The 72089-nt window shown below is 36.6% G+C and overlaps 3 protein-coding genes, 1 long non-coding RNA gene and 2 other non-coding genes across 6 annotated transcripts; 3 read left to right on the forward strand and 3 right to left on the reverse strand.

Annotated features, from left to right (window-relative positions):
* The first annotated feature begins 12437 nt into the window (after positions 1-12437).
* On the forward strand, positions 12438-15068 carry LOC112777632 (UPF0603 protein At1g54780, chloroplastic). Its single transcript, XM_025822008.3, has 3 exons — positions 12438-13083; positions 13609-13801; positions 14666-15068. Exons 1-3 carry the CDS (start codon positions 12649-12651, stop codon positions 14911-14913), a joined length of 876 nt encoding a protein of 291 aa, XP_025677793.1. The 5' UTR covers positions 12438-12648; the 3' UTR covers positions 14914-15068.
* Positions 15069-18059: 2991 nt separating this feature from the next.
* Positions 18060-22683, reverse strand: LOC112779986 (GDSL esterase/lipase At1g54790). Its single transcript, XM_025824331.3, has 5 exons — positions 22424-22683; positions 19246-19446; positions 19000-19166; positions 18653-18923; positions 18060-18442 (listed from the first exon to the last, which is right to left on the reverse strand). The coding sequence occupies exons 1-5, from the start codon at positions 22665-22667 to the stop codon at positions 18150-18152; spliced, it is 1176 nt and encodes a 391-aa protein (XP_025680116.1). The 5' UTR covers positions 22668-22683; the 3' UTR covers positions 18060-18149.
* Positions 22684-23272: 589 nt separating this feature from the next.
* On the reverse strand, positions 23273-24037 carry LOC112778324 (uncharacterized). The gene is made up of 2 exons (XM_025822654.1): positions 23951-24037; positions 23273-23686 (listed from the first exon to the last, which is right to left on the reverse strand). The coding sequence occupies exons 1-2, from the start codon at positions 24035-24037 to the stop codon at positions 23273-23275; spliced, it is 501 nt and encodes a 166-aa protein (XP_025678439.1).
* A 15842-nt stretch (positions 24038-39879) lies between these two features.
* LOC112780473 (small nucleolar RNA R71) lies at positions 39880-39987 on the forward strand. The gene has a single exon (XR_003191306.1). It is a non-coding gene; the product is annotated as a small nucleolar RNA R71 (small nucleolar RNA).
* Positions 39988-47763: 7776 nt separating this feature from the next.
* LOC112779400 (uncharacterized) lies at positions 47764-48374 on the forward strand. Its single transcript, XR_003190683.2, has 3 exons — positions 47764-47878; positions 48033-48128; positions 48260-48374. It is a non-coding gene; the product is annotated as an uncharacterized lncRNA (long non-coding RNA).
* Positions 48375-68989: 20615 nt separating this feature from the next.
* On the reverse strand, positions 68990-69096 carry LOC112780798 (small nucleolar RNA R71). The gene has a single exon (XR_003191613.1). It is a non-coding gene; the product is annotated as a small nucleolar RNA R71 (small nucleolar RNA).
* Between the last annotated feature and the right edge of the window lie 2993 nt (positions 69097-72089).

Genomic DNA, 72089 nt, shown 5'->3' on the forward strand with positions numbered 1-72089 from the left:
ATGGATGAGAATGAATGCATGTATATGCTGAATTATTGATAATTGTGATTTTTGCACTTCCACTATTGGAGATGAGGGTTTCCCTGGGTAGTAGCAATGGCTAGCCACCATGTGCTCCAGGTTGAGACTCGAAGCTCTGTTAACCTAATGTCGTAAGTGTGGCCGGGCACTGTGAAAGGCCCGGATGAGCTCGCCCCCATAAATATTCACCAGTGATGGTGATGGATAAATATTCACCAGTGAGGGTGATGGATATGGATCATGATTATGATCAAGTTTATGATGAGTATAACTCGAGTTGGGGATGCACGACAGAGGGACAGTCCAATGGTTAGCTACCAGGACTTGTCGGGTTGGCTCTATAACCGACAGATGATATCATCAGCCACTAGGAACAGGCATGCATCATATGTATTTGTGTGACATTGGTTGGGTGTGCATATTATACTTGGTTTGCTTATGTGATTAATTGCTAACTGTTCTACTTGTAATAACTGTTTGTTTGTGCTTGAACTTCCTTCCTGTGTTTGCATCTGGGACTCTGTTGGATTGTGGTGATTGGTTGTTGGTTGGATTGTTTGGGCCTAGGGCCGTGGTTGAATTGAGATGGACCGATGGTTGGTTTCGGTATTGTGGTTATGGTTTGGAAATGCGTGAAAGGCTAATTTGGTTCAGCATAGATAAACCTTCTGAAATGCTTTTGAATATTGTTTTAAATGAACAGTTTCTTCTTTCAGAAAAAGGATTTCAGATTTCTCTTTTATTGTAAACGGTTGTTTTTGAAAAGAGGCATAAGATGGTTATTAATCATTGGTACGGTTTATCTTCATGTATCCTATTACAGTAATTCCCAAAAACCCTCTACTGAGAACCCTTTCGAGGATGATGTTCTCACCCCCTACATTTTTCCCCTTTTAGGATATGGGCGCAGAAGTTACGAAGAGCTTATTTAATTGTTGTTGTGATGCTCTGATTTGTTTTAGTTATGGTTTATTGTACCCTCGCCTTTATCTTGATATAATCTGTAAGAGGGATAGGGATTGTATTGGTTTATGTTTGTAATATTATTTATATATATATTTGTATATATATATGGATGTACTCTTTATGAGTTTTGTAAGTTGTATGGTATTTATGGATGTATGTTATCGGATGAAAGTATTTTTGGGAGCGGTATTGCGGTTTAAAGTTTTAAACAGGCTCATATTTTAGTATTAAATAGTATAAGTGTCGTCGTAATATCCGAGCTATCAGAGTTGCGCAGCCGGAAGCGTGAGCTTTGGTAGTTAGGGTGTTACAAATAGAATATAAAATAGATATTAAATCAATTATTTCTTTTAATAATTACTCAGTCACAAATATCCATCAAGGACATGAGATTTAAGAGCATACAAAGTAAATATAATACTTACAACTTTTACGCTACTACGATAAGATGATTATCACAAGTCTTTTTAGCATAAATTAAATAGAACAACATATAATAATAAAGAAACAATCAAATAAAAAAATTATAGAACACCTGTCATACACTACGACGGTTAGTATTGAGAAAGCTTTAACCATTTATAGCTATCTTTTTATCTACTCTGCACTTCATCTACAAATATGTTGAGGACTAAACTTATGCTTCAACCTTTCAAAATTCCATATATTCTTGCCAAACACAATATTATTATGCCTTTTTTTTTTATAGAAACCATTGAATGGAAGAACCGTTAGTAAAAAGATGAGGTTCTCTTATAATATGTATGACTTTTTATGATAATAAAATAAAAATAAAAAACATAAAATAATGTTTTGTATATTTAAATTAATTTTAATCTTTTTTAGTAACCAGATTTGTCATAATGTAACTGATAAATAATGACAGTTAATACTGATTGGATATGTTTTGAGTATGCTATACATTTTATGATTTTGTACGGAACAATATTAATTTTAATTTATATATTTGTTATTGGGTATTAAAAATAAAAAGTATTTGTATGGTTAGCATTTTTTAAACCTTCATCAACTCTTGATCGTGATTAGGCCTAAAAAATCACCTACCTCGTTGGACATAAATGTAATCCAATCAATTTTCATCTGATAGTGCTATACATTCGCATAATCATAAGAGAATCACATTCGCATAATCATAGGAGAATTAATTTTAGCGAGATAACAATATGGTATTTAGTTACCACATGAGTATTTTTATATATAGAATTATCAATCAATTATGTATAGCTTCTGATGAAAATAATATATTCAACATAGATATTGTTTGTTAGGTAAAAGTTAGCAGATTGATAAAGAAAATTAATTACAATGGATATATTCATTTTAAAAATATTTTTTTATATAATACTATAAAAAATATCATGGTCACCCTAAATTACTACAGATTCAACTTCCATCGACAGCGGTAGAATGTCTAAATTGAGACACTTTTAGACTATAATATTTGTGAAACAAACAATTAATGAAACACGCATCCATACATTCTCATTTTGAGTATATTTATACATAAAAAAAGTTAAAATAGCAAAAGTGATAAAAAATGATGATTTTTATAATTTTGTGTGGCTATCTATAAATAGAAGACCAGAAGACTATGATTATCTAACAAAATTAATTTTATTTATTGAATTCAATTTGAATAAGTAAAAAATCATCTTATTTTATTTTAGTCCTTAATTCACATGATTTAAATTTAGCTAATATATATGATTTGATTTGATTTAATTATTAGTGAAAAAATATATTGAGAACCTATTTTATGCATAGATTTGTTATTTTAATAATTAATTAATTAATCTAATTAATTAATTAATACATATAATTAGTATAATTAATTTGATTTAATAAATTAAAAAAATAAATTAAAAAATACTAACAAAATATTAAAAGAAATAAATTAAAAAATACTACCAAATCAATTTGATATAAATTATAATAAATTATGTGATATTTAAATATCTAATCAAATCAATGAGTTGATATAGTTGATTTATCATAATAAATTGTATTTAATGAGTTAAAAGAAACAAATCGCTAAATACTGTCATAAGCATGCATGTCACGTCAACTCCATCATTAAGTACAGAAAGCTGATTTTTATATAATAGGATAGATAATAAATAGAATATATGAGAATATGATATGAGACATATTTTAATTATGAAATATTGAAATTGGTATTATATAATAGATTTTTTCTAAATTCTTATTGCTTGTTCGTTGCTAATTTTTACGTAATTACTTAATAATTTTCGCCTATGAAACTATCAACTACCTAATATTATGATTTAATTAATAAAAATGATGACATTAATATTTTTTCATAAGTCTTGTTATTATTTATAATTAGGAAATACCCATAAATAAATTTATTTTCTTAATGAGTGTTAAATTTGTTGTCAAATTCTATATTACCTTTAAAATTTTAGCGTAATTGAGTCTAATTTTTACATTTTGAAATGAATTTACTCAAAAAAATTAATATGTAAATCACATTATTATTACAAATTACTTTTTTAACATAGTTAGTGGTGCTTATTTGAACCATTAAATTTAGCTTCTAATGATATTAAAGTCAACCTATTTTATTATCTTGTGCCTTCAAAGAATTTACACGACTAACATAAAAATATAACAATTGAAAATAATTCGTTACGATGGGTATATTCATTTTAACAAATATTCTTCTATCTAATACTATAAAAAAATACATTGGCCACTTTGAATTGCTATAGGTCAACTTCCATCCACATTAGTAGAATGCCTAAATTGAGATATATTCATCAAACAAACAATCAATAAAATACTCATCCGTACTTTCTCATTTTGGGTACATTTATATATAAAAGAAATTATACATAAAGAAAAAAAGAAGAAGAAAAAAAGAGTTGAAATAGCAAGAGTAATAAAAATTATGATTCTTATAATTTTGTGTGGCCATCTATATATAGTAGACCAGACAACTATGATTATCTAACAAAATTAGAGAAAAGGACAAATAGGTCCCTGACCTTTTGCCCTGCGAATATTTTCGTCCCTGACCATTGAAAAATACTTTTAAGTCCCTGACCTTCGCAAAACTCAGACGGATCAGTTCCTCGGTCAACGGAAAATGCTTGTCACGCGTACGCGTCGCCTGAAAAACTTCCCTCTCACGCGTCACGCGTACGCGTCGCCATGAATTTAACAATATCTCATTTTTTATGAATTCTCCACTTTGTATGTTTTTTTTTCATTTCTTTCAAGCCATTCTTGCCTTCAAAACTTTAAATCACTCAAACAAATATATCAAGACATCCAATAATAGAAAAGTAAATTAAATTTAGCAATTTAGGGTGTGTTTAACTTAGCGTTTGAAGCATCAAATGTAGGTTTAATTTTTTTTGTTTATATATATTTTTTACCTATTATTTTTTTTGTATGGAATAATAATAGTAAAATTATAGCGTACTAAATAAGAATATTAAGAGTATTAAAAATATCTATATAAAAATATCATAAAAAACTTTTAGATTTATTTCCATCATTGTCAAGATAAATATTTAATTTTTATTTTTATTAGTACTCTCTTTTATAATTGTAATTCTTGTGTACTATATTTTAGTGTAATTTTTTTATAATATAATCATAGGTAATAATATAATCATAAAGGTTGAATTCCAAAATAATATTACGAATAAAATTATTGAGAGTATTGTAATAAGAGTATGATATAAAAGAATACTAAATTAACATTTTGATGTATAATGCAAGGCTATGATGATGCAAAAAATAAAAAAGAAAATGAAAAAAAAATGACGAAAAATGTTACTAATAGTCTCATCATTATAACTTTCTTTAATCATGTAGAGGCTGTATCATTCTTACTTTTCTCTCATTCAAAAAATGTTACTAATATGTTTGTTTGAGTTATTTAAAGTTTTGAATGAAAGAAATGAAAAAAAAAAACATGCAAAGTGGAAAATTTATGAAGAAATGAGGTATTGTTAAATTCATGGAGTTTTCCACACGACGCGTGAGAGAGAAGTTTTCCAGGCGACGCGTACGCGTGACACACGCGTACGCGTGACACACGCGTACGCGTGACAAGCATTTTCCATTGACCGAGGGACTGATCCGTCCAAGTTTTGTGAAAGTCAGAGACTTAAAAGTATTTTTCAATGGTTAAGGACGAAAATGTCCGCGGGGCAAAAGGTTAGAGACCTATTTGTCCTTTTCTCACAAAATTAATTTGTATTTATTGCACTCAATTTGAATAAGTAAGAAATTATCTTATTTTAATTTAGTCTTTAATTCACATGATTTGAATTTAGCTTAATATATATTATTTGATTTGATTTGATTTAATTATTAGTTGAAAATATCTCAGTTGTCTATTTTATTCATAAATTTATTATTTAATGACTAATAAATTAATCAAATTAATTAATTAGTACATACAATAAAATTGGTTTAATAAATTAAAAGAATTAAATTAAAAAATACTAACAGAATATTAAAATAAATGAATTAGAAAATATTACCAAATCAAATTGATATAAATTATAATAAATTATATGATATTTAAATATCTAATCAAATCAATTAGTTGATATAATTAGTTGATATTATAAACCCTAAGACTCTAGCAACATGTGTATATGGAAACCCTAGCTGATAGCCAATAACTGAAATGGGAGGCAGAGAGGCTGTGAGAGGTGAGTACTCCAGGGGTAGTACGAGAGGAGTACAGTTAACACCAAAGGATCCTAGAATTTGGAATCGGGAGGCATATCATCGTTTGGAAAATGATTCATTCTCTGTGTTTGTGGATAATCTACCGGCTGATATCTCAAGGAGGGAGCTGTATCACTTATTTTGTTGGACGGGAAGAATTAACGACATATATCTTGGCCGGAAACGAAAGAGTGGTGTGATCTATTTATTTGCCTTTGTTCGGTTCACGACAAAAGGGGGCGCTCTCAAGGCGATTGCAGAAATGAACCAGTGGAGATTACGGGGGAAGGTAATTACCGTCGGGGAAGCTAAGTATCGAAGACAGTTTCAGATGGGTGGCACAGTGCGGAAGGAAATAACAAGTCCCAATGGCGGTGAAGCAGTGGATTCTTATCAGGGGAATGGGGTGGCTGCGGCCAAAGCTATGAAGGAACATCCAGTGCGAGACCATAAGAATGCCACAGAGGGGAATGGACCTGTGAAAAGAATTGATGTGCCGGTAGTCGAAGCAAATATGGAATGGTTGGCGAGGAGTTTAGTGGGGCACACGTTACACCCAGTGGGCCTCAGATCAGTGAAGACGGTGGTGTCTAAAAATCTGCCCAACATTGTGGATGTTAGGGAGATCGGGCCGTGCAAAGTGCTGGTAATATTTGATACTGTGCAGCATGCGGAGGGAGTGTTTACATTCAAGATGGATAATTTGTTGCAAGTATTCCATAGGATCTCGCGTTGGGAGGAATCGGAACGGTGTATTACTCGACGAGCGTGGCTGGAGTGCTACGGAATTCCTTTACATGCATGGGCACCGGAAACGTTCAAGAGAATAGGAGGGCAGTGGGGCAACGTGGTCCAGTGTGATGTAATGACGGGGGAAGGAGCATCGTTTGAAGCAGGGAGGATTCAAGTTGAGACGGGGGTATTCGATGTAATCCGAGAATGGATGCAAATTGTTGTTGGGAAGACGGTGTTTGAGATCTTTGTGAAGGAGGTAGAACCACAGGAGGGCGGTGCGGTCAGCATGGGGAGAAGCAGAAGTGTCTATGCGAAGAATGAAGTTTCTGGCGCCGCTAGCACTGCCATGAAGAAGGGGGAGGGTAGTTGGGACCCGGCGGCGGAACTGGTTACTGGTAGGCCTACGGAGGCTGAGCACGGTGAGGACAGAATAGTAATCTCTGATGTGTTATTGAATGATGTGGACGTTGCCTTTTTGAAATTCAAAAAGGATACGGTTGTACCGGATTCAGCTAGTACCAAGGACGGTGAAGTAGCGGGTTTGAAGGGATGTGAGATAGTTCATGAGGGGGAGTTGGAGAATACAGTCACGCAAGTATGGGGAGGGGTGGGAGGAGTTCATGCAAAGTGGGCTGCCCATCCGGATTGGGACCAAGCTGGGACACGGTTGGAGTATTGTAACAGTATGGGCTCGCATTCAATTAGCCCAACACCAACTAAGAACGGAGGGGGGAGGCTGACCGTAAGGGACATGGGTATTGAGAAGGAGCCTGTTGTTGGGCTGGGCCAGGATGGCCTCCTAACTGAAACGGCGTATGGTTTTCTTTCCATTGGAGGCCACGACGGGTCGGGCGGCCTGAGGATCCGGAGGGATCCACGGGAGCTGTTTGAAGCGGCGCCGATGGAAGGGTTGCGAGGGCTGGGGTGCTCACCAGCGGAGAAGGATCCTGAGGCGAGAGGGTTGCCGCTTAAACTCGGGGATCCGTCGGTGGATAAGAACCCGGAACTAGAGGAGATGGTGGGGGGCGGAGGACCGATCGATGGGGTGGGAGTTGAGCTTGATGGGGGAAGGGTTGCGCAGGAGGGGACGGGAATCAGGGCGGCAGTCCACCGGCAGGAGCAAGGGGCGCAGGATGGGATAAGTGAGGCCGGCTTGCACGATGAGGGATCCCAAGCGGGATTGAGCTGCCTAATGGGGAAGGATGGTACCTCGGGAGCACAGGGAAACGCAGTGAGGGACGTCCCGGAGGTGGCTGCCTGTGGCAATGCCCGGGGGGCAGGAGCAGGGGCTAGGCTGGGCACAGTTAGCCATTTAGAAGGCGAGGGGACACAGGAAGAGCAGCGCCAGGAGAATCAAGCAACCTGGGCATTGGCTGTGGAATCAGGAGCGGTTTTATGCGATGAGGAAGAAGATATTATGGCGATTTTGCAAGCACAAAATGAAGAAATAGCAGCTAAGAGAAAACTGGCGAAGCAAAAGGAAAAGGCGAGAAGGAGTCGACCAAAAAATAAAAATAAGGTGAGCAAATCTTTATTTAAATGATTGTGAGCTGTTGGAATATTAGGGGGTGGAGGGGGGACGGTAAATTAAGCATGCTGAAATCTTTGAAAAATAAATATAATTTGAACATGTTGGGATTGCTTGAAACAAAAAAAGAAGTGATTACTAAATATGAGGTCGCAAGGCTTTGGGGATCTAGTACTGCTGGTTGGGAGTTTGTGGAATCTGCAGGAATGGCGGGGGGTCTGCTATTAATTTGGGATGAAGGAGTGTTTCAAGTAGATCAAAGGTATAAAGGTGAGAGGTGGCTGTGTGTTGAAGGCGTTTTAACAAAGACCAACTTCCGATGTGCTTTCTGTTTGGTGTACGGGGCGCATGGGAGGGAGGCAAAGAGGGGGGTGTGGGAGGAACTGAGCTATGTGGCGGGGTTGTGTCAGATTCCTTTCTGTTTTCTCGGAGACTTTAATGAAATTTTACAAGTAGAGGATCGTAAAGGAGCTACTAGCTTGATGGCGTCATCGGAGGAATTTAAGGAATGGGTGCGAGACATGCAGTTGATAGATTTGCCTCTTACTGATAGGAAGTATACATGGTTTAGGGGGCGTTCCTGTAGTCGGATTGATAGGGTGATGGTTAATGTTGAATGGACTGAGGTGTTTCCGGATATTAGGATTAAGGGTGGCCCAAGGGGATTGTCTGATCACTGCCCAGTGATCATGGAACTAACAAGAGTAACGGGGCCCCCTAGACCATTCAGAAGTTTAGACGCCTGGTTTACGCATGAGGGATTTCTGAGAATGGTGAAGGATGAGTGGCGAAGCCTCGGAGAAACGCAGTTCCCGTGCAAGCTGAGGGCTCTAGCAATACAACTGCGGCAATGGCACAAGGATAACTTCCGGGACATGGATAAGAGACTCATGAGGTTTGAGGAGGAGCTCACCAAGCTGGACAATTCAGTCAGTGATGGAGTTTATGATGGTACAACGGAGGCTAGAAGGAAGGCGCTTGTGAGCTTTTGTTCAAAATGGTATATTAGAAAGGAAATGCACTGGAAACAGATGTCTCGGTCTAAGCATGCTGCAAACATGGATAGGAATACCAGATACTTTCATAACATTGCTTCGGCCAGAAGACGGAATAACAGGATTGATGCTCTGATGTTACATGGAAGACTTGTGCGGAATCAGGCGAGAATAAAAGGTGCGATTAGAGGGTTCTACAAGGATTTATATCGACAGGAATATGTTCCGAGGATTGGAATCAGAGATGGGTTAGTAAAGTGTATCCATAGGGATGAGGCTGAAGCTTTAGAAGTGATGCCGACGGATGAGGAAATTAAGGAGGCTGTGTGGGACTGCGAATCTTCCAAGGCCCCAGGGAGTGATGGGTTTAACATGAACTTCATAAAGAAATGCTGGGATGACATTGGGCCGGAATTCACTGCTGCAGTAATGGGGTTCTTTCAAAGTGCAAAATTGCCAAAGGATGTCAATGTAACGTGGGTGACACTAGCTCCAAAGTTTGAAGGTGCAAAGGAGGTGAAGGATTTTAGGCCGATTAGTATGGTGGGGTGTGTGTACAAAGTGATTTCGAAAGTGTTGGTGCACAGGATGCGATCTGTGATGTCGGGACTGGTTGGAGAGACTCAGACTGCATTTGTAAAGGGAAGAAAAATTCATGATGGTGCACTCATAGCCTGCGAGACGGTTCATTGGCTGAAGACTCGGAAAAAGTCAGCAGTCATTATCAAACTGGATTTTCAGAAGGCCTATGACAGAGTGAGATGGGATTTTGTTGACATTGTGCTACAGAAAATGGGCTTCGGCCAAAAATGGAGGAGCTGGGTGAAGGAGTGTGTTACTACGGCCACCATGGCAGTCTTGGTAAACGGGGCACCTTCCAAGCCATTCAAGATGGAGAGGGGACTAAGACAAGGGGACCCACTTTCTCCATTGCTATTCGTATTAGTTGTAGATGTGTTGCATAGGATGTTGGGGGAGGCTGTGAGGAATGGCCGCATTGCTCCACTGCTGGTAGGGGGAGATCTTATTGAACTGTCACACCTACAATTTGCAGATGACACTATTTTATTCTGCCCGCCGGAGACTGAAACAATTGTAAACTATAAGAGACTGTTACGGTGCTTTGAGTTGATGTCTGGGCTGAGCATTAACTTTGATAAATCGAATCTGATATCGGTGAACTGTGAGCAAGGATGGATTGATCAGGCATGTGGACTGCTGGGATGCCAACAAGCTTCTCTACCGGTTAGATACTTGGGAGTTTCTCTAGGTGCGAATCCGCGCTTGGTGAAGACTTGGAAACCAATCATTGATAAGGTGGAACAGAAGCTGAGTTTGTGGAAAGCCAAGGTTTTGAATAAATCAGGTAAGCTGGTCCTTATCAAATCGGTGCTGAATAGTCTCCCCATCTACTACCTTAGTCTATACAAGATGCCGAAGGCGGTAGCGGACAAGCTGGTTGCTTTACAACGGAACTTTATGTGGTGCAGGGAGAACGGGAACTATGGTATACCTATGGTAAAGTGGGAGATAGTTCAGGCTCCAAAAAAGGTTGGGGGATTGGGGGTTGGTGATGCAGTGCTGAGAAACACAGCGCTTCTGTTTAAGTGGTGGTGGAGGTTTTCAAAGGAGGATTGCCCGCTGTGGAAGAAGATTGTGTGTTCGTGTAATAAGTTGAACCCGGATGTCAGGTTAGCAACTCAGCCTTTACCAGTAAAGGGTGGCCCTTGGAAGGACATATGTCAGCTGAATATAAAAGAACCGCGGATTCGTGATAAAGTGGTAAGTGGACTGGCAATGGAAGTAGGCAATGGTATGCAGACTCGATTTTGGGAAGATAACTGGGTTCAAGGTGGTACTCTGAAAGGAAGTCATCCGAGACTCTACTCTATTTCCAGTCAGCAAGGACTTGTCATCGGGGAGTGTGGTTTTTGGGATGGGCTTGATTGGATTTGGAATTTTCAATGGAGGAGGGCACTGTTCCAATGGGAGCTGGAGCTTGTCAATCAACTGCATGAGAGGTTAAGGCCAGTGAGGTTGTCATCAGGTAGGGAGGACAATGTGGTGTGGAAGTTTGAAAATAAAGGTATTTTCTCTACTAGTTCTGTGATCCAGGCTATACAAGCGGAGACATTATCAGCTGAGATAACGAGTTATAGCTTCACGAGTTCCATTTGGAAAGGTTTCGTTCCTCCGAGAATTGAGCTCTTTGGGTGGTTTGTGCTAGTGGGTAGAGTTAACACCAAGGAGCGGCTGACTAAACTAGGAGTCAACATTTTGGGGGATAGTATGTGTGTACTGTGTACCAAGGAATTAGAATCTGTTGAGCATTTATTCCTTAGGTGTGAGGTAACATGGCAGGTGTGGTGCAAGTGGCTGAGGTTACTAGGAAGGGAGTGGGTGATTACCGGAACTGTTAAAGAAATGTTTGAGAGTTGGCATGGAATGCATAATAGACAACAGGGGAAGAAGATGTGGATGTCAGTGTTCTTTGCAGTGATTTGGAACATCTGGTTGGAACGGAATGCACGAATCTTCAAGAATGCAAGAGCAAGCCTGGAGGTCATACACACAAGGACGTTGATGAGCTACACGGAATGGAGTGGTGGTGATCCTGGGGGAGGATGAGAGTACTGGGGATAGTAGGGGTTGGCTTATTTGTTGGTAGCTAGTTATGTGTCTTCTTTTTTCTTTTATTTGCTCCACTTTAATGTGTTGAGCTTCCTTTGTTTCAAAAAAAAAAAAAACTTATATTTAATGAGTTAAAAGAAATAAATCGGGAAACACTCTTAGAAGCATGCCATGTCAACTCCATCATTAAGTGCAGAAATCCGATTTTTATATAATGGAATAAATTTGCATACTGTTATGGTCTACTTATATATATAATTAACAACATTCTTACTACTATTGCAGTATGACTTCATTGATCTCATAATCTCTCACATGAATTGTCCAAAAAATTTTCAACCACTTTTAACTTTGGCACATGATCAAAATTATAACATAGAGCATCATTAAACAAACAGGCCAATATTTAAATTTATTTTATAAGTTTGTTTAGTGCTATATGTACAACATAATCAAATACAATAATACTAAAAGAATAGTTAAAAAATTAAATATGACGAACTTTGTTATTCATTTTTAATTATGATTTTATAATAATTCAGGGATCACCTCTTCATATGACTGTGCCAAAAATATAATTTATAAATTTAAAGATTTGTTAAAACAAATACTTTAATATACATAAAATATAGATTGTTAAATCAGTTTTATTATAATTATTATCAGAATTTATTATGATACAATTTTTTATTTTAAGAGTTATATAGGTTATTTTATAACTAATTATAGAATAAATTGTATCTATTATTTTTAATTATCTAAAAAAAATTTATAGTATTAGGTCTAAATCTAGTAATATAATGATGTCTAAAATGATCCACGTGGCTAATTCTAATTCCTCTTTATTTTTTGTTCTGAAGACATTATCCATTTTCAAACACAGCGAACCAATCGAAACCACCCAAAATCTTGAAGCAAAGAGTGAACATTCAATGATGTTGAAACAGAACAACACTTGTTCTTCTTCTCCATCTCTAACTGAAAACTGAAACCCCATTTTCCTTCTTCTTCTTCTTCTTCTTCTAATCCCAAACAAGAATGGGAACCATTTTCCCTCCTCACACTCACACTCTCTCTCCACTATTCAACATCAAAGCTTCTTCATCCTCAAGAACTCTCTTATCCCCCTCAAATTCCATCTTTTGCTTCAAACCCATTATTCCCAGCCTCAAAAAGAATCAAACTTTGTCCTTTAAGCCTTCATCATGTGCAAGCTGGTTGAATCATGCCCAGCAGGGCCTTGCTGCTTTGGCTATTTCTTTGGCACTCAACTTCAACCCAATTTTGTACACTGGCAATGCATTTGCATCTGAATTTGATGTTCTTAACGAGGGTCCTCCAAAAGAAACTTATGTGGTTGATGATGCTGGAGTGCTTAGCAGAGTAACAAGGTCTGATTTGAAGCGCTTGTTATCTGATTTGGAATCAAGGAAGAATTTCCACATCAACTTTGTCACTGTTAGGAAACTCACGGTTAGTTATAATTTACAACAATTATATGTTTTTAATTTTATTTATTTATGTTAATGCACTTGATATCATGTTATTTTACTTGAAGTTGACAGAATGTGAAAGATTAAACAAATTCTTATCATGATGTGCTGTGAAAGATTAAGCAAGTTCAATGCATGCTCTAGGAACATTCACAGCCACACACTTTTTTGTTTTATATAATTTGAAAACTTTACAAATGAAAATGTGTGGTTGATGATGCTCTTGAAGCAAGTATCAAATGTTCTTCAAGAGCATGCAAATATTTCTCATGTATGTTAAGGCCTTTTCGATGATAGCTTTAAATTGTAGTCTGCAACATTAACCTGAATTGTAATTTATTTCTTCTAAAGCCATAGAACATGATTGCGTAGTTTGATCCATATAGCAGACGCCATGTAGAGAAAAACTGTATTGTTGTTGTTCTTGTCTAACCTTATCGATGTTCCTTGCAATGCGATACTGGAAATAAGAGTAATTTGGTTTTATGATGTGATGCGGTTGCAGAGCAAAGCTGATGCTTTTGAGTATGCTGATCAAGTTTTGGAGCGTTGGTATCCTTCCATAGAAGAAGGCAACAACAAGGGTATTGTGGTTCTTGTCACAAGCCAGAAGGAAGGAGCAATCACCGGTGGCCCGGCTTTTGTCCAAGCTGTTGGAGAAAAGGTTCTTGATGCTACTGTCTCTGAGAACCTTCCAGGTACTTCCAAATTCCGCTCTATAACCTAATAGTATCATCATGAACAATTGTGGCTAACTTAACTGAATGTCTTCTATTGATGGGAATAGATTCACTCGTGTGAAGCGTTTACACGATTCGATCATGTATGATGATCTTTCACTGTTAGCTCTCTTTCGTTAAATTTCTAGTCTGAGCTCTGCTTTCTAAATTGATAGTGAAAGATCACACATTAAATGAGAAGATCTAGCATGCATGTTGTTAAATTTTTTATAAGACATAGTTGATTTCTACTAGGTGGGCCAGCTTTGAGCAATTTCTAAGTTGGATTTAGCAGAAACTAGCTTTATATGTTCATCTTTGCAAAAACCAAAGCAGATGAATTTTGAACTTGGCATCTGGTTGCATCTTGGTCCGAACGGTTGAGATGCCATGCTTGTCAGGCATATCATGCAAACAACTCCTATATATTTATGTTTATGCTAGGCAAAAATTTTCTTGATTATAAATCCTTATACATTGTTCTTTATATAGAAGACAGATATGTGACAGGACACCATGACATTGTTTGATCCATGTAGTTTTGAAAGAATTATGTATTCTATAACATTTGGTTATGTCTGAATCCAATTCCTTTTATACTTCTTAGACATGTTTGGTTAAATGGTAAAGAAGAGGTGGAAACTTTCATGTATGACAGTATGCATATGATGAGTATAACTACATATGGAACTCATCCACGAAAAGTCTACCTCCTTTTTATCACAACGAATCGTTTATAGAACTTGTCAATCTTCTGAAATTTTCATCAACGAGAAGCAGCTGTAATCATTTACTTTTCCATGTGATACAAAACCAACAATATCCAATTTTTCGAGTATGCAGTATTGGCAACGGATGAGAAGTACAACGAAGCTATTTATAGCACTGCGAAACGGCTAGTTGCTGCCATCGATGGCCTTCCAGATCCTGGTGGACCAACATTTAAGGACAACAAGCGCGAGTCTAACTTCAAGTCGAGGGAAGAGACAGAAGAGAAGCGTGGACAGTTCTCTCTGGTTGTTGGAGGTTTGTTGGTAATTGCCTTCGTTGTTCCGATGGCACAGTACTATGCTTATGTCTCCAAGAAGTAAGAAAATAGCTATGTAATTATAGTTATATCTGCTTTCCAAATTTTCACACACTCAAATTCATAATGTGTAATGTGTAGTTGTAAGTTGTAACTATTCTCATGTTACAATTTAGATTGAGAAAATTGGTGAATAAGATCTTTTTATCGGCTCGTAAATGCAATTCTAAATTATGTGCATTGACTATAATAGAAGGGGTATTTTTTCACCTTGCTGGGATGCATCTCTAATCAAGTATAGAACTTGCTAAAAGAAACCAAGTAGAATAAAATCTGTTGAAACCAGCTTATTATGGTTTCTATGCTAAACATTTTTTTTTGTTACTTTCTAAGCTTCTAACCAAGCAAATTGCAGGACATAATAGCTTGAAAATAACAAATTTATCCTCTTTTACTTTCACTATTTAGCTTTTCATTCAATAAAATAGACATAGTGTTCTGCTGTCAATCTTTTTTGAACGAGTAAAGTACTACTATTTTTGTTCTTAACATATGGTTAAGTCTTAATTTTGTTCTTGACATTTAAAACATCATATTTTTGTCTTAAAACATTATATTTCGTTCTATTTTTGTCCTTTGGTCAAAATTAAATTTTTTTTTAAAAATATATTTTTTCTCAGTTATTATTTTTTTCTTTTCTCTTACTTTTCTACCATTTTGACTCTCAAATCACTATAACCACTGCAATGACCACTATAATTATAATTTTTGCAGTTATATAAAAAAAATATAATGGAAGAAAATGCATTTTTGGACGAAAATTTTTAATTTTGACTAAATGATTAAAATAGAACTAAATAACATTGTTTGAGATAAAAATCAAGGTTGCGAGAACCGGACCGGTTAATAAACCGGTAAGGTTACTGGTTCAATGGTTCACTGGTTCGACCGGGGTTCAACCGGGGTTCAACCGGTTTAATTAAATATTAAATAAAATTATTAAAATAATGTAAAAATAATTTTAAATATATAAATTCAATAATTTCTAACTTAATAAAATTTAAAATTTCACATAATAAATTATCCATAACTTAATATTAGAGGTTCACAAACAACTTCAAACATCAAAGTTTATAACTAAAAAAAAAAAAAAAAAAACGCACATAATGACAAACCCATATGAATTGATGATGGATAAGAAAATCATAGATGATGGATAAGAAAATCATAGATGCACCTCAAAGCACAAGTCATCACCAAGACCTAAACATAGCATAATGAATAATTTAGCTCAACTAACAAAAAATGCTAATTAACACAATGCTACTTACCTAAGTGCCAAAGGGACATTGTGAGAGAAGAAGGAAAAAGATTGATAACTACAAAAAATGCTAATTAACACAATGCTACTTCCCAATTAGCTCAGGCTTTTTTGTGTCACTTCAACAACCAAAATGGGCACTAAAACAAAGCTTGTTTTTATTAACTATGTTGATTACTTTGTCACTTTCTAGTGTTGGAATGGTTCAAGGCAGCAGCAGAAAACTTCTGGCACCAACATTTCCTGATTTTGGCAGCTATGATTTTCCTCCATTTCCACCGGTGACTGACTGGCCTGAGTACAAATTCATCATGAACAAATTCTATTATACCACAAAGCCAGCCAGCTAGGGAAACTTGAAAGGCAAAAGCACATGAATGATGAATCAAAGAAAAATATCCCCCAACCATAAAAATTGTAAACTCTTGAACAAAACCAAATTATTTTGAAAATTAATGCAAAAAAAAAAAAAAAAAAAAAAAATCTGTTGCGGCAGAATCTGAAAAATTTTGAATGAGCTGCAATGCTGCATAATTTGTTACAGTAAAGCATCAGATCCAAATCAAACACCAAAGGCAAGAAGCAATAAGAACAAAATGGCAAAAAAATAGAAGCAAACAATGGATGAATCATGAATAAAAATTGAAGCAGAAGCAAACAGATTCATGAAGCAACAAAACCCTATTTCTAAACAGATTCATGAAGCAGCAAAATTGAAGCAGCAAAAATTGAAGCAGCAAAAATTGAACTCAGATTCATGAAGCAGCAAAATTCATGAAACAGCAACTCAAAATTGAAGCAGCATAAATTGAAGCAGCAAAAATTGAACTCAGATTCATGAAGCAGCAAAATTGAAGAAACAGCAACTCAAAATTGAAGCAGCAAAATTGAAGCAGCAAAATTGAAGCAGCAGAAATTGAAGCAGCAAAAATTGAACTCAGATTCATGAAGCAGCAAAATTGAAGCAGCAAAAATAATCCCCAGCTGCCTTCAACGCATCATAATAGAAAGCCAAAAACAGATTCAAGATTCATCAAGCAGAAACCAAAATCATGTAATCCAGATAAACATGAAGCAGCAACTCAAAATCATGTAATCCAGATAAACATCAAAGAGCATGTTTTCTGTGATAGAGAAGAACAGAAACATGAACAGAAATAGGAACATGAACAGAAATAGGAACATGAACTCAAATAGGAACAGAACCATGAACAGAAACATGCCCGCATACATGAACCGAGGTGGAAGGCAGAGTATTACCGGCGACGACGGTGGAGGTGGAGAGCTCGGCGACGACGGTGGAGGTGGAGAGCTCGGCGACGACGGTGGAGGTGGAGAGCTGGACGACGACGGTGGAGGTGGCGAGCTGGGCGACGGCGATGGAGGAGAGGTGCGACGGTGGAGGTGGCGAGCTGGGCGACAACGATGGAGGATAGGAGCTCCGCGACGGCGATGAGGGGCTGTGGGAGGGTGAGAGGGTGAGAGCTGAGAGATACTGAGATACTGAGGGTGGTGGCTTTAGGGTTCGTGCATAGCTGATAGCCCTTTTCTTTTTTTTTTTTTTTTCTCTTCAAAACGACGCCGTTTTGAAGTTTAATATGCAAATCAATAAACCGTGGAAAAACCGGACGGTTCTCCCGGTTCACCGGTTAACCGCCGGTTCGACCGGTTTTTTCACCGGTTTTTTGCCAGCCGGTTTCTGACCTTACCCGGACCGGTTAGGTGACCGGTTCCCGGTTTTTCCGGTTGAACCGGCCGGTCCGGTTCGGTTTTCAGAACCATGATAAAAATAAAACGTTTTAATTATTAAGAACAAAATTAAAACTTAGTCCAAAGGACGAAAACAATACTTTAACCTTTTTGAATTGTTGAGATAAATTCAGGAAAAAGGAATCAAAGCTTGTTTGGTAGAATTATATAAATATCTGGATACCCTGCACTACACGAGTACAGAAAGAATCAAATAATTGTTTATCACACTACATGGATTGGGATTCAGTGGTTGTGACTTGAGCAAGAGAAGGAATTAACATTTTGCCAGAGAAAGAAGGGTAAGAGTATTTTCCAGTGAGAATTTGTGATGCAACATACTGATTTGCAGCCTCAGTGTAATGTGTCCCGTCCCAACTCACATACACACTGCTATCATTGCAGCTCTTTGCTGTGACAATGGTCCCATTCAAGCTCTTTGTCGACCCACAAGTCACTCGTTCGTCGTAGTTCAACGGCGGACCTCCATATCCGCAACAAACCATAATAGGCTGTTGAAACCCTGCAAACAAACAATAACATAAATTGATGCCAGGAAAGAGATGCAAGTCAATAAAAGGACAGTCCGGTGTACAAACATCCCAAAAGGTGAAATGTACGCAGCCTAGCCTGATAATTACAACATTGGTGGCTGGTTCTGCGACTTTAACCGGTGACTTCGAGAAAAGTACTAAAACTATGGCTCAAACACACCAATTAAATACTTAATTACCATAATTGGAGTAGTTTGAAATGAGATTTGATTTAATGGTAAAGATATCAACATATGTAACATTTGCATCTGGATATTGGCCATGCAATTTAGTGCATAAAGCTTGAAGCTGTAGATTAAAGGTTTTAGCCGCTTGGTTGTGCGAACTAACGCATCCTTGTTCATCAAGCTTGGACGAATCAACGCCAAATTTGGCAATATTTTGAGCCAAGCATCCAAGAGGACCAGTGTTATGTATCCAGAAATTCCTAGCCCCTTGGTCATATAGTTTCTAGCACACACAAAAACATAGTGAAAGTTAATTTCATTAAGAAATCAAAGGAGCATCATCAAACATTTAAACCAACCTTGATTCCAGTTTCAAATTCCAATAGAATATTTGGAATTGAGGCAAGAACTTGGTCCAGTGTTTTCGAATAAAATGCGCCAGCAAGATCGTTCTGGCCTATGTCGAGCATATACAACCCCTTGTTGAAATAATCTTCAGCCGGGACATATTTTTTGTATTTCTGACCTGTAACATTGTAGTGTCGACAATTTGAAAATGAACTAATAAATTGAGATACTTGAATCCCAAAGGAATTGTCATATACCTGCTGCAAGCAATTCAAGAACGCGAGCTTTGAACCGAATAAACTGAGATACTTGAATCCCGAAGGAGAATGGACATAAAGATGCTGCAGTGGCTGCAAGTATGGTTGAACCTGCTGCTGCAAAGTTGCAACCTTTCTGGAAGTTTGGCAAACCAATTGAATCCATGTAGGCATTCAAGAATGGCATGTGCATTGCATCCACTACAATAATCAACCAACATGAAAAAATGTTATGCGTACGGCCATAATTAGTCAAAATTTTCCATAATTCACTTCATTTATATTATTTAATATCAGTTTTATTTTTTATTCCACTCTCTTATTATTCTATTTATCACCGTTCTTATCAAATCTACTTATTAATGATATTAATTATAAAATCATATTCCTTTTTATTAGGCATTATTATAATCAATATTTAATATTCCTTTTTATAATTTAATTTTTATATATAAAAATACAATAAAGATTAATAATAATTATATTTAAGAACAGTAGTTATAATATCAATTACATTAAATAATTGCAATTGATTCTTTATCCGTTATGATATTTATCATCAATTATTGGAGATATGAAACATGAAACCTATCCTAATATATACTTTATGTTAATTCAATCATATTCATTAAAAAATTACAAGAATAACACCATTGTAAGTACAATAGTGTATAAGTCAAGAAATTTTACAAGAAATTGTTTTTAACTAATTTTGATGAGGTATGGTAATAAATCGATTTTCTTTTTGTGTTTTTATGTGTATTTATAATTATATTGTACTATTATATTCATACACATAACATTCATACGTTTGTATACATAACATCCATAATTACATACAACTAACATCTAAAAATTAAATTCATGTTTATTAAATATTACAATCATACACGTATCATTTTTTAGTTATTGCATAAGTAACTATTAAGTTAACACAAATATTTTTAAATTTTATCATAATTGAATTTAAAAAAATGTCAAATTCTTAAATTAATTTATTCAATTGATAAATTTACTTATAACATCCATAAATTTATCCACATAACATCTATAATTTCATATTAATAACATCCATAATTTATACTCATAATATTCATAATTTCATACCTATGATGTCTATAATTAATAAATTTTTATAATTAATATTATCAAATTTTAAACTATACGTCTTATTGTATTCTTCAAATTATCTCATATGTGCACTAATAGATCGTGATTTTAATTATTTTAATATTTTTTTAATATTCATATGTATGCTTATTATTTATTGATTTTAATATCACGAGTTAATAATTATTTTTAAAAAATTATTTTTAAATTTTTGTTTATATTTTATATTTTATTTTTTATTTTTTAATAGTCTATATATAAAATATAAGTTGTATAGTAGAAGTTGTTAAAATTTTTTAATTATTTAACTTTCATAATTTTTGCAGAGAATTATTGCATTTAATGGATAATAATGTGATTGAGAGATGTTAGAGATTTGATTTGAGAGAAACTGAAATTGATTTTGGAAAGAACATTAATGACTCCAAATATGCAGCAAAATGATAGGTGATAAGGAGGATAAGTGATAAGAAGGTGTATCTCACTTGCTTATCAAGAAAATAGAAATTTTTACATGATATTTCTATATTGTAATTATTTTTTAGCTACCTAGCATTACCCTATATATATATATACTGTGTCCTAAGAACCATCTACGAAACTTATCTCAGTTTTTATTTATGGCCCACTTGTCATAAAAAGTAACTTCAGATCAACTTTTGCCTCATAAACAATAAATAGGAACTCAAAGTATCTCTTTCTTCTCCATTAAGAGGAACTAGCTTTAATCCTTATTGCGGTCCCACTTAATTAATTAATTAAAATTAATATAATTACTATTTTTTATAATAATATTTTTTAAATTTATAAATTCAAAAATAATTCACTATTAAAAATATTAATATTAAAAAAATTATCATATATAAAAATAATACACAATATATAATTTAAAATTATATTAATTTGTAAAATTACTTAATATAAAAAAACATAGTTAAATTCTATAATTTTGTAATGTGGTTAGCATTCTAAATTTTATAAATAAAAATAAATAACTCACTAAAAAATTATTTTATAATGTGCAAAAAATTAAATTTATTTTTTTATGTAAATAAATTTAATTAATTATAATTTAATATAATTATTTTAATTAAAATTTAAAAAATTAATATAAATTATTAATTAAATAAAAATATAATTATTTATTATAATTAATTATTTTAATAATATTAACTATAATTTAATATAATTATTTAAATAATAATTAATTAAATAATTATAATTTAATTATTTATTATAATTATTTAATTAATTATTGTTTTAAAAATAACTTGTCACATGGCAAGTTATTATTGGTAAAATAGAGTCCTTTCGAGAAAGAACTCCTTCTTGGAACTTGTGCAGAGACCCGTTAATTCTTCTCTCCAATGGTTAGAGTTTTTATGTGTCAAAAAAAAGTGGAGAAGGAACTCACCATTGGAGATGCTCTTATACCTTAATTAATATCAAATAGGATGTCTCAAGGTCCTAACTATCTAAAATTTAAATTTGAGTACTGAGACTTACTGGTTACTAGGATTAAACAGTGGAGTAAATGTACTTGAAGAACAAAGCATTTTTTTACAATTTAAAAATTCTTAATCGGTCTCTAATCATCCAAGGCTCCTGACACATTATCATATTATTAAATATTACTATTTATAGAGCCACTTAAATGTTACTTGGATGATTGAGGACCTATTTTCAAATTGTGGAGGGACTCTTTGTCTTTTGGACAAATGGTTAAGACTTGAAAAATACAGTTACTCTACCAAATACTAGTAGATTTTCGTTGATCATAAATATTTATGAGTAGTTCTCTTCATCAGATCCTAGTTCTATTCTCTCATTATCTGAATTACAAATCAAACTATCTTTCAACAGAAGTAACTGAACTCACGTCACTTGATTTCTTTTTATTGCCATTACCACAGATGATACCTTTACTACTATTTATTCATAGTCTTGGCTTCATCAACTAAAGTTCAACCTACATTAACTGTAAATATAAATTAAAAAGGAACATTATGATTATTGCAATAAATATAAGCAAGAAAATTCTATAGATGTAACAATGTTAGAAACTTACTTAGAAAGTCAACAATGAGACGACCATTGCAGAACCTCCCGGTTGAAGAAGCATTGAAGTAACTCTGTCCATAAGGTTGGATAAGTTGAAACCCCAACCCTGCAGCAAGATCACCTGTATCCGAATTCGAGTCACCGAAGTTGAAAACAGCTGGATAACTCAAGTCAGAGGAATTTGCCACAGCCAAACAAATGCAGTGTAAGACAACTTTAAAAGCAACAACATTATAATTCTTAGAAGCCATGGTGAACTCTCACTTCTTGTGTGCAATGTTGCCCTTTATATATATAAGTGTGTGTGAACCAACGTTTAGAAGCTTGCTTGTGATACTTGAAAAGCAACTGAAACTCCAAAAGGGAACCTTTGCTTTTCTTTTTGTATTCATTACCATATGCCGTTCAAGAAAAACAAGTCTTGCGTATCACGGGATTTTATTGCTGCACCTAATCATGTCTTCCATCATCTAACAATTATAACTAATATTCCCATAAGAATTTAAGAAGTGTGGAAACTTTTCACATGTTCCAATACACTTTACTGGAACTAAGCTATTCCACCTTTATAAGCCGTCCATTAAATGATTAAAAAAAAAATGGATGGGATAGATTGAGTGGGGTTTTTAGTTAGTGGTAATTGTACATATTAGAGTTTTTGTACCCAACTTTGCTTAGACTATAAGCAGCATTTATTAGATATCGTTTCAGCAGACTTGAATTGAGACATAAAATTAGTGGTTATATGCCAGACACAATAAGTATATAATGCTCTAGGAGGCCGCCAGCCGCTGCCGTTAGCTTTCAGTGCAGTCTTGATCGCTTGAAATCTGTCAAAAATAATCAGTAGTCCGTTCTATTGGGTCACATGTCGTCTCAAATTAGTAAAAAAGAAAGACCAGGATTTGGTACTATCAGACTCGACAATTGCAAAAGCAATAGGAAGAATGTTGTTGTTACCGTCTTGTATCACTGCAATAAGCAAAACACCACTGTATTTGCCATACAGATGCGTGCTGTCAACAGAGACGAATGGCTTGCAATGCTTGAATACCTCCGCAGGCAGGGAAGGCCCAGAATACATCAAATATGCTACACTCGCGCACCATAAGGTGTCCATCATAGTACGGTACGGCTTTGAACTTACATATTGTTCCGGGACAACAACTCTGTAGTGCTTGCAGCAACCTAGAAACCTTATTGTATGACTTCTCTCTATCATCGTATATCTGCGCCCAATTGCCTTTTGCTTCGTCATCCAGATCTCTCTCTACGAAAGTTTGAAGTGATAGCTTTGCCTAACTGCACCTTGTAGTACAAGGATACTAACGGATGGGTTGGACTGTATCAATGACAAAATGACACGGCAGATAAGGCTGCCGTCCAGCTATCAATGGTCTTGAGACATAGTTGGTGTTAAACACGTGTGCGCTCCTCCAACCCTACGCACTTCCCTAACGAAATAACACATACATGGTTCACATTTACACAAAGTATAATAGTGATAAATGATATTAATTACACCACAGTTAACCGATGCCTCACCAATATCTGAAATTTTGTCGGAGGGCAACACGGAGACTCCACGGGCATCCAGCTGCATATTGCCGGCAATGAACATGGTACTTTAATCGGTCCGACTCCATTACTCGGTACTCAACACTTTTGCAAATGCTGTAGTTCATCACACCCTACATCACTGCATGTCTACTTTTGAATTTATGGCAACTCGAAACTCCACACCACCATCTAAGTTTGTAATAATCTTCACCCATATTGAAAAACGGAGTTTTCTCATGCATTGCATCCAGATCCAGCGTGTGATAATGACTGGGTACAGCTAATAAGGCCGGAATCGGTTGCGGGAAAGGAAGAAGATGCCGAACTAATATCTCCACCGGCATCTTGGGTCCAAACTCCTCTTCGTCATCATCTTCAGAATAACCACTATCATGGTTATCCGCAACATACTCCTCGTTGGATTCCTCGCCATCCATGTCCATGTCTTCCACTAGACTCGCAACGTGCATCGGTGGTAGTGTGAGAAGTGGGTCGTCCTGCACGAAATCCGAGTGGACAGATCCACCGCCACCAACATCATCGACCTTCGCAAAAAGCTTCATAACTTGTGCCGCCATGATTCTCCCATGGATGTCAAACATGAGCCGCACATGCTCATTACCATGGACTCAAAACAGACGAAATCGGAAAACTCCATTTTCCATCGGTGCTAGCAACCTATATCTTGTAATACCTTACTACATAGAGTTTTACGCTTAAGTCGTAGAACAGAGGTAGTGTGGTATTACGGATCTCTAATCAGAAAATATTTACTTATAATAGTGGAAAACATAGTATACTAGGAGCCTTGAAAAACGGGTAAAACAAAATCGCAAAATAAAAAGCGCAACACTCAGGAAACGGAGTTAATTGCGTGCTAAAGAACCTAAAGGTTAAAGATATGAATAAGCGAAAGAGCAAAAAGAGAGTCAAGAATACAGTAAAACTAGCTCCTGACTCAGCCTGCGAAACCAAGGCTGGCCGAAGAATATTTACATATATATATATATATATATATATATATATATATATAAGTATCCCAAATACCCAAAATACAGAAATAGGGTCCTAACTATCCTTTAACCTCTAGGAGGAACAAAATAAACAAGTTTCTTGGAGAGAAGCTAAGTAATTAAGTACATATATACATAAACTGATAAACCAAAACATCCCAGGGACTACTCTGCTTCAAGAAATCCAGACGCCTAGCGAGGAGCCTCTCAACCTGCATTTGAAAACAACAACACAGTATGGGATGAGAACCAGGGGTTCTTAGCATGGTAAAGGTGCCACGCATATAATATATAAGGTCCTGGGAATGCCAGAGGCAATCCTAGAACTCCAATCATACAGTTATAAAACTTAATTTCTAAGCAGAAGACATAAAAAGGGGTAGGTGATCTAAGTACCCTAAACTTACTCACTTTTAAACCTAACATAAACACCAAACCATTCCACCCTTCCTCTGATCCTCCATCATCCATGAATCAGCAGAGACAAACAAACAAATAGTTTCACGCACAAGTAGGAAACAGGTAGTGCAAATAGCAAATATAGCAGTTAGCAGGGTATCTATTTAGTTAGGCAATCCCAAATAATGCATAGCAGACAAAACAAACAAATGCACATGATGCATGCCTGTCCTATGGATGATGAGGCTCATCTGTCGGTTATCCAGCCAATCCGACAAGTCCAAAAACCTTAGAATGTCCCCCGTCGCGCATCCCCATGAGTCTATGCATAGATTCCACCTTCATTCATCATTCAAACATTTATTTATATATCACTCAATGGGGATATTCATACCCAAAAATTTATACGTGCCTGGTCACCCTTACGACGTAGGGTCAACAGAGTATCGAGATTCAACCTGGAACACGTAGTGGCAAGCCACTGTTCTGTTACCCAGGAAAACTCGTATCTCAAATAACATCATTCATAAGCCATTTCATGTTCATAATCATTATTTAATCATTCATCAAAAGCCATGGCATCATAACTTCATTTAATATCCATCTCTTTTTCTTATAAATCCTCATGTTTGCCCTTTTCTTCATTCCCAAGTTACCTTATTTTCTTAGTTTCAACTAGCTACTGGACTTAGTACTATACCTTATGTTTAAAAGGATGAAAATGGAGGTTTAGAAGTTAAAAATTTGGTTTAAAACACAAAAATCCAGTTTTGCAAGAAACAGGGGCTGCGCGTGCGCGTGGTAGTACGGAAAGGTAGCACGCGCACGCATTCCCTTACCATGCGTATGCGTAGGTGAGAACATCATGTCACACGTACGCGTGGGTCAAGCGTATGCGTGGTCATGCATGTTGGCTCATCGCGCGCACGCATGGGCTACTCGCGCATGCGCAGTTTAAAATGCCATGCCACGCGTGCGTGTGGGCCACGCGTACGCGTGGATGTATGTTTTTCCAAAAAAATAACAGATTGCCCAGAAAGCTGCAAAACCAGAATTTGGCCGCCTGCATACACATTTTTCACACCAAACTTCCGTCATCCATAACTTTCTCTGCAAAATTTTATTTTTCACAAAATTTATTTCATTCAAAAGCTTGCAAAACCATCTTTCATTTGAAACAAACCGCATTTCCATCCAAAATTTGAGGAGCAAGTTATGGACTACTCAAGTTCATCAAAAATCTGTTTTAACCAAATTATACCTGGTGAACGAAATTGTGATCACACTTTTCACAACTCCGATACAACTAACCAGCAAGTGCACTGGGTTGTCTAAGTAATACCTTACGTGAGTAAGAGTCGATCCCACGGAGATTGTCGGCTTGAAGCAAGCTATGGTCATCTTGTAAATCTTAGTCAGGCGGATTCAAATGGTTATGAGGTTTTAATAATTAACAGATAATAAAACATAAAATAAAATAAAGATACTTATGTAAATCATTGGTGGAAATTTCAGATAAGCGTTTAGAGATGCTTTGTTGCTTCTGAAGCTCTGCTTTCCTATTGTCTTCTTCCAATCAAGTGTACTCCCTTCCATGGCAAGCTGTATGATCCTCTCGGATGAAAAATACCAGGTACGGTTTCTGCACGGCTAATCAAATGTCAGATTTCTCGTCTCGAAAGAAAAATACCAGGTACAGCTACCGCACGACTAATCATCTGTCGATTCTCACTAGCGTCGGAATAGGATCTCTCTATCCTTTTGCACACTGTCACTGCGCCCAACATTCGTGACTTTGAAGCTCGTCATAGTCATCCCTTCCCAGATCCTACTCGGAATACCATAGACAAGGTTTACACTTTCCAGATCTTAGGAATGCTGCCAATTGGTTCTAGCATATACCGCGAAAATCCTAATCTCACGGACTCGGTCCGTGGATTAGAGATCTAAGAGAATATACTCCGGCTGTCGTCCAATGACTACGTTGAACATCATGTAGACCGCTTGTGGTTGTCAGGCACGCGGATCTTGGCTAAGCGAGTAATGAAGATAGTGGGTGATTGTCACGGGTCACCCCTTCATTCTGACTTAACTGAATTAAGTACAAAAGTATATCTTGGAGAAGAAGTAAGCATGAATTGAAAGAAAAATAATAGTACTTGCATTAATTCATGAAGAACAGCAGAGCTCCGCACCTTAATCTATGAGGTGTAGAAACTCCATCATAGAAAATACATAAGAGAAAAAGGTCTAGGCATGGCCGAATGGCCAGCCTCCCAAATGGCATAAGATTGTTCCAAAACTAAAAAGATTCGATTACAATAGTAAAAAGTGCTATTTATACTAAACTAGTTACTAGGGATTACAGAAAATAAGTAACTAAGTGCAGATAGTGCAGAAATCCACTTCTGGGGCCCACTTGGTGTGTGCTTGGGCTGAGCATTGAGCTTTACACGTGCATAGGCCATTGTTGGAGTTAAACGCCAGCTTGAATGCCAGTTTGGGCGTTTAACTCCAGTTCTGGGGCCAGTTCTGGCGTTTTACGCCAGAAAAGGATCTCTGGCTGGCGTTTAGACGCCAGTTTGGGCCATCAAATCTCGAGAAAATTATGGACTATTATACATTTCTGGAAAGCCCAAGATGTCTAATTTCCAACGCAATTGAGAGCGCACCAATTGGGCTTCTTTAGCTCCAGAAAATCCATTTCGCGTGCAGGAGGGTCAGAATCCAACAGCATCTGCAGTCCTTTCTCAGCCTCTGAATCAAATTTTTGCTCAGGTCCCTCAATTTCAGCCAGAAAATACCTGAAATTACAGAAAAATACACAAACTCATAGTAAAATCCAGAAATGTGATTTTTGCATAAAAATAATAAAAATATAATAAAAAGTAACTAAAACATACTAAAAATTATGTAAAAACAATGCCAAAAGGGTATAAATTATCCGCTCATCACAATACCAAACTTAAATTGTTGCTTGTCCCCAAGCAACTAAAAACAAAATAGGATAAAAAGAAGAGAAAATACAATAAATTCCAAAATTATCAATGAAGATTAGTTTTAATTAGATGAGCGGGGCTAGTAGCTTTTTACTTCTGAACAGTTTTGGCATCTCACTTTATCCTTTGAAGTTCAGAATGATTGGCATCCATAGGAACTCAGAATTCAGATAGTGTTACTAATTCTCCTAGTTCAGTATGTTGATTCTTGAACACAGCTACTTTATGAGTCTTGGCCGTGACCCTAAGCATTTTGTTTTCCAGTATTACCATCGGATACATAAATGCCACCGACACATAACTGGATGAACCTTTTCAGATTGTGACTCAGCTTTGCTAGAGTCCCCAGTTAGAGGTGCCCAGAGCTCTTAAGCACACTCTTTTTTTGCTTTGGACCACGACTTTAACCGCTCAGTCTCAAGCTTTTCACTTGACACCTTCACGCCACAAGCACATGGTTAGAGACAGCTTGATTTAGCCGCTTAGGCCAGGATTTTATTCCTTTGGGCCCTCCTATCCATTAATGCTCAAAGCCTTGGATCCTCTTTACCATTGCCTTTTAGTTTAAAGGGCTATTGGCTTTTTCTGCTTGCTTTTTCTTTTTCTTTCTTTATTTTTTGCATTTTTTTCTGCAAGCTTTGTGTTTTTTACTAATTTTTCTTGCTTCAAGAATCAATTTTATGATTTTTCAGATTATTAATAACATTTCTCTTTTTTCATTATTCTTTCAAGAGCCAACAAATTTAACATTCATAAACTTCACTATAAAAAATATGCACTGTTCAAGCATTCATTCAGAAAACAAAAAGTATTGCCACCACATCAAAATAATTAAACTATTTTCAAGATAGAATTCGAAACTCATGTACTTCTTTTTCTTTTTCAGAAAACATTTTTTATTTAAGAAAGGTGAAGGATTCATGGAATCATTCATAGCTTTAAGACATAGACACTAGACACTAATGATCATGTAATAAAGACACAAACATAGACAAAACATAAAGCATAGAATTCGAAAAATAGAAAAATAAGAACAAGGAAATTAAAGAACGGGTCCACTTTAGTGACGGCGGCTAGTTCTTCCTCTTGAAGATCCTATGGAGTGCTTGAGCTCCTCTATGTCTCTTCCTTGCCTTTGTTGCTCCTCCCTCATGGCTCTTTGGTCCTCTCTGATTTCATGGAGGATAATGGAGTGCTCTTGGTGCTCTATCCTTAGTTGCTCCATGTTAGAACTCAAATCTCCTAAAGAGGTGTTGAGTTGCTCCCAATAGTTGTGTGGAGGAAAATGCATCCCTTGAGGCATATCTCTTGATGAGGAATCTCCTCATGATCTTGTTGAGGTCCATGAGTGGGCTCTCTTGTTTGCTCCATTCTCTTTTTAGTGATGGGTTTGTCCTCTTCAATGAGGATGTCTTCCTCTATGACAATTCCAGCTGAATTGCATAGGTTACAGATGAGATGAGGGAAGGCTAACCTTGCCAAAGTGGAGGGCTTGTCCGCCACCTTGTATAGTTCTAGAGGTATGATCTCATGAACTTCTACTTCCTCTCCTTTCATGATACTATGGATCATGATAGCCCGGTCTATTGTAACTTCAGACCGGTTGCTAGTAGGAATGATAGAGCGTTGGATGAACTCCAACCATCCCCTAGCCACGGGTTTGAGGTCAAGCTTTCTCAATTGAACCAGCTTGCCTTTTGAGTCTCTCTTCCATTGAGCTCCTTCCACGGAGATGTCCATGAGGACTTGGTCCAACCTTTCCCTTCTAGTGAAAGGATGAGGATCTCCTTGTATCATTGGCAAGTTGAATGCTAACCTCATGGTTTCCGGACTAAAATTCAAGTATTTCCCCCAAACCATTGTGAGCCAATTCTTTGGGTTCGGGTTCACACTTTGATCATGGTTCTTAGTGATCCATGCATTAGCATAGAACTCTTGAACCATTAAGATTCTGACTTGTTGGATGGGGTTGGTGAGAGCTTCCCAACCTCTTCTTCGAACCTCACGTCGGATCTTCAGATATTCACTCTTTTTGAGCATGAAGGGGACTTCAGGGATCACCATTTTCTTGGCCACAACTTCATAGAAGTGGTCTTGATGGACTTTTGAGATGAATCTCTCCATCTCCCATGACTCAGAGGTAGAAGCAATTACCTTCCCTTTCCTCTTTCTAGAGGTTTCTCCGGCCTTAGGTGCCATTAATGGTTATGGAAAAACAAAAAGCAGAGCTTTTTTCCATAGTAAACTTAAAAGGTTTGCTCGTCCTCGAGCAAAAGAAGAAAGAAAGGAGTAGAAGAAGAAGAAATGGAGGAGATAGAGGGGTGTTTTAAATTCGGTAAGGGGGGTTTAAGTGTTTATGATGTGTGAAATTGAAGGTGGTAAGGAGGAGTATTTATAGGGTAAGAGGGAGAGGGAATTCGTGTAAGGGGGGTTGGGTTTGGGAGGGAAATGTTTTAAATTTGAATGGTGAGGTAGGTGGCGTTTTATGATGGATGGATGTGAGTGGTGAAGAGATTATGGGGAAGAGGGTAGGACTTGATAGGTGAATGGTATTTGGGGAAGAGTGTTATAGAGAGGTGTGAAGAGGAGAGAGAGTGAGTTGGGGTAGGTGGGGATCCTGTGGGGTCTACAGATCCTGAGGTGTCAAGGAATTCTGCTCCCTGCACCTTTCTGGCATTTAAACGCCCTCTGTGTGCCATTTCTGGCGTTTAACGCCAGCTCTGCTACCTTTCCAGGCGGTAAACACCAGGCTGATGCCCTTTTCTGGCGTTTAACGCCCACCAGACACTCTTTTCTGGCGTTAAATGCCAGTCTGTCTGCCAATTCTGGCGTTTAGCGCCAGCCAGACACCAGACACCCTTTTCTGGCATTAAACGCCAGTCTGTCTGCCAATTCTGGCATTTAACGCCCATAATACTGCCAGACTGGGCGTTAAACGCCCATTCTGCTATCCTTACTGGTGTTTAAACGACAGTAAGCCTGTCCTCCAAGGTGTGATGTTTTTATGCTATTTTTGATTCTGCTTTAATTCTGCAGCTATTTTTGTGACTTCACATGATCATCTACCTAAAGGAAATGTAACATGACAATGAAAAACAATTGTCTATAATAAATATAATTAAATAACATTGGGTTGCCTCCCAATAAGCACTTCTTTAATGTCAATAGCTTGACAGTGAGCTCTTAAAGAGCTTCACAGAGACTCAGAGCTTAATGGTGGCCTCCCAACACCAAACTTAGAAGTTTAGTGTGGGGGCTCTGTTTGACTCTGTATTGAGAGAAGCTTTTCATGCTTCCTCTCCATGGTTACAGAAGAAGATCCTTGAGCTTTAAACACAAGGTAGTCCTCATTCAATTGAAGAAGTAACTCTCCTTTGTCCACATTAATCACAGCCCTTGCTGTGGCTAGGAAGGGTCTTCCAAGGATAATGGATTCATCTTCATCCTTCCCAGTGTCTAGGATTATGAAGTCAGCAGGGATGTACCGGCCTTCAACCTTTACTAAGACATCCTCTACAAGTCCATAAGTCTGTTTTATTAATTTGTCTGCCATCTCTAATGAGATTCTTGCAGCTTGTACCTCAAAGATCCCTAGTTTCTCCATTACAGAGAGTGGCATGAGGTTTATACCTAACCCCAAGTCACACAGATCCTTCTCAAAGGTCATGGTGCCTATGGTACAGGGTATTAAGAACTTTTCGGGATCCGATTTCTTCTGAGGTAATATCTGCTGAACCAAGGCATTCAGTTCATTGATGAGCAATGAAGGTTTATCCTCTTAAGTCTCATTACCAAACAACTTGGCGTTCAGCTTCATGATTGCTCCTAGATACTAAGCAACTTGCTCTTCAACAATATCTTCATCTTCTTCAGAGGAAGAATACTCATCAGAGCTCATGAATGGCAACAATAAGTTCAGTGGAATCTCTATGGTCTCTGTATGAGCCTCAGATTCCTTTGGTTCTTCAATAAGGAACTCCTTAATGGTTAGTGGACGTCCAACAAGGTCTCCCTTATTGGAAATCACTGCCTTTTTACTCTCTCCAGGTTCGGCCACTTTGGTTATAGTTATGGCCTTGCACTCTCTTTTGGGATTCTCTTTTGTATTGCTTGGGAGAGTACTAGGAGGAGTTTTAGTAACTCTTTTACTTAGCTGACCCACTTGTGCCTCCAAATTCCTGATGGAGGACCTTGTTTCAGTCATGAAACTAAGAGTGGTCTTAGATATATCAGAGACTATGGTTGTTAAGTCAGAGAGGCTCTGCTTAGAATTCTCTGTCTATTGCTCAGAAGATGATGGAAAAGGCTTGCTATTGCCAAACCTATTTCTCCCACCATTATTATTATTGAAGCCTTGATTAGGCTTCTGCTGATCCTTCCATGAGAAATTAGGATGATTTCTCCATGAAGGATTATAGGTGTTTGACGAACGGATTCTCGCTGGTAAAGAATTTTTATAAAAATAATCGCATTGTAAGTATAGTTTCTAAACCAACAGAGAATCCTTTCGTACAAAAGTTTGGTTGTCACAAGTAACAAAACCCAATAAAATTTATAACCGAAGTATTTAAACCTCGGGTCATCTTCTCAAGGAATTGCAGGGAAGTATGATTTATTATTGGTTATGAAAATTGTATATTTTTGGGTTTTTGAAATAGGGAACAAATAAATTAAATGGCAAGAAAAATAAATTAATAATTATAAAGAAGACTCTTGGCAAGGTATGAGAACTGGAAATCCTATCCTAGTTATCCTTATCAGGTGTGATGAGAATTGGATTCTACCCCCACTTAGTTAAGTCAAGTGGACTAATTAATTTAATCCTCAACTCCTAGTCAACTCCTATGGAAAGACTAGAGTTATTGGAGTACAAATTAACCAGTAGAGAATTTCAATTTCAATCAACAGCTGAGTTTGATAACTCAAGTGTTACCAATTACTTAACCACAGCCAAAAGGGGAAAATCTATTTGAATGAAAATAATTTGGATAAATTGAAAGCATTCATAACATAAATAAAACAATCTTAAATCTGAAATACCTCAATAATGTGTATTAAATAAGAAAATCATAACATGAATGTAGCATAAGTCAAGTTGAAAAAATAAATAATAATTAAAGTAATAAAATAAAAATAGAAAATAAATTAAAGGAATAATGAACCTGTACTTGAAGAGAAGTAATCCTAAAATTAAGAGAAATCCTAATCCTAAATCCTAAGAGAGAGGAGAGAACCTCTCTCTCTAAAACTACATTTAATCCTAAATTATGAATTATGAGCTTGATTCTATTGTTTGGATGCATTCCCCTACTTTATAGTCTCTAATCTGTGTTTTCTGGGTCGAGAACTGGGTCAGAAACAGCCCAGAATTCGCTGGTTGCGAATTCAAACACGCTGATTTTTGTCACTACGACGCGTCCGTGTGGAGCACGCGTTCGCATCATCTAGATGTACGTACACTATGTAAAATTATATATCAAATCGAAGCTCCGGACGTTAGCTTTCCAATGTAATATAGAACAAATGGGATAAAAGGCTCAAAGTGGCTAACAAAGGTAATTTAAAGGGTAGGCTTATTTAGTATAAGTGAGCTAAACAAGTAATGGCCTCAATCATATGCAAGCATGTAAATACACTAAATAGTGGACATATAGAATGGAACAAAGCAAAGATTGCAATCATAGGGAAGAAAACACACAAGAATAAAAATTTATGGTTAAATGATGTAACCATATAAATAAGCTCAAAATCTTATGGGTTGTGTGTTCTTTTGGCTCAAAAACTATGTTCCAAATACAACTTCAAACAAGTTTAACACAAATTTTGATTTTAAATTAGTGAAAATTTTCAAAAATAGGGTCCTAGAAAGACTTATTATTTTTCAACCAAGTAGTACGTAAATACAAACAATCAACTACACATGCAATCTATTATGCAATGCAACAATGAACTAATAAAGAAAATAAGACATTGGTGTTGAGAAGAGAATAACTAACCCATGGAGATCCGTATCGACCTCCCCACACTTAAAGGTTGCACCGTCCTCGGTGCATGCTAAGATGTGCAAGTGGAAGGGTTACTTCAACTAATGCTTTTCTCTAAAGATTGTGCTGATGGACTTGTTTGTCTCCCCATTTAGAAGCTTTCCCTTTCTCTTTCTCGGTGGCCATCCTGAAAGTAGAGGAAAAGAAGAAAAGTAACCCAGAAAGAAAGATAAAAAACAAATAAAATATGGATGGGTTAATGCCAAATAATGAGGGTCTCATTTACATGGAAGCTTCAACATGTACGTGAGAAAATAATAGAAGCACATGGCATACCAGTGGTGTAAAATTTTCAACAATGGGAAGAGACAGTAGATAATAAAAGATAGTGTAAGTTCATGTCAATGCAAAAGGAATACAGGTATCATAAAAGGTTGACATTGACAAAAAGATAATATCATCTAACATTGTGAGTCAAGTCACTAAGTATCAAAATAATACCAGAAAAGATACAACAGTTGAAAAAGAACATATATCACCAATGGTAAAATAATAAATATAGAGAAAAATAAAAATATGCACAAAATGAAAATGCAATGAAAGAAAGTATGCAAATAAGTAAGTAAAATAGAATGGAAGTGAAGAAGCATGATGAAGAAAAAGAAAGTAGGAAAGAAAGAAGAAAGAAGAAAGGATAGAAGAAATTAGGATTAGAGAAGAAAAGATAAGATAATTGGCACTAATCTGGATAAGTTGTGTGACGCAGGCGACGCGGATGCGTGGGTCACGTGGTCGCGTGACCTGATTGGTGCGATTGGCGCGAGAGCAGCCTCGCGTTCACGCGACTTTCTGTTCGAAACTCATTTTGCCAAATTTTAAGGTGATGCGGTCGCGTGGGTGACGCGATCGCGTGAATGGCCATTTTTGGAAAACGACGCGGCTGCATGGGGCATGCGGTCACGTGGTAGGGCTAGTGCTTCCAACACCATTCCAGCCCAGCTCCATCATAACTTACTGCCAAACACCTCTTTACGTCGATTTTGCAGGGCCACGCGTTCGCGTGGGTGACGCGGACACGTGGGAGGCATATTTTAAAAATGACGCGGCCGCGTCAGCGATGCGGTCGTGTGGGCATGTTTGTGCCTAAGGCACCCCTCCAGCCATGCTCTCGCGTGACTTTCTGTTTAGTTTTGTTTTCTTCTCGACGCACTTGTGACGTGGACGCGTCAGCGACGTTTACGCGTCGTGTGCGTGTTCTTTTAATGCAGTATGCAGAATACAAAATGCAGATGAATATGCAGGAATTATGAATGAACACTAATAAAAATAAAATAAAAATAAGCAATAAACAAATTAAAATAAAACTAAGACTGAAAAAAAATAACGATCATACCATGGCGGGTTGTCTCCCACCTAGCACTTTTAGTTAAAGTCCTTAAGTTGGACATTTGGGGAGTCCTTTGTTATGGTGGCTTGTGCTTGAACTCATCCAGGAATCTCCACCAATGTTTGTGATTCCAATGGCCTCCGGGATCCCAAACTAGTTGCATAAAGCCTTCAAGCAAGTTAAAGCAAGTGACAAGGCTCCATGAGTGTTGATTGCTGGAATGAATTTCGGGGTCCCAAACCTTGCTTTTGCACCCGCCTTCTTGCTGACCATCTTTGTTCCAACTGGGTGGTAAGCAATCCGAATTCTCATTGAGGCATCCAAAAAGCTTCCTAGACCCATACAATTTAGTATTCTTCCAACCATGATACTTCAGTTTGGAGCATGCAACCATATTGAACCTTGCATGACAATTCTTACCACTAACCATCTCCCTCTTACTCTTATAGCCACAAAGAGCTCTAAGTTGACCATCTGTCTCAAGTAAACCATATTCAAGTGGGATGAGAAAGCTAAGGGATATGAATTTTACCCACTTGAATGTTGTGAAGGATGATGGTGACTTAGGCGGAGAGGTCTCCAATAACTTTGGCAGGGTAATTTCAAGCTCCACGCCCTTGTGCTCTTTGACAACTTCCACCTCTTTACAAACTTCTTCAATTTTAACCTCTTCCTCTTGGTAGCTTTCTTCCAATTCAATCCCTTCTTCATTACTTACCAAGGGCATGAGAGGTTGTGCTTCTTCTTTTTTAATTTCCATCTCTTGATCAACCTCTTCAAAGTCTTTAGCCATGATATGCCTTGGAGGTTGTACACCCTCTTTGGCATCAAATTCAAACGTCTTGGAAGGAGGTTCTATGACTGGACTTTCCCATGGAGGTTCTGCATCTCCCAAGTCTTCAACCTCTTCTTCTTCTTCTTCAATAATTGCTACTTTGTCCAGTTATTTTAGTATAAAATCGTACTCATCCTTGATGATTTCCTTTCCATGACAGCTCCTTTCAACTATTCCTTCATCTACAAGGGTCTCTTCCACCTTCACCTTTTGGGCCTCCTCTTGCTCTAAGACAAGATCAGACTCCTCCTTGATGTCTTTCTTCACTAATTCTTCAACCACTCCTTCGACTTCAAAGGTTTCTACTACCTTCATCTGTAGGGCCTCCTCTAGCTTCTTATGAAGTATGGATTCGCGAAGATGATTCATTTTTTATTGTTCCATATCAATAGCATAATTGGGATAATCTTGCTCTTGGATTGATGGATGTGGGTGCTCTTCCATGGAGGGTGGTGATGGGATGGGAAGATTATTATGTGGTTGAAAAGGAAGCGCACTGAAGCTTGAGGGTTGAATATTGGAGGTAGAGGGTTGGTCCATACGGGATATAAGATTTTGGAGTGTAGAGGTGAGACCAATGATATTAGAAATGAGTGTGTTGTTATCCAATGGAGATGGTGAATATTGAGGTGGTGGTTTTGGGTGTGGTTCATATAGTGGTTGGTGTGGTGGATAAGGATTAGGGTCATATGGGGGTGTTTGGTGGTAAGGTGCTTGTGAGTATGGTGGTCCAGAGTTGTGTTGAGGACGTGGTATATAAGCATATGGTGGGACTTGTTGGTTATAGCGCATTAGAGGGGGTTGTTGCCAAGAGGGTTGATCAAATCCTTGTGGCTCCTCCCATCTTTGATTTTTCCAACCTTGATGCCTATTTTCATTATAGTTTCCATTCCTTACAACAACAATGGAACCAAACTTGAAAGCAGAGGGGTGAGAATTCATAGTAGCTAATAAAAATTAAAAACAAAAACAAATAAACAAGTAAAGGAAAATAAAATAAAATAAAATAAATAAGAGAAAATGTTTGAAAAAGATTGGATTTTAAGATTAGAAAAGATAAGATAAGTTAGGTAAGGGAAGATAAGTTTTTAATTTAAAACGTTTTGAAATTTAAATTTTGAAAAAGTCAACAATATAAGATAAAGATTTGAAAAAGATTTAATTTTTGAAAAGGTTTGAATTTTGGAATTTAATTGAAATTTGAAATTTGAATTTGAAATAAGATAAGATAAGATTTTGAAAAAGATATGATTTTTTTAAAAGATTTGAATTTTAAAAATTAAAATTAAGATAAGATAAGAAAAAATTTTAAAATAAAAATCTGATTTTTTTTTTCAAAAAAATCAATTTAAAAGTAAATATTTACAATAACCAATAATAAGGCACACGTTTGCAATTCCCCGACAACGGCGCCATTTTGACGAACGGATTCTCGCTGGTAAAGAATTTTTATAAAAATAATCACGTTGTAAGTATAGTTTCTAAACCAACAGAGAATCCTTTCGTACAAAAGTTTGGTTGTCACAAGTAACAAAACCCAATAAAATTTATAACCAAAGTATTTAAACCTCGGGTCATCTTCTCAAGGAATTGTAGAGAAGTATGATTTATTATTGGTTATGAAAATTGTATATTTTTGGGTTTTTGAAATAGGAAACAAATAAATTAAATGGCAAGAAAAATAAATTAATAATTATAAAGAAGACTCTTGGCAAGGTATGAGAACTAGAAATCCTATCCTAGTTATCCTTGTCAGGTGTGATGAGAATTGGATTCTGCCCCCACTTAGTTAAGTCAAGTGGACTAATTAATTTAATCCTCAAGTCCTAGTCAACTCCTATGGAAAGACTAGAGTTATTGGAGTACAAATTAACCAGTAGAGAATTCCAATTTCAATCAACAGCTGAGTTTGATAACTCAAGTGTTACCAATTACTTAACCACAACCAAAAGAGGAAAATCTATTTGAATAAAAATAATTTGGATAAATTGAAAGCATTCATAACATAAATAAAATAATCTTAAATCTGAAATACCTCAATAATGTATATTAAATAAGAAAATCATAATATGAATGTAGCATAAGTCAAGTTGAAAAGATAAATAATAATTAAAGTAATAAAATTAAAATAGAAAATAAATTAAAGGAATAATGAACCTGTACTTGAAGAGAAGTAATCCTAAAATTAAGAGAAATCCTAATCCTAAATCCTAAGAGAGAGGAGAGAACCTCTCTCACTAAAACTATATTTAATCCTAAATTATGAATTATGAGCTTGATTCTGTTGTTTGAATGCATTCTCCCACTTTATAGCCTCTAATCTGTGTTTTCTGGGCCGATAACTGGGTTAGAAACAACCCAGAATTCGCTGGTTGCGAATTCAAACACGCTGATTTTCGTCACTGCGACGCGTCCGCGTGGAGCACGCGTTCGCATCGCCTATCTCTATGGCCACTATGGCAAATTATATATCAAATTGAAGCCCCGGACATTAGCTTTCTAACGCAACTGGAACCGCATCATTTGGACATCTGTAGCTCAAGTTATGACTGTTTGAGTGCGAAGAGGTCAGGCTGGACAGCTTTGCAGTTCCTTCAACTTCTTGTATTCCTTCCACTTTTGCATGCTTCCTTTCCATCCTCTGAGCCATTCTTGCCCTGTAATCTCTGAAAACACTTAGCACACATATCATGGCATTGAATGGTAATAAGAGAGGATTACTATTAGCAAATATAAGATCAAAGAAGCATGTTTTCAATCATAGCACAAAATCAGGAAGGAAAACGCAAAACATGCAAATAGTATGAATAAGTGGGTAAAGAGTTGATAAAAATCACTCAATTGAGCACAAGATAAACCATGAAATAGTGGTTTATCAGTGTTTTCATAGGATTCTCCCATGTAATTCACCTCTTCCATTGCAGGATTCTCAGGGTCATAAGCTTCTCCTTCAGAGGAGGCTTCTTTAGTACTGCCGGATACAGCTTGCAATCCAGTCAGATTCTGAGAAATCATATTGACTTGCTGAGCCAATATTTTATTCTGAGCCAATATGGCATTCAGAGTATCAATCTCAAGAACTCCTTTCTTCTGAGTCATCCCATTATTCACTGGATTTTTTTTCAGAAGTATACATGAACTGGTTATTTGCAACCATTTCAATGAGTTCCTAGGCTTCTGTAGGGGTTTTCTTCAGATGAAGAGATCCACCAGCATAGTGGTCCAATGACATCTTGGACAATTCAAACAGACCATCATAGAATATACATAAGATGTTCCATTCTGAAAGCATATCAGAAGGACACCTTCTGATCAATTGCTTGTATCTTTTCCAAGCTTCATAGAGGGATTCACCTTCCTTCTGTCTGAAGGTTTAGACTTTCACTCTAAGCTTGCTCAACTTTTGAGGTGGAAAGAATTTGGCCAAGAAAGCATTGACCAAATTTTCCCAAGAGTTCAGGCTTTCTTTAGGTTGTGAGTCCAACCATATCCTAGCTCTGTCTCTTACAGCAAAAGGGAAAAGCAGAAGTCTGTAGACATCGGGATTAATCCATTGGTCTTAACAGTGTCATAAATTTGCAAGAATTCAGCTAAGAATTGATGAGGATCTTCCAATGAAAGTCCATGAAACTTGCAATTCTACTGCATTAGAGAAACTAATTGAGGCTTAAGCTCAAAGTTGTTTGCTCCAATTGCAGGAATTGAGATGCTTCTTTCATAGAAGTCAGAAGTTGGTGCAGTAAAGTCACCAAGCACCTTCCTAGCATCTCCACCATTGTTGTTGGGTTCGGCTGCCATGTCTTCTTCTTTTTCGAAAGTTTCTGTAAGGTCCTCTCCAGAGTGTTGTGCTTTAGCTTCTCTTAGCTTCCTCTTCAGAGTCCATTCAGGTTCAGGATCAGCTTCAACAAGAATGTCTTTATTCGTGTTTTTGCTCATATGAAAAAGAAGAGAACAGAGAGAGAAGAGAAATCCTCTATGTCACAGTATAGAGATTCCTTTATATGAGTAGAAGAATGGAAGAATAGAAGAATGAGGTAGAAAGGGAATAAGAGGAATTCGAACACAGAGAGAAGGAGAGCGTTCGAATTATGAGTAGAAGAGAAGTGTTAGTAAATAAATAAAATAAATAGAAAGAGATGAGAGAGAGAGAGAATATTCGAATATTAATTAAAATAAAAGAAAAATATTTTTGTTTTTATTTTAATTATTAGTTAGAATTCGAAATTTAAGAAAAGAAATAAAATAAAATTAGAAATTAAAACGATTAGTTAATTAGAAAGAATTTTGAAAACGTGGTTAGTGATTTTCGAAAATTAGAAATGGAAAAGTAATTAGGTGGTTTTGAAAAAGATAAGAAATAGTAAACTTTTTTTTTAAATTAAAACAAACAAGTCAAGTGGTTAATTGAAAAAGATTTGAAAATAAATTTTGAAAAGATAAGAAGTTAGAAAAAGACTTTGAAATTAAGTTTTGAAAAAGATATGATTGACATTTATTTTGAAAAAGATTTGAAAAAGAAATTTAAAAAGATTTGATTTTAAAAATTAAAGTTGATGACTTGACTAACAAGAAACTAAAAGATATGATTCTAGAATTTAAAGATTGAACATTTCTTAACAGGAAAGTAACAAACTTGAAATTTTTGAATCAAAACATTAAATGTTAGCAATAATTTCGAAAATTATGAAATAAAATTAAGAAAAAGATTTTGAAAAATTTATTTTGAAGAATTTTCGTAAACCATGAAAGAAAAATGAAAAAGATTTGATTTTGAAAAAGATTTGAAAAGATAGAATTTTTAAATTGAAATTTTGACTTGACTAACAAGAAACAACTAAATTTTGAAAATTTTTGACTAACTCAACCCAAAATTTCGAAATTTATGAGTAGAATAAGGGAAAGATATTATTTTTGATTTTTTTGAATTAATGAAGAAAGAGAAAAACAACAAAATGACACAAGACATAAAAATTTAAGATCAAAGCAAATAAGGCATGCAAGAACACTTTGAATGTCAAGATGAACACCAAGAACACTTTGAAGATCATGATGAACATCAAGAACATATTTTTGAAAATTTTTTAAGAAAAGAAATACATGCAAGACACCAAACTTAAAAATTTTTAATGTTTAGACACTCTGAATTCAAAAATGCATATGAAAAATAATAAAAAGCACAAAACAAGAAAATCACAAGATTAAACAAAGAAAATCATCAAGAACAACTTGAGGATCAAAGAAGAACACATTGCATATATTTTCGAAAATTTAAGAAAAATAAAAAACATGCAGTTGACACCAAACTTAAAATTTGACACAAGACTCAAACAAGAAACACAAAATTTTTTTGGTTTTATGATTTTATTAATTTTTTGTATATTTTTAGAAAATATATTTTGGAAAAAGAAAATAAAGAAATTCAAATTTTTTAATAAGAATTCCAGGATTCGTGTAATGTTAGTCTAAAGTTTCGGTCCAAAAGAATTAGACATGGCCAAATGGCTAGCCAAGCTTTAGCATAACAAATACAGACATGTCCTTTCTACAATGGAAAGTGGAAACCTCAGTCCAAAAGATTAGACATGGCTTAACAGCCAGCCAGGCTTCAACATATCTCATGAAACTCTAGAATTCATTCTTAAAAATTTTTATGAATTTTTTTGAAAACTAAATATTTTTTGTAATTTTTTTTTCGAAAATAAAAATAAAAAGCTTAAACATAAAATAAAATTACCCAATCTAAGCAACAAGATGAACCGTCAGTTGTCCAAACTCGAACAATCCCTGGCAACGGCGCCAAAAACTTGGTGCATGGAACACTACAAGAAAAAAGGCCTATGGCCACGCTTTTTTTTGCCACGCTTTAAAAGCGTGGCCAAAAGTGGTCAATGGCCACGCTTTTGTGAGGGTGGCGATTGAATATAGATTCAGCCACATTTTTTTTGCCACGCTTCAAAAGCGTGGCGAAAAGGGTCAATGGCCACGCTTTTGTAAGGGTGGCAGTTGAATAGAGATACGGCCACGTTTTTTTTCTGCCACACTTCAAAAGCGTGGCCATAGACAAAAACAGGGACGTTTTGAAAGCGTAGCAACAGGGTTTCACTACAGTAACGTTTATAAAGCGTGGCCATATCCTGGTGCTCTTTTGCCACGCTTTTAAAGCGTGGCCATATCCTGATGCTCTTTTGGCACGCTTTAAAAGCGTGGCCAAAAGGTTTTTAAAAAAAAAAAACTAGTAACCCGCCCCAAACCCAATAACCCCTCATCGAGACTCTCTCACTCTCAACTCTTACACCGTTACTCTCATCGATTTATGGCAATCTCCCCTCCTTGCGCCATTTTGAGGATTTGAGGAGGAGAGCTCAGATCCCCGCCCTCGCTGTGCCATTTTGATGTCATCGCCATTCCTTTCCTGCTTTCGGCCATCCCACACCTGCCGTAATTGTCCTCCACCACCGGTGCCACCAGGCCGCTCCATCCCCAACCTGACCACGTACTTGTACCACACCGACACGGGCCTCGTGACTCTAACATGGTCACGCTCTATCTTAGGCCGCTCCCTCGACGTCCACGTCCACAACCACAACCCCGTCGATTCCCCTCCTCCTTATAAAGCCCTTCATATTCTGGAAGAAGCACGGATCCAAAACCCTCTCTTCCACCACGCGACTCTTTTGGAACCTCTCCAAGGCCATGTTCTCTTCCTCCTTCTCCCCCGAACCCCACTCCTCCTTCTACCTCGCTCTCGTCGTCCACAACCGCATCGTTCTCCTCCTCGGCGATTCCCCCAAAGACGCCTACTCCAAGTCCAAGGCTCTCCACGCTAACAACCCCAACTCCCTACTCCTCAAGAAGGAACATGTCTTTGCCGACACCGTTTACTCCACCACCGCCATTTTCGGCGGAAAGACCCGACGTATTCAAATCGACTGTGGCTCCTCCAAGGATAACGACTCTGCCTCCTCCAAGCTCTCTTTCTCCGTCGACGGTGACAGGGTGCTGCAAATAAAGCGCCTCAAGTGGAAGTTTAGGGGGAATGAGAGAGTTGAAAGCATGGAGGGAGCGCCGGAGCTTCTCCCGAAAGAGAAGGATTCAGAAGGCGGCGAAGGTGGAAACGAACAAGGACAACAAGGGAAGGCGTCAAAGGGAGAAGAACGAGCTAGCGAATCACCTTGTGAAACTGAGTCGCAGCGCAGTGTGATGAAGAGTTCAGATAAACCTCCGATGGGGTGAATTCAGGAACCCTAGCTGCTGAATCACCTGTTGTGAACAATCGGAGTGATGGTACGGTTTGGTTTCAATGAGTATTTGCATTTTTTTTAATCTTCAAAAATCTAAATGAGTGATTTCTTTGTGGTGAAATGGTCCGGTTGGGGAGCCCTGCTATGCCGAATATGGATGTCAAAGCTGAAGGTAAGGTTAGATCATTTCCATGATAACTTGTTACTATTTTTATTATGTTTCTTAAATCGAGATTTTAAGTATTGTTTTGCTGTGATCGTTTTAAATTTTGTGGGAATCTCACTCTTCGTGTTCATCTGCTTGAAGTTGTAAATTGTACTTGTACATATGTGATACGAAAGAAGGGCTGGTTTTGGTTTTGGTTATGATTAGAATTTTCTGAGCTGCCTGATTTAGGATTGTTTTTATCTTTCTTAATGTTGAGTGTATAGTCTGAGTTGCCTGGTTTAGGACTGGCTGGTTTCGTTTATTGTGCTGTTTTGGTTTTGTTTGTTGTAAATATGGACTTTGTAATCAGACACAAATACAAGAAGCCAGAAAGATCTTTAGTCTTTTTGAGATATTTATTATATTAAAATATATTTTGCTTCAAATTGATGCTATTATATTATTGGTACTAGACAAGGACTTGAAATCTTTGACCTAATGCTAGTGCTTATTGTAAGGCAGAGAGTGGTTGGCACAAGGAAGATGAAATCCTTGATGACAGTTGGGTTCAGCAAAGTAGAAAGAAAGGGCCAGCTACCTCACATCTCGATGGATTGAATTGGGAGGTGCTTGTTGTCAATGAGTCGGATGTCAATGCCTTTTGGCTACCTGGTGGTGAGATTGTTGTATACACCGGATTTTTAGAGCATTTTAAAAGTGATGCTGAGATTGCCACTATAATTAGACATGAGGTATAATTGTGCTTTGTTTAACTAATTGTTTTTTCAGTTTAAGATTTGTAGGAGGTTCTTGGTTTATTAATTCGTCTGAAAGATATCTATGCTTATTTGTCTGTTTTTTCTTCTTAATTAGGTTGGTCATGCTTTGGCCCGACACACCACTGAATATATGACGAAGAACTTGTGGTTTGCTATCCTGCAGTTTATTCTTTATCGATTTGTCAAATTTTAAAATGATCTCTCAGGTTATTTACATACCTTTTTCAAGCTAGTTTATTGACTTAGTCTCTGAGGTAGAGTAACTATAAAAAAAACTTAAATGATCAAATATAGAGTGAGGAATAATTTCCAACTCTATCTGACTTGTTCAACAGCAAATTTGTGAAAGTAATCTCCCACCTACTCGTTTCGTTTTAGCTTGCTCCTCGTGCCCTGCAGTCACTACTTACTCACCAACCAAATAATGTTTCCCTATTTAAACATTTCATAACTAAGCTGAATTGTTTAGGAAGGAAGATGGTGGGCAAGCAAAGTGTTTCCTCTGACCCCCTGAGCTGGGGCCTAGCAGCGGATTCACTCCAGGGCAGCCACTTTCATGAGGTCAAACGCATGGTGGCGGAGTACCGGAAAACTATTGTTCTTTTTTCTTTGAAATTTTGACTTTTTTGATGATGAATTAACGATAATGGTGATTAAGGTAATGCAGTTGTTAGAACGTTAAAATTGAACTGTTCACTCTATTTTCAAAGTCTTCAATACATTTTCTGCTTTGTTTCTAGCTAAAGGAAGTTTTGAAATTTTGGACCTCAAGTAGCTGAACTTGTTTTGTTTTTCTTTTAGTTTCAAATTTTATTTTATTTGTATATTTCAGTTTCGAACTTGAATTAATTAATTAATTATTAGTTAATCACTGCTAAACCCTTTTTTAATATTTTTTCTTTCATTTTTGTAAATAGTAGCACGCGTGAAGTTTAGTACTGAGAAGTTAGAAGTATGAAGGAGATGTTATAAGAGGAGAAACAGTAGGACCTACCTACAATATATTCGGGGTAAGGTCAATTGATTTTGCTGGCTAACTCTTATTAATTAATAACTTAACCTCCGTTCCATGTAAGTAAATAACAAGAGACGATTTTGAACTTTGAAGGAAGTTCCCTAGTGCTGTTGAGATGTTAGGTTATGCTTCTCGAATTTCAGGTTGTTTTTTCAACCATTTGGATTGTGATAAGGAAAATACTAATCAACTATGATATGGTTTGCTTATGTGTTTCTGGCTGTGTAGCATTTCTCTAGTGTTATGCTCATTATTCAATAGACTGTGTCTCTGTAAATTCCTATTGCTAAATAAATGGTTCATGTTATTGAGTTCAAGAAGATAGAGTAGCAATTAACTAGTAAAAGGCATAACTAACCTTGATAGAGGGTTTATTCATAGTGGCAGAGCAAATTTTAGTTTTATATCCATGCCCTCAACAGTTTGTAAATACTTATTTTTATTTATAAATTTTGAGGGGGGCAAAGCAATTAACCTTTTTGTTTCAAGTCGAACAGCTCTCATTTTATTGGTTAGTTTCAAGGTGTACTGCAGTTTCTATGTTTTAATACTATTTTAAACATGGATGGTGAGCATATTCTCAGTTGCTCATTTTCGTGAAATTAATTCCATGCTAACAGGGATGCTGAATACATAATATGCTGTAGAATGAGAATAAATACTCTTGACGTGTTCAAAAGTTTGCTGATAAATTTTACAATTACTCTAATTATTTATCTGTTTCTTTTACGTTACTCTTGGATATATTATATTTGTTTGTCCTTGGTTTTATTCAATTTCTGCTGCTGAAGGAAGTTACAACCAGCATTGAATCAGGGGAAAATTAGCTTTTTGTTTAGTTTATTAAGTAATGTTAGTACCAGAGATACATTGATCCACAGATGCTGTTAATTATTCAGCTCAATTTTCAAAGGTTTTTATGAAGTATACTAGGATTGTATTATAACATTATGCTGTAGTTTTTTGTAGATCTGTGTTTTCAGTAAATAATCAATCGAAGATTGTAAGCAAGTGCTTGCATAGGAAGTAACAAGCATAAGCATTTTCCATAATTTATCTTATAGGAATAGCTTATTGATTTTCCATAATTTTGGGGAAACTAGAAACAACCTGTGCTGCTTTGCTCCTATGTTCCTTCCGTACTTCTTTCGCACTGGTTTATGACTGGTCAGTCTTCTCTGCTCCAAAAGTCACTGATTCTGCTGGTATATTGTGAACGTAAAGATTTTCCCTCAAATTGTTACCTTGTTGCTGAATTAAATATCAGATTGGTAGGTAGATCCACTGAAATGACCTAAATTGAATAAGTTCTTTTCAACTGGAAGGCAAAATTCTAATTTAAGTCCTGACAAACAAATTTTCAATTTGTTTTTACTGTTTTATTTTTGGTAGAATTTGTGTGTGTATTGATTGTATAGAGTTAGTGTAGTTTGTGTTTTTGAACAATTTAGTGTAGTTAGTGTACTTATTGCCCCCTTTTTCGCTTAGCTATTATCTTGAAGTTTAATTCATGCTTGAAATTGCATGATCATGCGTACATTCTAGCAGAAGAGATGCTGAATCTAATCCTTTGGACTATCTGTAACTCTATCTTCATGCTCAATATTAGATAGAATGCATAGCTAAATTTATCTGGATTTTCTTTATTCATTTGTTCCATTTTCTACTTTTTATGATATCTGCGTTAATTTACTGTTCCCATTTTTCTTCTTCCATATTCCAGAACTGTGATGGCAATTCTTGGTAATGGTCTCCTCTATTCCCCCCCAAATTATATAAACAGCTCAAAGTATAGTGTTTGATTTAATCTGATTTTGATATATATTAATATGCAGGACCTTGGCAACCTTTTCCTTATTTTAGGTGTAAAAGCATGATTTTAAGTGTATATATTCTTGGCAGCCTTTTCCTTATTTTCCGTTTGGATGTTTATTTATCCAACTTTTGCTTGTCAAGCACAAGATCATGATTCTTTTAACTTCTGCAACTTGCAGGTATTGGAGGCAAGAGCTGGGTTCTATGAAAAGCCAATTGCTACAATAGATTTTGCATCACTATATCCATCTATTATGATGGCCTATAATTTATGTTATTGTACCCTGGTAAATCTTAACTCTTCATGTTTCTAGCTGCTACCATGAGCAACTTAGTGTTTTTTTATCCCCTGTTGTATTTATTTTTATTCATTAGGGTTCATTGATTTTTTTTTTGGGTAACAGTTTTGACTTTTGAGCACTTCTTGTTTACTGTTTTAAGGTGACTCCTGAAGATGTTCGGAAACTTAATCTCCCTCCAGAATCAGTGAACAAAACTCCATCTGGGGAAACATTTGTTAAATCAAATTTGCAGAAGGTCTGTTGCTTTTAATTTGGTATTTTGAGCATAGTTTAGTTTCGTGTTATTGTACTTTTAGATTTGCATTTACCAATCATTAAGCATAGTTTAGTTTCTGTTGCTTTATTGTTCTTGATATTTTGCTGCAGGCTAGTATTGGAATGGATAACTTGAACGCTTAATGTACAAAGTGGAGAAGTTTTAGGTTGATTTTGATCTTTTACTAAGTATTTAGGCTGATGAGCATCTCTATTAGTGTAATTTTGATATATTATGAGCAGTTCTAACTTGTATTGTTTCTGTATTTTTCTTCGGTTTTTAGTTTTGGAATTTGAACTCGAGATTTATTTTGTATTTGAATATTAATTTTTTAATGTATAAAACAATTATAGTAAATTATATATGTCACTAATTATTATTTGATATGTCTTGTAATAAAAATTGCATACTATATTTGTAGGTTTGGTAATAAAAATGGATTGAAAATTTATATTGTGTAGCAATGAAGATCAAGTAACGAAAAGATTTTTTTTTAATTTAACAAGGATTTCGCCACATTTTAAAAGCGTGGCTGTATATCTTACTATGGCCACGCTTTAAAAGTGTGGCCGTATCTCTTCCTATCGTCACGTTTTAAAAGCGTGGCCATACCTCCCCTTTGGCCACGCTTATAAAAGGTGGCCAGATCTGCCCTATCGCCACGCTTTAAAAGCGTGGCCATATCTCCCACCTACCGCCACGCTTTTAAAAGTGCTAATTTGTAAAAAAACGTGGCAAAAAAAGCGTGGCGATAGATTGAAAAAAGCGTGGCGATAGAGCAACCGCCACCCTTTCATAGGTCACCCTTTCAAAAACGTGGCGGTAGCTCAAAATGCGTGGCAATAGATGTATTTTCTTGTAGTGGAATTGTGATCACACTTTTGACAACTCCGGTACAACTAACCAGCAAGTGCACTGGGTCGTCCAAGTAATACCTTACGTGAGTAAGGGTCGATCCCACGGAGATTGTTGGCTTGAAGCAAGCTATGGTCATCTTGTAAATCTTAGTCAGGCGGATTCAAATGGTTATGAGGTTTTAATAATTAACAGATAAATAAAACATAAAATAAAATAAAGATACTTATGTAAATCATTGGTGGGAATTTTAGATAAGCGTTTGGAGATGCTTTGTTGCTTCTGAACCTTTGCTTTCCTATTGTCTTCTTCCAATCATGCATGCTCCCTTCCATGGCAAGTTGTATGATCTTCTCGGATGAAAAATACTAGGTACGGTTTCTGCACGGCTAATTAACTGTCGGATTTCTCATATCGGATGAAAAATACCAGGTATAGCTACCGCACGACTAATCATCTGTCGGTTCTCACTAGCATTGGAATAGGATCTCTCTATCCTTTTGCACACTATCACTGCACCCAACATTCGCGAGTTTGAAGCTCGTCACAGTCATCCCTTCCCAGATCCTACTCGGAATACCACAGATAAGGTTTAGACTTTTCGGATCTTAGGAATGCTGCCAATTGGTTCTAGCCTATACCACGAAGATCCTAATCTCACGGACTCGGTCCGTGAATTAGAGACCCAAGAGAATATACTCCAGCTGTCGTCCAATGACTATGTTGAACATCATGTAGACCGCTTGTGGTTGTCAGGCACGCGGATCTTGGCTAAGCGAGTAATGAAGATAGTGGGTGATTGTCACGGGTCATCCCTTCATTCTGACTTAACTGAATTAAATACGAGAGTATATCTTGGAGAAGAAGTAAGCGTGAGTTGAAAGAAAAATAATAGTACTTGCATTAATTCATGAAGAACAGCAGAGCTCCGCACCTTAATCTATGAGGTGTAGAAACTCCACCGTAGAAAATACATAAGAAAAAAAGGTCTAGGCATGGCCAAATGGCCAGCCTCCTAAATGGCATAAGATTGTTCCAAAACTAAAAAGATTCGATTACAATAGTAAAAAGTGCTATTTATACTAAACTAGTTACTAGGGATTACAGAAAATAAGTAACTAAGTGCAGATAGTTCAGAAATCCACTTCCGGGGCCCACTTGGTGTGTGATTGGGCTGAGCATTAAGCTTTACACGTGCATAGGCCATTGTTGGAGTTAAACGCCAGCTTGGATGCCAGTTTGGGCGTTTAACTCCAGTTCTGGTGCCAGTTCTGGCGTTTTACGCCAGAAAAGGGTCTCTAGCTGGTGTTTAGACGCCAGTTTGGGCCATCAAATCTCAGGAAAAGTATAGACTATTATATATTTCTGAAAAGCCCAAGATGTCTACTTTCCAACGCAATTAAGATCGCGCCAATTGTGCTTCTGTAGCTTCAGAAAATCTATTTCGCGTGCAGGAGGGTCAGAATCCAACAGCATCTGCAGTCCTTTCTCAGCCTTTGAATCAGATTTTTGCTCAAGTCCCTCAATTTCAACCAGAAAATACCTGAAATTACAGAAAAACACACAAACTCATAGTAAAATCTAAAAATTTGATTTTTGCATAAAAACTACTAAAAATATAATAAAAAGTAACTAAAACATACTAAAAACTATGTAAAAATAATTGCAAAAAGGGTATAAATTATCCGCTCATCAATACCAAACCACCATTTTACCAAATTAACATTCTTTTACTCATAAAACCTACACATTTGCAACATAACAAGTCCCTTTTCATTAACACCAACCACTATCACATTAATGCTCATACCATCCCATAAAACTCATACAATAACTCCAAAATCCACCATTCCAATCACAAGCTACAACATTAAAATTCATTAACTTACTTCCTCAATTCATCAATAACAACCCATAAATCATCATTAACCAATCAACAAGTCATAACCACAAAATTTCATTAACATATACCAACAACATCATCAACTCACCATTATAAATTCCAATAACACATATTCATTAACATCAATAACTCATTCTCATTAATTCCAACATCTCATATCTATTAATTCCAACACAAGCTCAATCATCAATTTATCCATCAACATCACAAAACTAATCATTTAATGCATTTAACCATTTTAACTTATCCTATAGTTCCCTAGCCTAAGTTTTCATAGAGCTTTACATATTAAATGCGCGAAACCTAAACCATACCTTGGCCAATCACTACATTTAGTCCAAGGCAGCCACACTAGTCACATACACAGCCCCTCACGCTTGAGGAATCACCCAAAATCTCAGTACCAATCATCCACCAAGTCTCCAAATGCCCACAATTCAATTCCAATGCATAATTATATACTTAATTCACACCTAATACACATGTACACTTCAATTTCAGATTTCACATAATAAATCCAAGATTTGACTAAGGTTTAGGTGATCCTTACCGTACTCACACGTATAGCAACTCAAACCCGATAAGCTCCAGAAGCTAAATCGAACCTAAACACCGAATTTGGCAAGATTTCATTACAAGGGCTCAATTTCACAAATAGAAAGGGGGTAAAGAATCTGAGATGGAACTGAGGCTTACCCGTGAAATTGATCCGATGAAAATGTAGAGCTCGACGTGCTGGACGCGTGGCCGTAAACGGTGTGGCAATCGGAGCTCGAACGGAGAAGTTATGGTGGTTGCAAGTGGGAGTTAGGTTTTGATGATTACCTTTCTTCTCCTTCCATGGCTGCTGGACGAAATGAAGAATGGAAGGAAAATGATGAGCTGAAGCTCATTTAAGTAATGGGTCCGGTTCGGCCCGGTTCAACCGGTTTGGCCTATTCGGCCCAATTTTGGGCCAAATTTTTTGAAATTGGTGTCAAAATTCTCTTTTTGCAGAGCTCTATCCTAATTTGATATAAAATTCACATTTTTAATTTGTTTTATTAAAATTTAATTTATTGACTAATTATTTGCTAATTTTACGGGGTTTACATATCCACTCTTCCTATCTCTTTTCTTCTACTACCACCAATGCTACTTAATATCAGACTTTTAAACTCGAACAAAGAACTAACTCACTGGGTACACAACAGAATGGAATTACCACACTCAAATATGACTTCGGTGTCACTATTTCTCATACGGCAATTAGGATACACACTTACAATCACATATCCATCACCACTAGATATTTTGGCTTATTTTTCGTAAGAAAAATGGAAGGGGAGAAGAAGTGAGATATTTGTGTAAAATACAAAAGGTTGCACATCCTTTATAGCTGCTGAAAATTTGTCGTAGTGTATCTCGTTTATACTATAAATAAAATAAACATGTCTCGTGTTTTCTGCCTTATCTGTAAACGAGATATGTACATTCTTATTTTACTTACACTGTAAATGAGACGAAGGATAAGTACATTTTGATAAAAAAAAACTACAAATTATATATTTTGATAAATAAAATATTTATTTTATTTTTTTTAAAAAAATCCTTTTCTTCTGGTTATCTTTAATTTCAATGGGAATGAAATTTATATAATAAAAGAAAAAGACTAAATTACCTATCCTAATCTAATCCTAACTCTCTCTTTCACTTTTCGGTCTTCCTCATTTTAGGTTGAAACTAAACCCTAGCGGAGGCACTTTTTCTCTTTTCCAAATTCATGAAGGCTCTGCCAGTGTCGGTGCCACCTCACTGTCCTTTTGAGTTTGCATGACCACGGTGCACCTGATTCTAGAAAGAAAATCCACTTCGATCCTTTTTTGTTCGCCTTTGTGTTCAATCATCCCGGTTCTCATCGCCATAGCTTCGCAACATCCATTACAGCTCACCTCGATTCACCGTCACTGCATGCTTGCTGTCATTGTCGTGCCTCTAGCCGAATCCTTCTCGTCGTGTGCTCACGTCTGGCAACTTGTGCATCTCTCGCCTCCACGTCTTCTCGAGCTGTGCTTCCTGCTTGTGTCGTCACCGCACCTCCCTTTCCTCTCTCCCTCCTTGTGTCTCATTAATAACAATCAAAGAGAGTTTAATTTTTCTTCTGCAACCCTGTCCATCTTTTTCAAGTACAAGATCTTCTTTAGGTAAGGATTTGGGTTAAGGATGCCTCAAGTATTTTCATGAAGTGTTTATGTATCTATGATTGTTTGACATCTCTATTGTAGAAATCTAGGTATTCATCTATATTTTTCTTTGATACTTTTTTTTATATTTTTGTTTTTTTTTAAGCTTTGTGTGCTGTGAGTTATTGGCATGAGGGTTTGTGTTAGGTTTGTAAAATTATGTCAAATAATTTTGTCATATTTGGTAAATGATGAAAATGGTGACTAATTTTTATAAAGTTACTTGCAAATATATGTTGATGATTTTTATTGACAGCAATGAAATATGACATATGATGTAGTTTATGGTATTGATTTATTTATTACTATTGTTAATGAAATTTGATTTGTGAAGATAGATGCAATAATTTATTTATCATAGTCAGAAAAGCACAATTTTGTAGAGTGTTGGTATTAATTTGATGATTCTAGATTTGATGTTATTTAAGTTGCTAAATCCTTTTCATGTTTTCAAGTTTTACATGTTTAGTTAGTAGTAAAATTTAAAGGTGTTTCTTTTGTCTTGTATTCGTCAGTTTTCGATACAGGTGAAAGGTTTTTTGACCAGATTGAGAATGGTATTTATTAATGAGTATTAATTTATCACTACAAGAAAAAAAGCCTTTGATTGTGGTTGAATTGTAGGGGATCAATTTTGATTAGTTGCTTTCTATTTGGTTGAATTGTATATTAAAACAAATCTAGAATTTTGATTAGCTACTTTTTGTTTGGTTGCCTTCCATTCTATTCTTAATGTTGCCAAGACCACATACTTACTTTTGATGTAAAGATGTTATTGAATTGGATGTAGTTTTCTACACTTAGAATTTGAAGATAAAACTGAATTGTATGTTATGTATTTTGTATGGCATAACTGAATTGATTTACAAAGTTTAGTGTCTTACATATATTCATGGCTCATGTTTAGATAACAACATGCTAGAGATTAATCCACCTAATTATATATGAACTGTTATGTTAAATGAACCTAATTACCATATGTGGATTAGATAAGTTGTTAGTTTTACCATGATTATAGAAATCAAAAGCAATGGAAATCTAATTTTATTTAATCTTTAATATAGTATTTGTTAACTTATAATCCCATTTGAAGAGTAATGGAAGAGAATTATCGGCCTAATTCAAAACAAGCTAAGCGTCAATGGACGTCACACGAAGACGCAAAACTAGTTAAATGTTTGTGGAGCTTATGGTGCGCAGAATCCCACACTTCCACACAACTGAACCAGCAAGTGCACTAGGTCGTCCAAGTAATACCTGAGTGAGTCAAGGTCAATCCCACAAGGATTGTGATTTGATGCAAGCTATGGTTATTTTGTAGATCTTAGTCAGGCGAGTAGGAGATGTAGGTTTGTTGTTTAATTACATAAAAGAAAATAAAGAGAAAACATTACTCAGAACTCAGAAGTTGTGTAAACTATGATAAGAAGGTGGTTAAGGCTTGGATATGTTTATTTCTTCTGGATTAACTCTGGTCTTACTCTTTTCCTCAACAGTGAATGATTTCTTCTATGGCAGGCTATATGTGATCAACGCTGGTTGAGAGGTCGCCAATGCTCCTCCAGATCTGAACCCCAGGGTTAGTGTGGATCCATTCTGATTGAAGGTGAAGCTCCTGTAGTCCATTCTCCTTAATGATCCTACTCAAAATGCCACAGACAAGGTCGGATCTTTCGGATCAGAGAATGCTGCGCTCTTGGGTTCTAGCCTCTACCACAAAGACTCTAATCTCCCCATACCTCGGCTGAACTGGTGTCTCGAGAAGTCCTCAACGAAGTCGTGGATTAGTCATCTAAGAGATGTATAATCAAGCTGGTGGTTCATCATTGTCCAATGAAAGACTCATTCTGAACCCAAGAAGAACACGAGTGGTTGTTAGGCACGCGGTCTTAGAATGAAGAACGAAGACACATCTTAGAATAGAGAATCAAACACGGATTGAAATAGAGCAGTAATACTTTTATTAATCCATAAAACTCAGCAGGGCTCCTCCCCTCAACCTAGGAGGTTTAGAAACTCATATTGATAGAAAATACAATGATAAAGGTGTAAAGTGTACGTCCTCCCTTTGATGAGAGGTGTAAAAATCTTTAAATACTAAACTAATGACTAAGGATTACATAAAAAAGGGTAAAACAGTCTTTTAGTGCTAAAATCCACTTCCGGGGCCCACTTGGTGAGTGTTTGGGCTGAGCTTTGATGAGATCCACGTGCTAGGAGGCCTCTAGGGCATTGAACGCTGGCTAGGGGGTCCTTTATGGGCGTTGGACGCTGGTCTCTTCTCCTTTGGGCGCTGGACGCCAGAATAGGGCAGTAGGCTGGCATTGGACGCCAGTTTTGGGCATTCAAATCGGAAGAAAAGTATGGACTATTATACATTGCTGGAAAGCTCTAGATGTTAGCTTTCCATAGCCGTTGAGAACGCTCTATTTGGATATCTGTAGCTCCAGCAAATCTCTTTCAAGTGCAAGGAGGTCAGATTCGGACAGCATCTGCAGTGCTTTCTCTGCCTCTGAATCAGACTTTTGCTCCAACTCCTCAATTTCAGCCAAAAAATACCTAAAATTGCATAAAAACACACAAACTCAAAGTAGAATCCAAAAATATAAATTTTGCACTAAAACCTATGAAAACTTAATAAAAATTAAACAAAACATGCTAAAAACTATATGAAAATGATGCCAAAAAGCGTATAAAATATCCGTTCATCAGCTTGCAACTACTTCTTAAAGGTGTGATAATGGCACGTTTAAATTTGGTTATAGAAAACATTTGAAAAAAATACTTCATAAAAATTAAAGATCACTGAATATGATTTTAAAGTACAATTTTTCTTACCTAATATTTGTTTTTCTTGTTTATCCTCGGCATAGATTAATTTTATTATTAAATGGTCACATAATTATACCCTACTACTGGAGAAAGCTATTAGGATCCTCCATTATACTCTGCATATACATAATACAATAATGCAAAATTCATCACTGATTTTTATCACATACATGTACTAAGCTATAGATATAGATTAGCAGAAGTCCTCGCGCATACGTGCGGGTAGTTGTAGTATTTGGTTATTGTAACTATTCTTTAAAACATTTAATACATTTGATATGGGAAATTGGCTCTTTTCCCCCCTAGAAACACAAACCGAGATATCAATGAACCCTCTCGGCTCATGCAATTTCTTCCTTCTCAATTGGTAGCTACACTCTTCTTTAGAATTTTTCTTATTCTTTCCATTAACATGCTTTACAAGAAACTCCATGTGCAAAACTTCACCATATCAAATGTCAATAGGAAAAAAAAAGCAAATTCGCAAGAAACTTATCAATAGAACAAAAAAATTAAATTCAAATAGATCAGTAAAGAAACATATGAATTAAAAAAAGGCCAAATGCATAATTATAATGTCTACTATAATAAGAATAATAAGTTTAAATTATACTAGCACCTCAGCCCTCTCCACCTAAAGTAACCACTAACCAATATAACCTATTCCTTTAAAAAGATACTTATTAATACAAAAGCAAATAAACTAACCTTCAACTTCTCATGAGCTTCATTCATAAAATTTTCCATGTATTTCTTTATTTGATAAGTATAACTGAAAGAAGAACACGTAATTAAACTAATTATCATGTGTTTAGATAGAATGCTAAATTATAGAAAGTAGTAACAAAAGAGTAAGCGTAATAATACTTTTTTAGATTAAAGAATATTGCTGCATTGTTACTTTTATATGATTGAATTCATTTGTTTAGCTTAAAATTTTAGAATACTGAATTACAAAATCATTCAAATAACACTAGTAGCTAGTATTTAAATTTACTCTAAATGAATAAAAATAAATCAATAAAGCAAATAGAAGGTAGCAGAAAGACTTACATCCAATGCCTTGGACTCCAATTGCTTTCGTTTTTCATTTCTAATATCTTCATCAAGGAGTATTGCCTCCTCATCATATCTGTTGAAATAAGATATTATTCACAAATAAAAAAGAAAGATTGAATCACTGAGGAAAAATCACACATCATTAATTAGCAACATTGTATCTCAAATCATGCATAAATTGCATTTTAAAAACTTGCAAAAGTAATAGAGTGCAGTAAGCAATAATTTTGATTTCCAATGTTAACGAATATATTTGTACTTTATCATATGTATAATTTGGCGTCTCATTGTAAAGACAAAGAGAAGACTCCAGTAACAGAGCAAGATTGGCTAGAAGAAAGGAGCATCAAATATAGAAAAAAAAATCACAAATGCTATGCCAAAAGCCCTAGTGAAAGAATACCAATCATCAATCTCATCCATCAAAATAGATTCACCCAAACAATCCAAACAAAAATAGTTACAATGCATATTCACATATCAAATCATCAATCTCATCCATCAAAATAGATTCACCCAAACAATCCAAACAAAAATAGTTACAGTTTAGCTAGTCAATCTGCAAATTATATTATTTGTTGAATAAATATAACACACCATTTCAAAGAAACCAAGTGCTTTCAAGAAAACTAAGCTAAAAGATCAACTGATTCCATCAAAGTCATACAATGATTCTCATATATGATGCCATTCTAGCAGTGATACTTATTCTTGATTCAAAAATAGGTTTTCAATAAAAGGCAGTTTCGATAGTCATTTTGAGCTTAGATATCCACATAGTGCATTAATAAGAACAACTCACTATAAACTTTAGTGGGTTGGATTCTTAAAAAACTAAATATTTCTGTATTGCAAGAAATTTAACATGAAAATGACCAGACAATTAACACAAACTCATTGATTCAAAAGTTATAGATAAATAAAAGATTGAGATAAATAGAACTTGAAAGATGACAAATTAATAATTGCATAACTAAATTACATATCTCAAATTAGTAGTCACAATAATAAAATCTAGTCATGGTTTGAGTAACTTATTCTTAGTAAGATAGAGTTATGAAGCTCAAACAATGTCACAGTGGAAAAATGATGGGAGAAAGTAAACAATAAACTTGAGAAATTTCAGCAACATATTACCTAGTTTAAGTCATGACTAATTTTTGTGGTGTACTGATGACCATAATTCACTCCCCATATAAAAATAATGAATTTGTTCTTTTGGCAAGCGTACTAAAGATATCATCAAGTAATAACCCACTAGGAGTGGGATTGTATCCATAGAGATTGGTAGATTTGAGTAATTTTAATCAATGGGTGAATTAGTCAAGCGGAACAAAATAGATTGTGATTGCAGAATTGTAAATGAGCAGAAATGTAAATGACTCAAAAGTAAAGAGAAGGAATAAAGTGCAGGAAAGGAAATGGCAAAAATGTAAAGTGTAGAAACATAAATGACTTAATTGTAAATGGGAATGGGGAATAACAGAATGTAAAGAAAGCTATAAAGAATGTGAAAGATAAGAATAGAGGAATCATTGAGATCAGGAGATGTTGTTCTCTTTGGATTAAATCTAACCCATCTCATCTTCAATCATGCAACTCATTGACCTCTTGGCAATCATGATTGATTGAACCCCAATCCCTTGGTGATTCAATCTCTCAGATCTTGATCAATAGCCAATTCCTTGGTCTAATTACTCATGAAGAGAGATATGCTTGATCCTTGATTATACCACACATCCGCATAGATCCAAGTAGAGGGTGGATTATATGTCATCATATCCAATCACCAAGACCCAGATTCTACTCAAGTGTGAGAAGGGATTTCTGGCATGGTTTCATGTTTCCTTTTCCAAGGTTCCATGAAACCCATTTTGCATTCAACCTCTTTCCCAAGATGATTGAACACTAACATTAAAACGAAATTCCTTGTAGCAAATCAAAGAGAAGATGAAGAGAAGAAGAAATTCACTATCATTAATCAATCAAGTACAACAGAGCTCCCTCTCTCAATGAGAGGAAATTTTTAGCTACTCATAGCTTAAGAGAAAAGTACAAGAGATGGAAGAAGATAATGTGAAAAGTAAATCTAACTATACTTTAACAAAATTATTACTCAACAACCCCTTCTCAGTACTTTCAGGGGTTATTTATACTACTCCTATCACTAAAATTAAGAAAATACAAAAATAAAAAGAAAATTACATTTGGAGGGAAAAGAAAACTCAATAAACGTGACCTTCCAGCCTGGCATGTGACTGGCATTGAAGTGGCGTGCCACGCCCAGCCTCAAATTTGGCTTAGCGCGCCACGCCCAGCTCTTCAAGTGGCACGCCTCATGTTTTGGTGTCCTGGCATGCCACAACTTCCAACCCAAGTGGCACGCCCAGGGTCTTTTAAGCCTTGGTTAGCCTGGCGTGCCACGCCTTCGAGCCCAAGTGGCACGCCCAGGCATTTTCCTTCTCATTCTTCTCTCTGGACATTTGAACTAGCGTGGCACGCCCAGGGTCTGGCGTGCCACACCCATTATGTGTGCTTGGTTCCTTTGATGGCGTGCCACGCCCAGAACTCAAGTGGCACACCCAGGCTCTCCCTTCTTGTTCTTCTTCCCTGGAGAATTGAACTAGCGTGGCACGCCCAGGGTCTGGCGTGCCACACCCATTGTGATTCTTCACTTTTTTCTCTGGAATTTATCACTGGCATGCCATGCCCAGCATGTGGCGTGCCACGCCCATGGAGAACCTTCTTTACTTCTCTGGAAAATAGATCTGGCGTGCCATGCCCAGTGTGTGGCGTGCCACACCCAGTATTCTTCCTTGCTCCAGTAGCTGGCGTGCCACGCCCAGCATTCAAGTGGCACGCCCAGGTGAATAATGAGAGTTGGCGTGCCACACCTTCGACCTCAAGTGGCACGCCTAGCTTTGCTTGGCCTTCTGATGCTAGGGCATCTTGGCTAGTTTCACAAGCTATTTTTAGTTTGTTTTAGAGTAGTTTCATGCATTTCTTAGGCAATAAGTAAGTATTTGGATGAAAAATTAATGCTTGTCTTAATTCAATCAAACATTGTTAATTTTGTGCATTTTTATGAGATTTATGCAAAGAATTGTTTGATGCTATGAATGATGTATTATCTTGTGATTAAGGCAATACTTTGATGTATTTTGTTTGGTTGATGATAGGTAAGAAGAAGCTAAGAAAAGGGAAGGAAAAGAAGCAACAAGAAAGCCATGAAAGGAAGCAAAGAGAAGCAAGGTTGGAGCCAAAGTTGGTGCTCCAACATTGCTGGAAACGTTGCTCCTCACAGCCTGAAGGGGTATATTTCAAACAAGAATAACTTGAGCTACAGAGCTTCAAATGAAGTGATTTTAAAGGCATTGGAAAGTATGAATCTAGAGCTTTCCAAGCATATATGGCACTGCATGATGGGTACTTAATTTGAGGGAGAAAACTTGCCCCGAAAGTGCAAAGATGAACATAGTATCAACATGTAGTAAGGCCAGCTGACCTCGACATCTTCCATGGAGTATAACTCGAGTTGTAGAGCTCCAAACTACACGCTCCCAATGGCATTGGAAAGTAGACATTCAGGGATTTCTAAAAATATATAATAGTATGGGGTGGACAATGCATTTGAGCTCCAGAATCTGGCGTTTTCGACCATGTTGGTGTGCCAACGTTGCCTCCAACGTTGCACACCGACGCCAACGATCCTGTCCCCTTCAAAGGAGCATAACTTGAGTTGCAGATGTCCAATTGAGGTGATTCTAGTTGGGTTAGAAAGCTGACATTCAGAGCTTTCCAATCATATATAATAGTCTATAGTGGACATAAAAGAGGCAACGTTGACAAGAGGACAAAGTAACGTCCCAAGGCTTGATGTGCAACATTCAGTTTTGGAATTTGAGAATTTAGCATCCACGCGCACGCGTAAGTGACGCGCACGCGTGGATGTGCCAACGTTGAAGGAAGCGTTTGTAGTCCAATGCTAAGGCCAATGTCCGCGATAAGATTTTAGAAATGGGAGTTGGGAACTTTGCATCGACGCGTACGCGTCAATGACGCGTACGCGCGGACATACTTTTTCAGCCCAACCACGCGCACGTGTACGGCATGCGCATGTGTGAATGCGAGAATGTTGGCACTCCAATGTTGAGTCAAACATCGATGACAGCAACCAGAACTGATTTTCTCAAGGGAACATTTGGCTCAATGTTTAACCAAAAACATTGACTCCAACTTTAAGACCAGAATGCACAATTGGCACCTCTCTTCATCCAACTGCTTTAGCCAAGGCCCACATCCAAATACTTGATCCAATTGAAGATGAGAAGATCTTTATAAATAGAAGAATTGTTGAAGAAAAGGGGGAGCTCTTCGGGAGGCCTTGAGGGGGCTTTGAGAGTTCAATTCCCTCCAATTTTTTCTGTAGTTTTCTTTTTTTTTTTTTTGTTTCTTTTGTACTTTCTTTATTCTTCCTGCACTCTTCTTCTCTGTAAATTGAATTGAGCTATGAACAACTAACCCCTTTCATTGGGTTAGGTAGCTCTATTGTAATTCAATAGATCAATAGTAGTTTTCATCTTCTTCTTCTTTCTTTTCTCTTGATTTTTGTTAGAAAGCTTTCGATCTTAATTCAATTGGATAGTTGTCTTGATAGAGAAGCTATCCATAATTGGAACTCTTTGGATTCTTGAGAGAGGGATGAAGAATTCATGCTAGAATTTCTTTCTCACATTGGATTAGATTGGGGGTTGGATGGATATTGTGACATGTAATCCTACCAATACTTTGATCTATGAATTTGTGTGGTATAGTCAGTGATCGAACATCAACTCTTCCCATGAGCAATTAAATCAAGACATTGGGTAATTATTCATGCTTAGAGAGATTGGTGAGCCAAGATATTGGGATCCAATCATCTAAGATTGCCAAGCAATGTCAATGAATGCATTGATTGAGGAAGAGATGAAAATGATTTGATATGGAGAATTCAATACCTCCTGAAACCCAATGAATCCCCATTTCTGATCTACCCATTCTGTTTACTTTCTGCTCTTTAATTTCATGCTTAATCCCCATTCCCATTTAATTTCTTGCAATTTAAGCTTCTGTCATTTAATTTTTAGCAATTTAATTTTTGTCATTTAATTTTTTGCTCTTTAAAGTTTCCGCCAAATTTACATTCTGCAATCTCAATTTCAAATCTGATTTAGCTCAACTAGAACAATTCTCCAATTAACATTGATCAACTAACCAATCCCTGTGGGATTCGACCTCACTCTACAGTGGATTTTTACTTGATGACAATCCGGTGCACTTGCCAATAGGAAATTGTTGAGAGACAGTTTTCAAGTGAATCACCTTCTCTAATGTTGGCGTGCCACGCCTGGGTCTTCAAGTGGCACGCCTAAGTGAGGATGAGAGCTGGCGTGCCACGCCTTTGGCACCAAGTGGCACGCCCAAATGCTTGGACCTTCAACTTCTTCTCTGGAAATTTGTACTGGCGTGCCACGCCTTGACGTTCAAGTGGCACACCCATCTTAAGTTGACTCCTGCAAGCTTGGCGTGCCACGCCTGGGTCTTCAAGTGGCACGCCCAAGTGATGATTTGGAGCTTCAAGTGGCACGCCTAAGTGATTGTCCCTTCTGGATTGATGAACTAGCGTGCCACGCCCAATGGTTCAAGTGGCACGCCCATAGTGTGTGATGGACTTGGCGTGCCACGCCCCTCTTGTGGCCTTCAGCATTGCTCTCTGGAAAACTATACTGGTGTGCCATGCCCAGCTCCTAGCGTGCCACGCCCATGTAAAAGCTTTGAGGATCCTTTCTGGAAAACATAACTGGCGTACCACGCCCACATTTTTCATGGCGTTTGTTCCAAGTGGCACGCCAGCTTCACACGTCCAGCTTTATTTTGTTGTTTTCTTCCCTTTTTGTTGCTCTTTTCACCTGAAATTCAGCATAAACCCATTTCAAAGCAATGTACCATAATATTCATCAATTAATTCATGAATTGCAATGATCAAATGAGATTATGCTCTTTTATGGTCTTTTTTAGATAAAAAAGGGTAAATGATGGAAGTCATCACAACACCAAACTTAAATTTTGCTTGTCCCAAGCAAATCAATGTGAATTGTTCTTAGATGGATTGAGACTTGACCTTGAATGGATGTAAACATTACCAAGGATAGGGCTAAGTGTTTAACACATGCATGAATATTATTGTTTGAATGTCACAATGAACTCCTAGATCCTTGAGGTTCCTTCCAAGTATATGCCTCAGGGGCCCTTTTTATTGATTGTCACCTTGAAGTAGCAAGAGTTATTCCATTTTTTTTTGGTTGTTCTTTTTTTTTTCAATTCTCCTTTTTTATTGACCACGACTCTAAATGTTTTTGTCTTAGGACGACCCTTTAGTTAGGCTTTCAATTAGCACTCTCAAACCAGTTGGCTTTAGGGTACTAGGTGTTGAAACACCCCCAAGAATTTACTTGCACAGGTCTCTTTTCTTAACACATCTTCACCACAAGCATCTACTAGGATTTCTAACTCTTTTGAGCTTTTTAGAGTTTCCTTCCATCCTAGTAGTTGATTCTTAGAGCCTTGGGTCTTTGTTGCTTACTACTTCTTGGTTCTATGGATATTTGATGAGTGGATAATTTATACCCTTTTTGGCATTGTTTTTACATAGTTTTTAGTATGTTTTAGTTACTTTTTATTATATTTTTATTAGTTTTTATGCAAAAATTACATTTCTGGACTTTACTATGAGTTTGTATATTTTTCTGTGATTTCAGATATTTTCTGGCTGAAATTGAGGGACCTGAGCAAAAATCTGATTCAGAGGTTGAGAAAGGACTACAGATGCTGTTGGATTCTGACCCTCCTGCACTCGAAATGGATTTTCTAGAGATACAGAAGCCCAATTGACGTGTTCTCAATTGGGTTGGAAAGTAGACATCTTGGGCTTTCCATAAAGGTATAATAGTCCATACTTTGCCCTAGATTTGATGGCCCAAACTGGCGTCTAAACGCCCATCTGAGACTCTCTTCTGCAGTAAAACACCAGAACTGGCACCAGAACTGGAGTTAAACGCCCAAACTGGCACCCAAGCTGGCGTTTAACGCCAAGAATGGCCTATGCATGTGAAAGCTTCAAAGCTCAGCCCAAACACACACCAAGTGGGCCCCGGAAGTGGATTTCTGCACTATCTGCACTTAGTTACTTATTTTCTGTAATCCCTAGTAACTAGTTTAGTATAAATAGCACTTTTTACTATGAGATTATGAGTTTTGGAAAATGAGCTTATGCCATTGTTCACATTGGAGGCTGGCCACATGGCCATGCCTAGACCTCTTTTCTTTTATGTATTTTCTACGATGGAGTTTCTACACCTCATAGATTAAGGTGTGGAGCTCTGCTGTTCTTCATGAATTAATGCAAGTACTATTATTTTTTTTTCAATTCACGCCTACTTCTTCTCCAAGATATACTCTCGTACTTAATTCAGTTAAGTCAGAATGAAGGGGTGACCCATGACAATCACCCACTATCTTCGTTACTCGCTTAGCCAAGATCCGCGTGCCTGATAACCACAAGCGGTCTACATGATGTTCAACGTAGTCATTGGATGACAGCCGGAGTATATTCTCTTGGGTCTCTAAGCCACGATTCACATCATCTCTCCTGACAACAGAGCATCCGAATCCGTGATTAGAGCCTTCGTGGTATAGGCTAGAACAATTGGCAGCATTCCTGAGATCCGAAATGTCTAAACCTTGTCTGTGGTATTCCGAGTAGGATCTAGGAAGGGATGACTGTGACGAGCTTCAAACTTGCAAATGTTGGGCACAGTGACAGTGTGCAAAAGTATAAGGGTCCTATTCCGACGCTAGTGAGAACTGACAGATGATTAGCCGTGTGGTAGCTGTACCTGGTATTTTTCATCCGAGACGAGAAATCTGACAGTTGATTAGCCGTGCAGAAACTGTACCTGGTATTTTTCATCCGAGAGGATCATACAGCTTGCCATGGAAAGGAGGACACATGATTGGAAGAAGACAATAGAAAAGCAGAGGTTGAAAAGCAACAAAGCATCTCCAAACGCTTATCTGAAATTCCCACCAATGAATTACATAAGTATCTTTATTTTATTTTATGTTTTATTTATCTTTTAATTATCTAAACCTCATAACCAATTGAATTCGCCTGACTGAGATTTACAAGAAGAACATAGCTTGCTTCAAGCCGACAATCTCCGTGGGATCGACCCTTACTCATGTAAGGTATTACTTGGACAACCTAGTGCACTTGCTGGTTAGTTGTGCAGTGTTGTGAAAAGTGTGATCACAATTTCGTGCACCAAGTTTTTGGCGCCGTTGCCGGGGATTGTTCGAGTTTGGACAACTAACGGTTCATCTTGTTGCTTAGATTAGGTAATTTTATTTTATGTTTAAGCTTTTTATTTTTTATTTTCGAAAAAAAATATTTAGTTTTCGAAAAATTCATAAAAATTTTGAAAAAATATGTTCTTCAGAATTTTTAAGAATGAATTCTAGAGCTTCATGAGATATATTGAAGCCTGGATGGCTGTTAAGCCATGTCTAATCTTTTGGAACGAGGTTTCTACTTTTCATTGTAGAAAGGACATGTCTGTAATTGTTACGCTAAAGCTTGGCTGGCCATTTGGCCATGTCTAATTCTTTTGGACCAAAGCTTTAGACTAACATTGCACGAATCCTGGAATTCTTATTAAAAATTTTGAATTTCTTTATTTTTTTCCAAAATATTTTCGAAAAATACAAAAAATTTAATAAAATCATAAAACCAAAAAAATTTTGTGTTTCTTGTTTGAGTCTTATGTCAAATTTTAAGTTTGGTGTCAACTGCATATTTTTACTTTTTCTTGAATTTTCGAAAATATATGCATTGTGTTCTTCTTTGATCTTCAAGTTGTTCTTGATGATTCTCTTTGTTTAATCTTGTAATTTTCTTGTTTTGTGTCTTTTCTTGTTTTTCACATGCATTTTTGAATTATTAGTGTCTAAACATTAAAAATTTTTAAGTTTGGTGTCTTACATGTCTTCTTCTTCTTAAAAATTTTCAAAAATATGTTCTTGATGTTCATCATGATCTTCAAATTATTCTTGGTGTTCATCTTGACATTCAAAGTATTCTTGCATGCATTAGTTGTTTTGATCTTAATTTCTTATGTTTTGTGTCTTTTTGTTGTTTTTCTCTCTCTTCATTAATTCAAAAATAAAAAATAATATCTTTCCCTTATTTTACTCATAAATTTCAAAATTTTGGGTTGATTTAGTCAAATTTTTTTTAAAATTTAGTTGTTTCTTGTTAGTCAAGTCAAAATTTCAATTTAAAAACTTTATCTTTTCAAATCTTTTTCAAAAATCAAATCTTTTTCATTTTTCTTTTTAACATTTTCGAATTTCTTAAATAAAATTGTCAAAATATTTTTCTTAATTATATTTCATATCTTCGAAAATTATTGCTAACATTTAATGTTTTGATTCAAAAATTTCAAGTTTGTTACTTTCCTGTTAAGAAAGGTTCAATCTTTAAATTCTAGAATCATATCTTTTAGTTTCTTGTTAGTCAAGTCATCAACTTTGATTTTCAAAATCAAATCTTTTCAAATTTCTTTTTCAAATCTTTTTTAAAATAAATTTCAATCATATCTTTTTCAAAAATTAAATTCAAAATCTTTTTCTAACTTCTTATCTTTTTAAAATTTATTTTCAAATATTTTTCAATTAACCACTTGACTTGTTTGTTTTAATTTTAAAAAGTTTACTATTTCTTATCTTTTTCAAAAGCACCTAACTACTTTTCTCTCTCTCTAATTTTCGAAAACTACTACCCCCTTTTTCAAAATTCTTTTTAATTAACTAATTGTTTTAAATTCTAATTTTTATTTTATCTCTTTTCTTAAATTTCGAATTCTAACTTAATTAATTAAATAAAAACAAAAATATTTTTCTTTTCTTTTTAATTAATATTCGAATGCTATCTGATAAACCACTATTTTATGGTTTATCTTGTGTTTAATTGAGTGGTTTCATCAAGTCTTCACCCACTTATTCATATGATTTGCATGATTTTATAATCCCTACCTAGTATTGTTTTATGAATGAAAACTTGCTTCCTAGAGATCTTTAATTAGTATATTTTAATTCTCCTGTATACCATTCAACGCCGTGATCTGTGTGTTCAGTGTTTCAGGCTTTATAGGGCAGGAATGGCTTAGAAAATGGAGAGGAAGCTTGCAAAAATGGAAGGAACACAAGAAACGAAGGAGATGACCAGCGAGTACGACGCGCGCGCATGGCTCACGCGAGCATGCGGAATGGAGAAAATTGCAGCGACGCGTGCGCGTGCCTGACGCGTATACGTGGACGACGCGTACGCGTGACTTGTGCGATCTGCAGAATTGACAAAAAATGCTGGGGGCAATTTCGGGCCGCGTTTTGACCCAGTTTTCGGCCCATAAACACAGAATAAAGCTAGGGAACATGCAGAGACTAAAAAGACCTTTTTACACAACTTTAGATACATTCTCATTAGGATAGTTTTTAGGTTTTAGATATAAATTTAGAGAGAATCACTCTCCCTCTAGTTTCCTTTTACATTCCTAGTTTATTACTTTTGTTTTCGGATACTGAAGAGTCATTACCTCCGTTGAAGACACTATTCTAGTTTGTTTCCTTACTCTTTTATTTATTTATTTATTCCATATTCTTAATTCTTATTTAAAGTGGTAATTGGATTATTTTCATGGATTGTTAATGCAAAGGATTACTTTTACTTTTAATTAATTTTCAATCCCTATTTTATTTGAATTATTATGTCTTCTTCTTATATTTTAATGAGTGTTTTATTCATGTCAATGGAGTAGACTACATACTTGACATGGGAGTTGATTAAAAGGAGATACTTGAGTTGGAAGGCTTAAGTGCTGATTAAACTGGAAGTTGTTGGCTAGTTCTGTATTTACTAACGCTAGACCTTCCCAAGGGAGAGGACTAGGATTTGCGAATAAGAGTTTGCTCAATCACTTGACTTTCCTTTATTTAGTAAGGGTTAACTAAGTGAAAACAACAACCTTTTTAATACTACACTTAAGAGACCCCAACAAGGATAGAACTTCCAATTAATCATTCCCCAGTCAAGGCTTTTTATCTAGAATATTAATAATCATTATTAGTTTTTATTGCTTTAATTTATAAATTTTTAATAGCTCATTATCCAAACTCAAACTCTCTCGGAAACTCCTAATTAATAAATTAGTACCCTTTCTCGCAACTCGTTGGGAGACGACCTGGGATTCATACTCCCAGTATTTTTATTCTAAATTTTTGTGACACTCTTCTAAATTGGTGAGGCGGATTTTAGCTGGTTAAGAGCTATACTCGCAACGTTGTTCTATTATATTATAATCTCTTAATTGGCCTAACTTCTGCCACGCACCACGTGATTGTTATCGATTCACCAGTCTCATCTGAGGGCAAATCTGAACTGCCATCTGAGAGCGAAACAAGCTCCTTTACTGCTGATTCAGTTAATTCACGTGCAGATAGAATGGCAGCACCTAGGAGGATTACTCTCCAGGAAGCTGGAGCCCCAGATTTTACAATGCAGCCGTATCAAGTGTATCATCCAACTCTGGCTGCAGATTTTGAGCTGAAGACTACACTAATCAACTTAATGCCCAAATTTCATGGCTTACCTACTCAGGAACCTATCAAGCACCTTAGGGATTTTTCAGACATCCTGTTCTACTGTTAGGCGTCAGGGTGCAAATGAAACTTCTATTCTATTAACTGCCTTCCCATTTTCTCTTGAGGGAAAGGCGAGGGAGTGGTACTACTCCCAACCTGAAGCAACTGTTACTAACTGGGATACGCTCAGAAGAGAATTTCTGGAAAAATACTTTCCAGCTGAAGTTATAGACAGACTAAGGAAAGAGATCTCATGCATTGTTCAGGTGAATCAGAAATTCTCTATGAGTACTGGGAGCATTTTAAGAACCTTCTGGATGCATGCCCCCATCACATGATTGACAGGCTAGTATTGATCAGCTATTTCACTCAAGGCATGAAGCCTCGGGATAAAACTACACTAGATGGTGCTAGTAATGGTTCTCTGAAAAAGTATAAGACTGCAGATGAAGCATGGCAACTAATTAGCGACTTAGCTGAGTCCACCAGGAATCACAGGTACAGAATAGCCACTCAAAAGCTATTGCAGAAATTTCTTCTAGTACTGAGACTACTGCTCTTACACAGAGTATATGTGAAATGACCAACTTACTGAAGCAATTACAGTTGAATCAACAACAACAAGCTCAGCCTTCCCCACCACAACAAAGCCAACAGTTAGTTCCCCAAAGAGTATGCGGAATATGTGCTGATTATAGTCATTATACTGATGAATGCCCGCAACTCCAACAAGAAGACAATACGGTGGCAGCAACTTATAACTTCTATGACCGCTCGAATCAAGGATACAATCAACAAGGTGGCAACTACAACCAAGGTGGGAACTATAACCAAGGATGGCAAGACAACTCCAACCAAGGTTGGATGGATAATTCCAACCATGGCTGGAGGGACAAATATAACAGAGGAGGCAGAGACAACAAAAGAAACCAGAGGTGGAATAACAATAACAGACAGCAGAATCAGAACCAACCTTACAGAGCTCCTCACTTAAGGCAATCACAAGGACCCCAGCTAAACCAACAACAAGTACCTCAGATCACTTATCCCACTTCCTCATCAAATGACGAGATGCTTCGTTCTCTTGCACAAGGACAACAAGACATGCAGACTACACCGAACTCTACTCTAAATGGTCTGAATGCCACTTTACAAGCTCTCGCCGCCCGGATAGATTCATTACCTACTTCCACTAACCAACCTTTAAGCTCCAGTGGAATTCCTTCTCAACCCTTACCTAATCCCAAGGGTGGCATCAATACCATCACTTTAAGGTCCAGAACCACACTACCAGAGAAGAATCAGGAGGAGCCAAGCCCAATAGAACACACCCAAATTGAAGACTCAGTGGAAGTGGAAGATGTTGAAGAGGAAGATGAAGTACAAGACAAGGTTGAAGAAGAAACAGCTCAGCCAAGGAATAGAGCACCAAAGAATGTAGAGGCTACAAGTGGCGCCATCCCTATCCTATTCCCACATCTTGCAAGGAAGTCCAGAAAGCAGATGGAACTTGATCCCAAAATGGTAGAAATTTTCAAAAAGGTTGAGGTAACTGTTCCCCTTTTTGATGTTATTCAGCAAGTACCTAAATATGCAAAGTTTCTGAAGGATTTATGCATACACAAAGATAAAATTAATGAGTTAGAAACTATTCCTTTAGGTAGTTCTATATCTACTTTAATGGGAGGTATACCTGAAAAATGTAGTGATCCAGGTCCATGTATGGTAAACTGTACCATTGGAGGTGTAATATTTTCTGATTGCATGTGTGACTTAGGAGCGTGTGTTAGTATAATTCCATTGTCTATATATGATACTTTAAGGCTCCCTCCCTTAAAAAGATCAGTAGCTCGTTTTGTGTTAGCAGATAAAAGCAATATTACAGTAGTTGGAATTGCTGAAGATGTATTAGTGAGCATTAAGGGGCTCACATTTCCCATTGACTTCTATATCCTGGAAATGTCCCCTGATGACTCAGGAAGATCATCATCAATCCTGCTTGCAAGACCATTCCTGAAAACTTCAAAATTCAAGCTGGATGCATTCTCAGGAACTTACTCCTTTGAGATAGATGGCAGAACAGTGAGTTTCAGTTTAAATGAAGCTATGAAGCACCCTCCGGAAGATCATTCTATCTTCCAGTGCGACATCATTGATGAAATTGTAGCTGAACTTCACCAAGAAGAATTAGAAGAGAAGCACATGGAGCAAGGTCCAAGTGTGGGGACACCCTCTGAACATAATAAAGACACTTTACCATTATCACTAGTCCTGGATGATCCAGAGCCTAGCCAAGAGCATAAATTAGAATTGAAGCACCTTCCTCCACACCTCAAGTATGCTTACCTTGAGGATAATCAGAAGTTTCCAGTTATCATTGCAAGGGAAATCACTTCTCAACAGGAGGAGCAACTGCTCAGTATGCTGAGAAAACATAAGAGAGCAATTGGATGGAGCTTGGCGGATATAGTAGGCATCAGTCCTCAAGTTTGTGAGCACAGAATATATTTAAAAGAGGAATCAAAACCTGTCTGTCAACCCCAAAGAAGATTGAATCCCACCATCTTAGAAGTTGTCAAGAAAGAAGTGACAAGGCTACTTGAAGCAGATACCATTTACCCCATCTCAGACAGTGAATGGGTCAGTCCAGTACAAGTGGTGCCCAAGAAGTCTGGAGTCACAACAGTAAAAAATGAGCATGGAGAGCTCCTGACAACTAGAGTGCAGAATTTATGGAGAGTTTGCATTGACTATAGGCGTCTCAACCAAGCTACTCGCAAGGATCATTACCCCTTGCCATTTATTGATCAGATGCTCGATCGCCTGTCAGGTAAATCCCATTATCGCTTTTTAGATGGTTATACAGGCTACTTTCAAATTCATATAGGTCCTGAAGGTCAGAAGAAGACCACTTTTACATGTCCCTTTGGAACGTATGCATATAAAAGGATGCCTTTTGGCTTATGTAATGCACCGGCTACTTTCCAAAGATGCATGATGAGTATTTTTTCAGATCTTATTGAGAACTGTATGGAAGTATTTATGGATGATTTTAGCATTTATGGTGATTCATTCAGCCTTTGCTTGGATAGTTTAGCTAGAGTATTAGACAGATGTGTTAGTTCAAACCTTGTATTGAATTTTGAAAAATGTCACTTCATGGTAAAACAAGGGATTGTTCTAGGACATGTTGTCTCTAAAACTGGTATTTCAGTAGATCCAGCAAAGGTAGATGTCATTTCTAGTTTACATTACCCTTCCTCCATGAGGAAAGTCCGTTCGTTCCTTGGCCATGCAGGTTTTTACAGGAGATTCATTAAGGACTTCAGTAAG

The sequence above is a fragment of the Arachis hypogaea genome, chromosome 19 (genome assembly GCF_003086295.3).
Source record: "Arachis hypogaea cultivar Tifrunner chromosome 19, arahy.Tifrunner.gnm2.J5K5, whole genome shotgun sequence".
Taxonomy (NCBI): domain Eukaryota; kingdom Viridiplantae; phylum Streptophyta; class Magnoliopsida; order Fabales; family Fabaceae; genus Arachis; species Arachis hypogaea.

Coding starts and splice junctions, on each gene's coding strand:
- LOC112777632 (XM_025822008.3), top strand. CDS start 12,649: ATGGGAACCATTTTCCCTCCTCACACTCACACTCTCTCTCCACTATTC. Junction 13,084..13,608: donor TCACTGTTAGGAAACTCACG/GTTAGTTATAAT, acceptor ATGCGGTTGCAG/AGCAAAGCTGATGCTTTTGA. Junction 13,802..14,665: donor TGTCTCTGAGAACCTTCCAG/GTACTTCCAAAT, acceptor TCGAGTATGCAG/TATTGGCAACGGATGAGAAG.
- LOC112779986 (XM_025824331.3), bottom strand. CDS start 22,667: ATGGCTTCTAAGAATTATAATGTTGTTGCTTTTAAAGTTGTCTTACAC. Junction 19,167..19,245: donor TCTTGAATTGCTTGCAGCAG/GTATATGACAAT, acceptor ACAATGTTACAG/GTCAGAAATACAAAAAATAT. Junction 18,924..18,999: donor AATTTGAAACTGGAATCAAG/GTTGGTTTAAAT, acceptor TGTGTGTGCTAG/AAACTATATGACCAAGGGGC.
- LOC112778324 (XM_025822654.1), bottom strand. CDS start 24,037: ATGTTCATTGCCGGCAATATGCAGCTGGATGCCCGTGGAGTCTCCGTG. Junction 23,687..23,950: donor CAGATATTGGTGAGGCATCG/GTTAACTGTGGT, acceptor AAACTTTCGTAG/AGAGAGATCTGGATGACGAA.